The sequence below is a fragment of the Rhinolophus ferrumequinum genome, chromosome 2 (assembly GCF_004115265.2).
Source record: "Rhinolophus ferrumequinum isolate MPI-CBG mRhiFer1 chromosome 2, mRhiFer1_v1.p, whole genome shotgun sequence".
In the NCBI taxonomy this organism is placed as follows: Eukaryota; Metazoa; Chordata; class Mammalia; order Chiroptera; family Rhinolophidae; genus Rhinolophus; species Rhinolophus ferrumequinum.
In genome coordinates this window covers 67,013,690-67,085,778 of record NC_046285.1, presented here as the reverse complement: position 1 = coordinate 67,085,778, position 72,089 = coordinate 67,013,690, and positions in this window count along the sequence as shown.

Genomic DNA, 72,089 nt, shown 5'->3' with positions numbered 1-72,089 from the left:
GTGTGGAGGTTCCTCAAAAAATTACAAATAGAATTACCATATGACCCAGCAATCCTTCTCCTGGGTATCTACCCAAAAAATCTGAAAACATTTATACATAAAGACACGTGTGCTCCAATGTTCATTGCAGCTTTGTTTACAGTGGCCAAGACATGAAAACAACAACAATGTCCTTCTGTGGATGAATGAATAAAGAAGTTGTGGTATATATACACAATGGAATACTATTTGGCGGTAAGAAAAAGATGAAGTATGACTATTTGTGACAACATGGGTGGTTCCTGAAATTATATTGCTAAGCGAAATAAGTCAGACAGAAGAAGTAGAGAACCATATGATTTCACTGGCATGTGGTATATAAACCAATAACAACAAAATAACATGACAGACAACTGAAAGAACAAAACTCATAGACATAGACAATAGTTTAGGGGTTACCAGAGAGTAAGGGTGGAAGGGGGAGTGGAGCTCTAGAAGAGGGTAAACGGGGTCTATTATGTAGTGATAGACAGAACTGACTCTGCGTGGTGAACACACAATGTGACATATAGATGATGTAGTACAGAATTGTACCCTGAAATCTATGTAACTTTACTAACAACTGTCACCCCAATAAACTTTAATTTTAAAAAAAAGTATAGTTAATTATAGAAACATTATTGCAGAAAAAAAAAAAAAGATAGTGAAATTCTGAGGCTTAGATCAGGATGTGGACTTTGGAGGTAATGGCCAAGGAGTCAACTTTCCCAACATTGAGTTTATAATATGGCTTCTCAACCCTGGCTCCCCCATAAACCAATTATATAAGAATCTTCAGAGTTTTGATTTTAAAATAAATCTAAGCGATTCTGCTATGAAGTGATGAGAGTTATCCACTGACCTAGGCTAGATGAAGTACATATGCTGTAGCACAACTCAACAGACAGATTATTGTATCACTACATAGGGGTTTAAAATCAAAATGCTACATGCAGTTGTTGCCCGGAAACTTGTGGGCAAGACAAAAAGTACAGAGCCATCAGGGAATCGAGCTTTTGACATTACCAGCACCATATGCAACGGACTTAAAGAAAATTATATGACAGATCTAGATCTAGATCTAGATAATATATTAGGTTGGTGCAAAAGTAATTGTTTTTGCATTTATTTTTCTTTTAAACCACAATTAGTTTTGCACCAACCTAATACATACATTCATATATATATATATATATATATATATATATATATATATATATGTGTGTGTGTGTGTGTATGTATATATATATATATATATATATATATATATATATATATATACACACAATCTTAATCAGAAACAGATAATGGGAAGTTAAGAGTACGAGAAGTTTACTGGGAAAGGCAATGCCTATGAAAAATAAAAGGTAGAGAAAGTAGGATTGGATAGGGAAAGTCTTCAAACCATGACATAGAGCCAACACCTGTGAAAGAAATGGAAAGGTAAACTAGGATTGGGCAGGGAGACCTCAGTGCAGATACTGACTTAATTAAGTCTCAGCCAGTCTAGTTGGGAGCAATAAAAATTGCCAATTTGATATGTTTTGCATTGGATTGAATGAGCCTGAAGTTTCTATGAGCTACAATGGCAGGTAACTACACTCCTTGCAGCTGGATGGCAAGCTCTTTCTTAAGGGAGATCAAAGTGCTGTGCCTTCATGACTACCACAAAACATACATAGCACATTATCAATATTTTCAAATTCTTTCAATTAGCATCCTCAACTCATAAATCACAGGTAAGAAGTTACTATCTCTTGGCAAAGACATTTAGCCCTCAAATCCAGAGGAAGGGACAATACCTTGCAATCAACATATATTTCCACATCTTCTTTACCCACATCCTTGACTTGATTAATCATAAGGTTATTGGTGGGGAGGACTCAATTTTTATACAAACTTTATGTACACCTCAATTTTATAGTACCCCTGTTATTGGGAGCCCTGAACATAATTCCAGGTAGATCTGTTGAGAAAACCTACAATTTTGGTAATTATAAAAACTTTCTATACTCTGTTGAGTCCTCTGGTATCCAGCCAGTCTAAAGGATGATGTTGGTAGATAAGAGTCAGTATTAAAATGAATACGTTACTCTTTCAACAATTTTATTTGTTTCTAGGTTGTATTACACAAGCCTTGACTAAATGGAGTTTTAGTGGAAACTGATTTATCTTTTCTTAAGAAACATGGATTTTTACCACATTCAATTATTGCTATATATTCAATTATAACTATGCTATAGTTATAGATGAACCCAAATATTGTGCTAATTTGCTGGATCAATTTATTTCATAGTATTTATACACAAACAAATGTCAAGGGATTTTTTATTCTACCCTTTCCCTGATACGTTGTGTAATAGACTGAAATCTTCAAAAGTAATTATGGAATCCAATGTTAAACAGTATTCTCATAAGTTATTTTACTGTCCTCAAAAATCATATCTTTAAAAAAATATCAGTCCCTTTTCACTTTCAAATGACATTCAACGATTATTTAACACAACCAGTCATTTCATTCCCCAAGGCATATTCAATCATCTCTCTATTTTAATCACTTCAGTTTAAGAAAGCATCACCTTTTGTGAAATTCCAAGAGTGATTTTTTTTCCAACACAAAACAGTCTTGATGTATTGCTGTTTTACCCTACTCTAACCATTAAATACATGTTACTATGAGCACCATGGAAAGCAATGTAGGGTAATGTCTAGCGTTTTGTCACTTAGGAATTAAGTAACCATTCTGAAAATCTTTGTTGTGTTCAGCATACTAAATAATTTTTAGGCAGAATTATTTTTCAGGCAGATCAAGACAGGCACCATTCCATAAACTTATTCCCCAAATTATGGAGGCCAAACATATTTTGGAGCCTCTATTTTAATTGAAACCAGTCACTGATACTAAATTTACCAAATGTATTGTTAAAACAAAAAGTATACATATTTTTAAAAATAAAAATAATGAAAATGTATATAGCTCCTGGTTTAATAAAAATGAATTGTATCTTATGTTTTTTTAAGTTAGGGAACAACTTCTTCCCACATTTTTTTTTTTTTGGTAAGATGTTAGATTATTTCTTATAGTTGTCACCATAGGGCAACAGTAAAAGGTAAGAAAAGTGGGGGAAATTCAAATTTATGATTAATTAATTTGGATTAATATTTTCATATTTATATATTCATTCAATAAATATTTATTTTACTCATCCATGTCAATTATCCATGACAGACACTGTTATTTGATATTAAGATACTACATTGAACAAAATAAAGTTCCTATACTTACGTAATTTACACTGTAGTATGTTTGTGGGGGACTCGGTAAATAGACACTAAACAAAGAAACAAATAAAACCAATGAATATTTTTCAAGCTGTGAAAAATACTATAAATTAAAATAAAGCAAAGTTAAGACAAGACAAAATTAATAGTAGAGATAGAATGTTATTTTAGTCACATAAATGTTAACAGTTATCTGTGTTACTTAGAATTGCTCCTCCTGATTCAAATAGCATAAAACATTAGTGCGGGAAGAATGGAGGAGTAGAATGTGATTTGTCTCCAATCCCAGAAGTTCCCTGTTATCTCTTTCTTATTGTGGTAAAAGAAAAAATTGTCAATTTATTTTTTTCTAGTAATAACAATAATATAATATTAATAGGATCAAGAAAAGAGAAATGATAGTGAAGGTGTAGAATTTTCTTAAGTAATATCAGTCTGTCATATTTTAAGGTAAAATGGTTAAGATTTCAAAGAATTTATATACTTAAATCTTCTAACAAACAATCATTACTATTATTTACTTGAATGCTAATTATTTCTAATTATTTGTTTGATTCAAATATTGAAATGTTATCAAATTTAAATACAGATTAAAATTAGTGGAGCCAAATATACAGTGGGGTGTATGTCCCATGATCTTCATATTTTCTCTTGATTCTTTATTTTACAGAAACAAATATTTTAAGTTATTTTAATCTTTATTGAAAAAATATACATACAAATAAATTCACATATCATAATAGTACAATTATCTATATTTTTGCACACTTAGCACAGTTATGTAAACTGTACCCATTCACACATCTTGTTTTCTAAAAGCTTAGATTAGTTTACCTGTTTTTATTATGATGTAAATGGAATGAATCATAGTCTACACTCTTTCATTCACCATTATGTTTGTGAGATTTATGTATATTGTGTGTAGTTTCAAATGGCTAATTTTTATTACTATGTGATTGTAGTACATTTTATTTTTCCACATTGCTGTGAATATGCTACTCCAATTCTTTGGGTTAACAAATGCATGCATTTCTGTTGGGCATTTACATGGGAAGGGAATTGATGGGTCACAGAGTCTATAGGTGTTCAGTGTTAGCACATGCTGGGAAAGGTTTACTAAGGGCTTCTTACTAATTTACACTGCCATCAGCAGTGTATAATAGTTCCAGTTGTTCTACATCCTTGCTAACACTATGCATATTTCTGTTTGTTTTTTGTTTGTTTTATTTTGTTTGCAGTTCAGCCATTCCGGTGACTATGTAGTGACATCCCTTGGTAGTTTTAATGTACATCTCCCTGATGCCTGATGACCTTGGGCATCTCTTCAAGTGTGTATTGGCTCTTTGGCTATCATATTTATAAGAAGTGCCTGTTCATATTTTTGACCATTTTTTTCTATTGGGTTGTTCTTTTCTTAGTGACTTGTAGGAGCCGTTAATATATTCTGAATGAGTCATGTATTGGGAAGGTACATTGCAAATATTTCTCCCACTTAGATTGCCTTTTCACACTCTTTGATGTCTTATTTAGATTATTTAAGTGGGTCACAAAAAGTATGGACTGTAAAAGTTAAAATAGGTAAACTGGAGTTAATAAAAATTTAATATTTTTTATTTTATAAAACACTGTTAAGAAAATGAAAAAGAAAGCCACAGATTGGGTGGAGAGCAAATATTTGTTATACACGTATCTGATATAGGACTAGTGTCCAGAATATATGTGTATATACAATTTTAATTACTAAAACATGCTTATTTTTCCTTTAAAAAAAGTTTTAATTACCATCTTTGCTAATTTTTTTTTCCTTACTACCACTTTTAAAATAAAGCAACTTTTTGCAATTTTATTTAGACTACTTAGATATAGAACATGCATTGCTCAGTTTCAGCATCTATTGTTCTCTAAGGGGAAAAGTAACAGCAGTGTTTGATGGAAAGAAAATTATAGTCTTTCCTATATTGTAAATAACAAAGACATAAGGCATGCAGAGAGTTGTAAAATGTCTATCTTTCCGTAACTGGACAATTCAGAGAAAAATGAGTGTCATCATGGGTGTTAATATGTACAGAAAACAAAATGTTCAATAAAAATTATTAATTATGTCTAGTTTTTCATTTTTCTTATTTATGTAGGTAATATATTTCAACTGATTATTTGTACTTTCAGAGATGAAAGTATAAAGAAGCATGATGCAGAAACATACATATAGTAAACCAAGGTGCTTTCGCTTGGTTGTTCACACTAGGCAGATTAAAGTAATCTCAATATTTTCTTGATTTCTTAAGGTTTAACGAGTCATGTTTCCTGCTAGTAAGTGTTACTGTGAATCAGTAATCCCAACTGACTGAGGGATTTGAGGAAAATTATCAACTGCTCTTTGAGATATAAAATTGAGGATGTGAGTACAAATAAATCTATGTTTTTTATATTTACATAATATAATTATAAACTTATGCTCCTCAAAGCACCCTTGGAGGCTAATTAAAACTAACTTGCATTTGAAGAATAAGAAAGCTGAGGCCCAGAATGGGAAGTGCTTGTCCACAGTGATAAAACCTATTGTACCAGAATAAGGATTCTAAATGGAAGTAGTACCCAAAACTTCTGTCAACATTTCTACACAGCAATTTGTTTTCTTTTATTTTCATCTAATTAGATGAATTGGAAATTCTTTGTCGATCATTTTCAAGAGTAACAACACTCAAAAAGCGATGATTTAGTTTAAAATTTCCAAATAGTTTATTCTTTCTCATATTCACAGGTCATGTAGGCTATGAAGTTGAACATATATATAAACCAAAAAAATTGAAAAAAAAATACGTTTTTTCAATATATCTGCTTTATGGAGGACTAACTTGACTACAAAAGTTTAGGTGTTTACAAGTAGGACAAGGTTGCTCTTATCTGCCTTCATTTGCAGGAACTCCTGATCTGAATGGGTACATTCTATACGTGATTTCTGGAATTTGACTTAGATGCTTCTTAGTTCAGCCTGTTTTTGTAGCTACAGCTTTTTCTCTCTGCTTGCCTGCTGGCCGCGCCATCTCTGCTAGTAACTACCAATGAAGACAAAACCTGTATCTCCAGCCCCCTAACCACCACCAAGTCCTTCCATTTTGGTCATCTACCAGGACAAGCCTGATTCTTATCTCATTTCAGATCTCCTGCCTTTCAGTCTCTCTGCCAATCAGCAGATAGAAATAAGCAGCTCCTTTGTTTTCTGCAAAAAAAAAAGGGAGAAAATTCTAGTCTATACCACTCACACCATTTTTCTCCCAGAGAAACAGCTATTGGCAGCATTTGGTGTTGCCATCAATAAAATCACGTCATCCCCCTCACAGGGAAAAACTGGTTTACATAGACTTCCTGCTGCTGTTGTCACTAGCAGAGATTCTTCATGTAGGAAACCTTACATATTCTGACTTCACAGCAAGCCTGGCAATGATATTCCTGGTAAAAATGCAGTCAGCAGCAGAATGAGTGCAGCAGTTCATTTTCCATTACCTTAAGACATACTCCTTTGTGCAGATGTGTAGACCCAAGAATGTCCTCTTACCATGGGATTTTATGATAGTTAGCTCTCATTTGTTTTCTGGCTTCTGAGAATTTGCAATGGAAATCAAAGTTGGATTTTTTTTTATTTGGGAAATAAGGTTTGGGAGATGTAGTAGAAATAAAACAGGGCAGAAGTAATTCAGGTTGGGCATTATGAATTTAACCATTCATAATAAACTTAATAGATATTAATGGAGGCATAATGGCCAGATCAATTCAAATAATTATCCCTCCGTAGCCTGCATCAGAAAGTCTACATTTACAGACAGCCAAGCAAGGGTACTGAAGTTGGAACGAGATCAGATTTATCACAATTCCATTCCCAGGTTAATGAACTACACTTAACTCCCAATATTGTCCTCATAAGGATTTTTAACCACTGCCCTATGATTGTCTACTATTATCAAAAGTTGGATAACTATATATACATGTCATATACTATATATATTTATATAAATCTCTTATTATCTAAAGTTAAATTACATATATATATATTAGGGAAGGGGGAGAGAGAGAGAGAAAATAAATTACTGGAAAGACTTGCAATCCATTTATTTCCTTGGATATTCTAAACTTTACCATTGATCTAGAAAAGAAAACCAACCGAACAAAAAAATAAATAGAGCTCTGGGTATTTAGAACACAAAATTTTGGGTTTCCTAGACAATTGCCTTTACTGATCTAGGCTTTGGTGTCAGGACATTGACTATATCAAGAGATATTATAAACAAAAACCTTATAAAATGTATCATCATTTTTTTAATGAAAATGTCTATTTCCACATACTCTCTGAATCCTTTTTGTAAGGACACAGCAGAAATTTTTTATTCTTACTGCTAAGTCTAGCTGTATTTAACTTTTTAAAATATTATTGGCTTTATGATCTTAATAATTTGCCTAATAACTAGTTTCATTAGTCACTAATATCTGTACCATATCTGTGACTATCTACAAATACATTATATTTATTTAATTTTATTAGTCTCATTTTTTACTTAATTTCATGCTCTCAGTCTTGATTACTTTTTTGTTATTTTCTCTCTTTTTTTTTTTTCTTTCACATTTAAGCTATATGGTTGATTTGCGGACCCTGACAAAAGGTCTGAAATACTTCTGAATCAAGTTAGGAAATAAAAAAGCAAATAGATACATAGCTTTGTAACTGACTAATTGTGAGTGATCTTAAGCAATTTAATCTCTCCAAACATATTTCTTTATATATAAAAGAAATATATATATTTCGTATATTATTTTAAATGGTATATATTTTAAGTACCAAGTGCAGTATATAGTAACTAGTGAATGCTTAATAAAATTAATTATATCTGGATTTATATTTAGTCCTGAGTGATACATTTCAAGAGATTTACTGAAAAGTTAGATACATGACTTAATGATGTTTTCATGGGGAAAATAATGGCATAGCAATATTATAACAAGCTCTCTTTTTTCTTTGAGATAGAACAAAACTACAAGTACTGTGTGTGTGTGTGTGTGTGTGTGTGTGTGTGTGTGTGTGTGTGTTTGAATAAGCGAAGATGGCATTATGGAAGACTCCAACTCAATTGTTGACCAAGGTTACTTCTGAGAAGTGAGATTAAAAGGCAGAAAAGAGGACTTCACATTTTCATTCAGACATAATTTTCACAGGAAAAGTGAAGAAAGAAGATAGGGACCATTGGGGATTTCTACATTCTTTTCTCCATTTAATTATTTTCTTAAGTTAATTAAATTAATAACTGAAGAGAGAATGTAGTAGAAAGATGAGGGGTCTGGAAATAATTTTATAATAGGAAAAAACTGAGGATGTTTAGCCTAAAGCAGAGATAAAGGAGGAATTATGTTTGTCTTCAAATATTTGAAGGACTCTCAAGTAAAAGATAATTTAGACTCATTCTATAATGCTCCAAATGATGGAAAATCGTCTTGATAAAATACATAAGGAACTAACCTGGGTAGAGTAAGTTTTAAAAGAGCTGCCACTCAATGTTAGTGTTAAGAAGAGGTCATATGCTCATATTTCAGGGATGTTATTTCCAGGTGAAAATTTCTAAGGTACATCTAATTAGATTCTGAAATAACATCCTCATTGCTACTTTCTTTATGTGATAAATTATATTTATCTGCTTTGGTATACCAAAATTTGTTAAATTAACCAACAAACATTTATTCACTAAACAGTACATTGCAGGTAATATACTACACATGGGAAATACACAGGTAAATAAGATATATCCAACCCTTCAAGGAGTTCATGGTCCAATTAAGAAAACATTCACAAATAAGTAATTCTTTAAATATAATCATTTTTAGGGCAGAAATACATACAAGGCATTATGGAAACATAACAAAGAGAATGACAAACTCAGACTTAAATAACAATTTCCTATTAGGTATTGATAATATATGTTTTGAAATGTCAGCCAATTTTTTAAACATAAATCAACACATAAGTAACATTTACAGACAGTTTGGCTTTAATTTTTAACGTAATCTAGATATAGTTATACTTCTAAACTATTATATAGATGAATAGATTGCTCTAGCATCTCAAGGTCTTCAAAGTGTAGAAATGCTTAAGAATCAAGAAAAATTAAAGACCTTTCAATGAGGTGAAAGGCTTGACTACAGGGTAATTGCAAAGGAGGCATCGATGCAATTCCAATTTTGAAAAATATAAATTACGCAAGTGATTGCAACAGCAGGGGGGTTATTTGTCCTGATGTGAAGATGTTGCAAAGCTCATGAATTTCGAATCTCTAAATTAAGAACAAAGGATTTACAGCTTAGTTAGAAGCAAATGAAAGACAAGTTATGTCAATAGAGGTCGATGCTGTAGCTTACTCTTACCACTAAGGATTGTTTGTTCAGTGCTATTCTCTTCCCTGACTCCACCACAAAGGAGGAAGTATACTGATAGATCAAGTTCAAGGACATAGGTGACAGGGATCTGAATATTTAGAGAAGACATTTAAAAATAGGTTGAAAGATCTCTCATCTGCCTGTGTTATGTTTTGCTATTCCCCACTGGATTCCTAATACTGGTCATTTTCTTTTTGGTTTGCTTTCCTCTCCCCCTGCCCCCCCCCTCGCCCCCGCTACCACCCCATCACCCCATCCCTACACAGATAGCAAGTGAAGTAAGAGACATCTGCTCTAAGTCTAGGATAGATAAGCCCAATTATTCATGGTAATAGGACATACCATAGCAATGAAATGAAAGGAACTCAAATGTATTTACTTATTTATTCCCAATGTGTTTTCCATACCATTAGCTGTTATAATTTGTTTAAATTTCATTCTTTCACAGTGTGCCAACAAACTAAATAACAAATTCTGTCTTTATTTTCAATAGAACTAAAAATAGAAGGCAGAATAATCACCCCTACTGTATTGACATGGCTTCTTCCAATTACTACACTATCAACTCTACCATTTGGATCAGCTATTTTAGACTCAAAGAAAAAAGAAAAAGAACGTGTTGACTCAAAAGAAGGTCAATCCATTATTCATATCAAGAATACTCATGTTTGACACTACATGGCTCTCTGTGTTTGCATTTTCCCTCATATTTTATTTCAGCAGATTCCTAATATACCACAGCCAAGTTGATACAATGAGAATGGTTCATCAAAGAAACTGCATTAGCAGAGTTGTATTTTAGACATTTACCAAGAGGGCAAGTTCAGTCGCAAAGTTAGTTTACTGAAATGACTGGAATTTGATGCAGACAAATGCCAGATCGATAGGTTAAATCACAAAAAATTTGAGAAGCATCAAATGAAATTGAAGTGATACTTTGTTTGAATTAAATTCCTCTGTCATTTTATATTTTTCCATAGTTAAAACCTTTTTGAAATTGCTTCACTAAAGTGCTCTTTTTGATAACAAAAATGCAAAAATAAATATATATTTTTTAATCCATCATATTCTTAAGAAATTTTACTAAGTGATTTTTTTGTGTGTGGGGGGGCAAATGTATGGTTCCGTAATTGTGTGTTGTTTTATTAGTTTGGTTTTAATAGGTATCTTTAGAAAGACTTTTATCACAAAAGGAAATACAGTTATCATGTATATTACACCCATAGTTATTGAATAATTCATTTCAATTAGTTTTTCCCCCCAGAAGATGTCATTTCCCATGACTATATTGTTTGTTTCATCATCACTACAACACTTTTTATCAGTACATTGCATTAAACCAACTTTACATTTTATTTCCTTGCTCGTAAATCCTAATAACCATAATAATAAAAAAAAATGTTTCAGAAGGATAAAAAACTTTTAGCAAGAATTTACTACTATTGGAAATATTTGTGCTTTCAAATTTTATTGCACTAGCTTATGATCATAACAGCCAAAACTATTAGAATGGCTGAATAAACGGTAGAATAAGGACATGCAAAGTCATCTTCAAAAGTCTTATGATCTCAGTTAAAACATTCACTAAGGTTCCCATCACTTTGACCTAACAATTTGACTTCCCTCATTTTCTGCTATGACAAATCATCTTCTCTGTTACATCATCTTCTGGTTTCTTGTTCATTTTTTTGTTTGTTTGTTTCTCTTTGCTCTTTATGATGGACAGAAAATTCAATCATTTAAAGAAAACTTATAAAACCTATGTTTAAATCTTTGACACACATAAAATTTGAGAATGACTGGGATATACGTTAAATCTTCAAAAGTTGTTGTCTTAGAAACTAGCATCTTAATCCACAAACTTCCCTTGTGTGCTTTATGATGCTGCCCAAACTGGAGGATTTTCCTTTTTTTGTGTTAGACTAATTGGTTTTTATAAGGCAATTAACCAGAGGTGTCAGTGTGCCAAGATACCAAGAGACAGAGATCTGTCAAAATTTTTTTTTTCTTGTTCCATTTTCCCTCTAAACAAAGCATCATTAAGCAACAGAGACATATGGTCAATGCTAATTTTCTGTTTGTGCTTCAAAGACTTCTTTTTCTTTGAATTTGAAACCCATCAAGTTGAAAGAACAGACAAAAAAAAATGTTGTCCCACACCCAAAGACAAACTTGATGGTCATGACTAGGTAACTATTTCAAAGAAGAGATGAATTCTGACCCCTTTTATAAACTTCCTGGTGTCTGAAAGATGTGCAGTAATGATATCCAATCACAAGCGTCCTTTCATTGTATTGTAATTATCAAATAACACATTTAGAAAAACAACAATTTTCTCACTCTCAGTACTGCAATACATTTGACAGCAAAGTTTGAATTAACTTCACAATTTGACAAGATCATATTTTTGATCAAAAAGTGATGAACTCAAGTAGGAATAGAGTCTTAATTCACCTTAGATATGACTTGTTGAAAATAAGTAACCAATACATAAATTCAGTAAAAGATATTCATTCTTTCTGGATATTATCCAAAGTTTTATCCTTGCTCCTCAATCAGACTAAGGATATGGTGTCAAATCATGAAAATATAGCTTAAGTCATAGCCAAAAAAAGAAATCCTCCGCTTGAAATATAAACTCTTATGTACATTAAACATCCTACTGAACATTGTTGGTGGACAAAGAAAACTATATTAAAATTAGAAGAAATGAAGTCATCAGAAGACCTGGTTTCAATTCCCAGCTCAGCCAATTATTAGCAATATAACAAAGGGCAAATCCAATATTATCTCTGAGCCTTACTTTCTACATCTGTAACAATAACATTTCACATAGTTGCTTCAAGGAGCAGTTGAGAATACAAGTAAATGTTTATTTATATGTGCTATATATTTTGTTCACATTTATTCAACATCTGGTAGGAGCCAGGTACTGTACCAGGAATTGGGAAGACCAGAGGGGATGAAGTCTATATCCTTGAAGTCTATATCCTGGTTGGGAAAGACAGATGTATAAACATCAATGTAATATGGCTACATTACAACTGAGGAAAAATCGAAATACTGTGGGGCCTCCGGGTAGAGAGAGACCAGCTCTGACTTTGGATGTCAGAAATTTTCACAGAGAAAACAATATTTGAGCTGAGTCTTCAAAGAAAAGAGTTTTCCACAGAGAAAGAGAGTTCACCAGGAAATAAATACCACAAGTCCACAGAAGGGCATGGAGGGCTAAAGGAACAAAAGGTGCAGAATACAATTTTAGACACTTGGGTGGATGGAACATAGAGTCTATGGGAGAATGGTAGCTGATGAGGCTTGAAAGCTTAAATAGGGACAGATTGTGAAGGTTTCTAAAAATACAGAGACATTCAGATTTGATGTGAAGGATACTAATAAGCTATGAGACCATTATTTTTTAGGAAAATTAGTCTAACAGCATCATGGAGAATAGTTCACTGTTTTCAAGACTAGTCATAGAGATCAACTAACACCCACAGTAGCAATTCAAGCGTGAGGTGATGAGGTCAGGGATAAAGGACAGATGCCAGTGTTTGGAACTAGGTGATGTATTTAGTTTGTGACATGTTTAATTTCATTGATAATGTTAGTTACGTTGAGGAGATGGAAATTTAGGAAAGAGACACTTGGTATATTGAAACTTTCATTTTTTAATATTTATTTTTTAAACACTTGATGTCTTTCTGTTATTATAGAAACAAAAATCAAAGCTCTGTATACAGGTACTCCATGATGTCTATTTCTGTAGCATCAACGCCAATTTATGTCTAGGTTTCAATAATTTAGGAACAATTCCCAAATGGGTAATGCTCTTTCTAGGTTTGTTGCCTTTGTACACTCTGCTTTCTATGTCTAAATATTTGTATTTCTCCTACATACATTCAATATTGAAATTGTTGTGATAGTGTGAATTCTATTTGACTAGTTTTTATATTTCTTTTCCCCTTCTGGCACATGATAGTTACACAGAAAATTTTAGTGAATAAATGAAATATGAGGCATAATAGTGGAGCAACTTTTCATGATAAAGGTCTGTCTTGTGCCAAATACTGCTTCCAAGAATTCTCAAAGCTACTGGGATAGATTTCTGAGTATAGCCAGTGTATTAGACACCACTCATCTAAATTGTGGGTGTCTTTTTCTAAGAATAATGACAATAGGGTAAACCAAATTTTATACTTATAAACCTGGTTAAAATTTAAAAATCAAATGCTTTATTAAAATGCCTCCTAATTTCTTACATTATTCTTTCACACATTATGTAACTTATATAGTCAGACTGATAGAGCCTTATTCCCACAAACGCAATCAAAACAAAGCCCCAATCTACTGTTTGAGAGTGTGAAATACACAGATTTTGAGTTAAGCTTTCTTTGGCATCCCTGCCCTCATCACCTTTACTGTCTGGTGCAGGGTAATATTGTCTGAGAATGATCAAGGAAATAAAGCACAGAAATACCATTGTTAATGCCCTCACTGTATATTAAAAAAAAAATTACCTCACCATCAAGTGATTTATTTTGTTCTCTTTCTGACCACGTAAATGAATAAAACAGAATAATAACATTCTCATTATTTAGGAACACATTTGCATCCATAATGAAAGAGTCCCTAAAGGGCACAGATACCATTGAGGAGATTCTCTGAATTAATTAAAACTGTTTGCCTGATTAGATTTAAAAAGCAAGCATAAACTGCAGATCAGGGCAAGTTTCTCTCTTTTCATCAAAACACAAGAATAAATTATTTTTAACACTTTTTAACACAACACCTTACAGGATTAATCTTTAGAAAACAAAATATATCTGCATATATTTCTCTTTTTAAAAAAAAAACTGATTCTCCTCACCAATAAATATAATAATGTCCACACACTATATATTTTCTTCTAAATTAGTCAGTAGTTGATTAATTCAGTTGAAATACAATGAGACTCATTAAAAGGTAAACAACATATACACCTGAAAATTTAAAAATGCATTTCATATTTTGTTTTAAAATTTTTGTTAGCTGAGATGACATCTTAGAAATGGCAGCGTGAGGTGAGCCTCTTGAAATCTCCCCTGGAATTTCAACAAATTGAACAACTGTAACTCCACAAAGGACTCCCAGCACAGCAGACAGGCAAGACTAAGAGATGCTCAACTGTAATCATCTAAAGGTGGGCAAATTGGGTGAGCAACAGAGGTGGGAAGAGGGAAGTGCAGAGACACAGGCCATGTGGGTGCAGGACATGGGACGCAGACGGGAGCTCGGAGGTCTGAGCTCCCTGCATTCTGAAGCTACTGCAGCCATGGGAAAGGGAAGAATTTGGACTGCTAGGGCTCCCTTTATGGCCCACAGTCCCACCTGAGGGATCATCGTATAACATGGATGAACCCAACACCCAACACTCACAGCAGAGACCTCGGAGCAAAGATTGAGGGAAGAAGGGTGAAAATAAATGTTTAAGCCCTCACTTCCCAGCAGAGGATGGAAGGCTTAGGTGTGAGCCTAGCAAACCCTTCCCCACGCTCCCAGAGCTCACCCCAACCCTACCTGCCCATTGATACAAGTGGAACAGTAGCAGTGTCAGATGAAAAGAACAGAATATTTGCAGTCCTGAGAACTGTGGCCACAGCCATGGATTCACAGCTCCACTAGTTCCGGAGAAGGTGAGGGAGCCCTGGGTGCAGGACAGGCTGTGCTGGTGGTCACTGCCATTGCTCAGAGCCATCTCTCACAACGACCCCACGCCCACCTATCTGTACAGATCCCTGTGGAATAAACAGAGCTGCTGAAACACACAAGCCCTGAATCTGGTGCAGGAAGAGCTTCGAAACTTCACAAGCTTTCCACATCCCCCAACGGAGGTGGTACCCTGTGACCCAGGTGACCTGTTCACAGAGGAGAAGCCTGCCTTCCAGGGGATCCCTGCATTGTGTAAGAAGCCAGAACAGTGCAGAGAAAACATAAAACTACAGCATGAGAGAGAATTACAAGCTGCAGTTGTAAAGAAAATAAAGCATTCTACAAACACGTATTAGAAAGCAAAGACCTCTTCATACCAACCTGTTTCAGAACTCATTCCTGTAGATGCCCAGAAAGAGAAATAATAATTTACTAATTGCCATGAATAACTAAGGTAACAAGGCAGCTCAGAAAGAAAATAAAAAGTGTCTAGAAAAGAAACTTAAAGACATGGAAATATGTGACTTAAATGACAGAGAATTCAAGATTGCAGTTCTTAAAACACTCAACAAGACACAAGAAAACACAGACAGACAGTTTCATGAACTCAGAAACACAATCAAAGAACAAAATGAACATTTTACCAAAGATATTTAAATTTTAAAAAAGAACCAAATAGAATTTCTTGGAATTAAGAAATCAATAAAATAAATGAAGAATGAAATAGCCAGCTTAGGTAATAGAGCTGACCAGATGGAAGAAAGAATCAATGACATCAAATATAGAAATCTTTAAATGACATAGGTCGAAGAAGAGAGAGACTTAAGAGTTAAAAGAAATGAAAGAACTCTATAAGAACTTCTGACTCCATCAGAAAGAGTAATATAAGAATAAATGGGCATACCAGAAGGAGAACGAAGGGAGAAGGAAACAGAGAGTATATTCAAACAAATAGTTGATGAGAACTTCCCAAACGTGTGAAAAGAACTGGATCCTCGAACCCAAGAAGTAAATAAAACACCTTATTACCTCAACTGCAACAGGCCTTCTTCAAGGTACATTGTATTGAAGCTGTATTGAAAGAGAGAAATTATGAGCCAACAATAATATATCCAACAAAGATATCATTTAGATATGAAAGGGGAATAAAGACCTTTCCAGTCATACAGAAGCTGAGGGAATTTTCTAACACATGACCTGTACTACAAGAAATACTGAAGGAGACTATTTGACCTGAAACAAAAAAGCAAAAGAATAAAAAACAATGAGTAGTATTACAAACGGACAGAAGCAGTTTAATGATAATTAAATAAAGTAATCCATGTATAGTCCAGGGCCTGACATGTAGTAAAAGTTCAATAAATGTTAGTTATTATGTTAATAATAGTGTCAGCACAATGTTAAGGTTTTCTGTGATATCTTGCTCTTGTTCTCCTCTGTACTCAGCTATACCTTACTCAGACTTTTATAATAATTTGCGAAACTTAAGTCCATCCCTAATGTCACCTCTTCCAACTGATCTTACAACTTGCTGGTTGTACACTATAAGTCTTTGAAGCATAGTTCTATTGACGTCATTATATTATTTACTACCTTTAGTTTCCTGTAGGATATGTACCAAATTTTTGTTGTTTTCTGTTTTTTAAATTATTAATTTGCTCAGTTACAGTTCCCATTCAATATTATGTAATCAACTACTTCAGGTCCAATATCACCTATAACAAACATCATCACCCCAATAAGACTCCCTTGGATGTGTATTTGAAGTAAATTTTTCCTCCTCTACATGAACACATTTAACACTTTATCCGAACTTCAGAGGGTACTTTTTGTTTCATGTTTATTTTTTGCATAAGAGCCTGTCAGCTGATTTCTCAACAGAAACTTTGCAGACCAGAAGGGATTTGCAGAAAATATTCAAAGTGATGTAAAACAAGGATCTACAACCAAGATTAGTCTACCCAGCAAAGCTATCATTTAGAATTGAAGGACAAATGAAGAACTACCCAGGCAAGAAAAAGCTAAAGGAGTTCATCACCACTAAACCAGTATTACAAGGAATCTTAAAGGGACTTCTTTAAGATGGGAGAGGGGTTAGGGATGGGTGAAAAGGGGAAGGGATTAAGAAGTACAAGTTGGTTGTTATACAGTAGCCATGGGGATGCAGGGTATAGCATAAGGAAAGTAGTTAATAATATGTAATAACTATGTATGGTATCAGATGGGTACTAGATCTATCAGGGTGATAGATGGAAATGAGGTTGGGGTCAGGGTGAAAAAAGGAAGGTATTAAGAAATACAAATTAGTAGTTACAAAATAGTCATGGAGATATAAAGTATATGGAATATAATCAATAATATGGTAATAACTATGTACAGTGCCAGGTGGTACTAGTCAGAGGGATCACTTCCTAAATTATATAAATGTCTAACCACTATACTGTACACTTGAAACTAATATAAAATTATACTGACTGTCAACTCTAATTGAAAAAATTTTAAAGAAGGAAAAAATAAATAATATTGCGATAGCATAGTACAGTGTCAGATGGTTACTGGACTTATCATGGTGATCACTTCTTTAGCATAGGGAATAAAATCAATAATGTAGTAATAGCACCATATAGTGCTAGGTGGGTACTGCTGAATAACTATGATATACACCTGAAACTAATATATATTGTATGCTAGCTATATTTTAATTTAAAAAACTTTAAAAAAGAAATAATAAAATAATATTCTATGACCATAATTGAATTAAACTAGGGACCAATAACAGCAAAGCCAAACATTGGGAAATTCCCCCAAATGTTTGGACATTAAACAAACAAACTTCCAAATAGCCTATTGGTTATAGAGAAACAGACACTTTAAATGGAATGAAAATTAAAATACAAGATATTAAATTTGTGGATGCACCTAAAAGCTATTTATATAAATTTCCTCAAAGTAATTAAACAGTCATAAGTAGTTAAAATTAAGTAAATTTTAAGTTCGCATAAAAGCCTCTACACAAATGTTCATAGAAGCCTAATTTATAAACAGAAAGAAGGAACACAAATATCCCTCCAGTATATAATAGAAATACTACTCATCAATAAGAGGAATAAAGCATTGATACAAGAATAATATGGACGGGTCCCAAATGCATTAATGTAAGGAAAAGTAGCCAGACTCAAAAGGTAATATATTGTAGGATCCCATTCACAAGAAAAACTTTAGGAATGAAGACATCGGTGTTCCCCAAGAGTTTATGTAGAGGGTATGATTATAAGAAGATACCATAATAGAAAATTTGTGAGGTGATGGAACTGCTCTGATTTTTGATTATTTCATTCACAATTCTATACATTTTTCAAGACTCATAGACATGTACACCAAAAAGAGTATATGTTATTGCATGTAAATAAAATGATTTAAAAGATAAAAAAAAGAAGCTTATTGACTCTATGATTGTCAAACTACAATTATTTCATAATTACTAAATGCTGGTAAATGTCTAAACACATCTTTCTCATGAGGCAGCTATTTACAAACTATTTTTTTCTTAGTGGGCATGGCCTTCCACACCCACACTTCACTAAATATACTCGCAGATGTCCATAATGACCTGCTAAGTGCTGAGATCTCACAGATGTCATCCGTTTTGACCTCTTTGTTGATCACATCCTCCTTCTGCAATGTCTTCTTAGCTTTCGAAACACTGCCTCCTCTCTCTCTTCTACCTCTTTAACCTTTCTTCTCACTTCTCTACTCCTACTCTTTCCTGACTACTACTTTAGTAAAATCCTTGCCCTGACATCCTGTTCTTTCCTTTTACTTTCCTCTTTAATGCTAAGACAGCTCATTTAATTCAATAAATTGTCCCCCAATAAATAAATCCCCAAAATTTTACTATTGGACAATTTTTTATTCTAGATTTCATGATGTGGTTTCATGAATGTCTTTCTTTAAACTGTGTCCTCCTTTTGGTTCCTACCTTAATTGACAATACCATTTTCCTCCTGTTTACATGGTCTAGAAATTTTGAAGCCAACTTCTGCATGCCTTTCTCCATGATTCTCTCCCTCTAATAATTTGCAAAATCCTTTCAACCAGCTTTTATATAAAAATAAATATATTTTATATGACAAGAAAAAGATAATCATGAGAAAGATAATATCAATTACTCCCACCAATACTACCATTATTGACATTTATTTTGTATTAGAACTGTACTAAGCATTTTCTGCATACTATATCATTTAATCCTCATAATGGCACTGTAGAGAAGATAGCTGAAGTGAAGAAATTGAGAAGATTTACAGATACACTTGATCACAAAATTCGGGAAAGACAGATCCATGATTCAATGTCAGATGTGACTAACTCCGGCACTGAAGCCCTCTGCTTTCCTGTCTCATACTTTCCAGTCCCACTTCCACTTTCTAAGTTTGTCTCTCATCACTTCCTCTCTGAACTAACATAGGAGCCTCCCTACTTGTAACTGTTATTTGCAACACATTCATAAACAGAAGAACAAGGGTAATCACAAGGCATCTTCAACAGAAATCTTCTCCAGAGTCTTCAAATATATGACAAGACTTTAAGGTTCCTGGGCTGGGTACCCAAAACAAACTCCTGGTGACTCAATTTCTTATTCAACAGACATTGCTTCAGTTTTTCCTCTGTGCCAAATACTAAATTCTTTATGTATAGTAACACAATTAATTCTCAAACAATCCACTAAAAAGATATTTTTTTTAAACTACACAGATTAAATTGAACACAAAGAAGTCAGATCAATTGTCCTAAGTCACAAAGATCTTAGTTGGTGCCACTGGGTATCAAACTCCTGTCATCTGACTCCAGAGGTCTTATCCCTCAGGCTATACTCCCTCTCTATAACCATGTTTCCCCGAAAATAAGACCTAGCTGGACAATCAGCTCTAATGCATCTTTTGGAGCAAAAATTAATATAAGACCCATTATTATATTATATTATATTATACCTGGTATTATATTATATTATATTATATTATCCCCAGTATTGTATTATATTATATTATCCCCAGTATTAGATTAGATTAGATTAGATTAGATTAGATTAGATTAGATTAGATCCGGTCTTATATAGTAGTAAAATAGACCCGGTCTGATACTAATTTTTGCTCCAAAAGATGCATTAGAGCTGATTGTCTGGCCAGGTCTTATTTTCGGGGAAAAACGGTACTTGATTTACCTATTTTAGAGGTTGACAAGCACACCTTTTTTTCTCAGGTTCATTTCAGATTCTTTGAAGTACTTATCTTTACCTTTTCATTTCCTACCTTCCCATATCACAGTACCTGGTTCAGGGCCTGGCAAATAGTAACATAAGATCATTCATTTAACAATTATTGAACATCAGCAGTTGTTGCAGACACTAGAAATGCATACTATTTTAAATAAGACTGCTTATCTGCTTGAGAAAACTTTAATTCCAGTTTATGGTTGAAGCAATAATAATAATAATAAATGTAAGAATTATAATAAAGGAGGGTAATATGATAGAGATGGGAGAGTGGTAGAATTTAGATAGATGAGACAGGGTCACATTTATTCTCTGAACTGAATTATAGGAAGACATCTCTTGATCAGTGATTTTGAATAAGTACTTTCTAGTCAGAGGCCAAGACACTGTGAAGAGAGCAAGTATAACATTCTGCCATGCTTTGGAAAGAGACAGAAGATCAATGTGGCTAGATTTTGGTGGATGAGGAAGATAGTAGTATGATAAGCAAAACCTCTAGGTATAAGATCAGATCATGTAAGGCCTTATAAGCCATGACAAGGATTGTTAATTTAAATCTAGGTAAAGCAGAAAGTCATTGGAGGATTTAAAACAGGAGAGCAAAATGATCTGACTTAACATTTTTGAAGGATTACTTTGTTGGCCATGTGGAGAATGAATTACATAGGTAGAAGCCAGCACAGAGGTAAGGGGGTTGTTTGAATGGTGTTGATAAGTGATTAACAAACTTTTCTTGTAGAGGGCCAGAAGAATATTTTAGGCTTTGTGGCCATACAATCTCTGTTGTGACTACTCAGTTCTGCCTTTGTAGCTGACAAGCATCCATAGACAAAACATCAATGAACGTGCTTGGCTGGGTTGCAATAAAACTTTACTTATGGACATGGAAATTTGAATTTCATATAATTTTTAAATGTTATAAAATATTCTTTAAAACATTTTCAACCATTTAAAAATGTAAAAGTCATTCTTACTTTGAGGCTTATATAAAAGCAGATAATCTAGATGAGAGATGATGATGGTTTAACTAGACTCATAAAGATTGAGGTATATTTATTGATATGAGGAAGACGAGAGCAGTGGATTGGGGTAAATAAGAGAGAAGAATATTAAGAATTTCATGCTGGGTATGTTATGTTTTCAACTTTAAAAAATAAAACTGTTCCTGAAATTTATTTTATTCCCTGTTAAAATTTTATAAAGTTAAGAAACTAAATTTCTCACAAGACAAAGTACATTATTTGGGAATTTTGGAACTTCAGTTTATTAGGAAATCTGTCTTTATTTTCATTGAAAGTCTATTGCCCTGAAAAGTATGCCTTTGATTCTAACTACTATTGAGATTACGCAGAATAACTGGCATCACTTCCACATGAAATGGTACAAAACGTTTAAAGACACCTTCTCTTTTTTCCTTTCCTTTTCCTATATTTATATGATAAACATACCCAGCCTTCAAGCTTTCATATTAAAACCTGGTTAGTAGAATATCTATCAAATTGGAAGACCTCACCAACTTAACTTGATTTTTTCTTTTAATGCCCTTACCACTGAACATAAAATGTCCCATTGTTTTAAATTAAGCATCAACAAGAGTATTATAACGTCTCACTTACCTTAGATAGAAAAGTAATAACAGTCACCAAACAACAAGACTAAATACAAATCAATCTATGTCACCATCTATAAAATTTAGCTTAATCCGAAGCAAGGATAGAATATCGAGGGATTAATTATCAAAAGTCTTTCTTCACTTTTCTAAGTCACCTCTATGGCAGCCTTAGAGTACAGCTGGAATTACGTACAACAAAGGCCAATTACTATAATCAGAAACTTAAAGTCAAAATACTGCCAATGACATCCACTGAGCAGGTTCAAACCATAAATCTCATCTCTACCTAGAGAAGAGTCAGAGATTATTTACCCTGTTGGATAAAACATTACTTCATCCAAATGAATCAAACATGAGAGACGCCAAAGGTCTTTTAATCTCCTTCACGCCTTTCATTTTTTATTGCATATTTTATGGTTGGGGCTCCTGCTTTCTATTTTTTATTGCTTTGGATATAAAAATATGTTTTGAGGATAATCACAAAATACAGATGGGCTCCTCTTTACAGACTTTATTTCATCTAGAAACATTACTTGAAAATAAAACCTCAGAAATAAATAGAACTTTTTGTTTGTTTGTTTGTTTCTGAATTACTTGTATATAGAAGGTCCAATTGAGGATGGCATAATTGACCTACTCTGGAGCAAGAAGCACATTTAGGAAGCTACCACACCTGTGCTCTCTTTGGCACCATTGTTGCCTTAAGTCTCCTCATCACCAGGACTATGACCTGATGTTTCCCTCAGAATAGCTTCTTTTATATTTGGCTTTCTAAAGTCAATCTTCTCCAGAAACCCAATTTCACTTATAAGAGTGTAGTGAATATGTAGATGCTATCAAAGACTCATACTTGGATAAATGGCATCTAATAACACGGAAACCACAGCAAAGCACAAAGTTCTTGTCTTCTTCCTATTAAAAACACTGAGAACAATGATGGATCTTGAGATTATTATGCTAAACAACCTAAGTCAGACAGAAAAAGTCTAGAACCATATGACTTCACTTATATGTGAGATATAGAATTGAAAGCAACAAAGGAACAAGGCAAACAAACAAGGAAACAAAAACCCATAGACACAGACAACAGTTTAGTGGTTACCAGAGGGGAAGGGGGTGGGGGATGGTAGAAGAGAAAAACGGGGATCAAATATACATAGTGATAGAAGAAGAACTGACACTGGGTGGTAAACATACAATGCAATATATAGATGATGTATTATAGAAATGTACATTTGAAACCTGTATAATTTTACTAATCAATGTCACCCCAATAAATTTAGTGAAAAATAGAAAAGAAAGTAAACAAACAGTATTTTTTGCAATGGAAGTATAAACAGAACTATAGTACATAATGATGTCCCGGTTTATTCTCAGTTCTCTCATCTCTGGAAGTATAAACATGGATGCATTATAAGCCTTCTAATAAACTGTGTTATGTTTAAAAAAAATCAAAAAACACCTAGTCCAGATATAAACCCTCACTTATATGGTCAATTAATCTATGACAAAGGAGAGAGAAATATACACTGAATTCACAGCAGTCTTTTCAAAAAGTGGTGTTGGGAAAACTGGCCAGATACATGCAAAAAGAAACTGGACCACTCTCTAACACCACACACAAAAATAAACTCAAAATGGGTTAAAGATTTAAATGTAAGGCCTGAACCATAAAACTCCTAGAAGAAAATAAAGGAATCTTATATAGGAACTACTTGACATCAGCCTGAGTAATTTTTTTTCTTTTTTGTATATGTCCCCTTGAACAAGAAAAACAAAAGCAAAAGTAAACAAATGAGACACATCAAAATAAAAAGTTCCTTCACAGCAAAGGAAACCTTCAACAAAACAAAAAGGCAACATACTGAATGGAAGAATATATTCACAAATGATATATCCAATAAGGACTTGATACCCAAAGTATATAAGAAATTCATATGTTTAATAACAAAAACAAAATAAACAATCCAATCCAAAATAAACAGAGGACATGAAAAGACATTTGTCCACACCATACATACAGACGGCCAACAGATGTCCTTCACGAATCATTAGGGAAATACAAATCAAAACCGCAATGAGACACCACTTCACATCGGTCATAACACTATTATAAGATTTGTATGGAATCACAAAAGACCCCAAATAGCCAAAGCATCCTCAGAGGAAAAAAAACCCCAAAAAAACAAGACTGCAGGTATCACACTCCCTGACTACAATTTATACTACGAAGTGACAATAATAAAAACAGCATAGCATTGGCAGAAACAGACACACAGACCAGTGGAATAGAATTGAGAACCCAGAAATAAACCCACGTATATATAGGCAGATAATTTCAACAAAGGAGCCAAAAAATACAATTTTATAACTATGTACCAGGTATGACAATTAAGTTCACCAACTTCTTGCAACGATGTTGCTAACCTTTTTTGATAGCAGAGGGAATATTCATTATGAATTTGTACCAACTAGACAAACAGCTAAACAAATTTACTATTTGGAAGTGCTTTTGAAAAGGCTGTGTGAAAAAGTTAGACAACCTGAACTTTTTGCCAACAATTCATGGCTCTTGCTTCACAACAATGCACCAGCTCACACAGCACTGTCTGTGAGGGAGTTTTTAGCCAGTAAACAAATAACTGTATTGGAACACCCTCCCTACTCACCTGATCTGGCCCCCAATGACTTTTTCTTTACCTGAAGATAAAGGAAATATCGAAAGGAAGACATTTTGATGACATGCAGGACATCAAGGGTAATACAATGACAGCTCTGATGGCCATTCCAGAAAAAGAGTTCCAAAAGTGCTTTGAAGGGTGGACTAGATGCTGGCATCAGTGCATAGCTTCTCAAGGGGAGTACTTTGAAGTTGATCGTAGTGATATATTCAGCAATGAGGTATGTAGCACTTTTTGCAGGATGAGTTCGTGAACTTAATTGTCCTACCTCGTATATTTAATTTTTCTATAAAACACACACACACACACACACACACACACACACACACACACACACAATGGAATATTATGGACAAATAAAAAAAGAATGAAATCTTGCCATTTGTGACAACATGGATAGACCTAGAAGGTATTATACTAAATGAAATAAGTTAGGCAGAGAAAGGCAAAACCATATGGTTTCACTTATATGTGGAATCTAAAAACGAAACAAGAACAGACATAGAGACGGAGACCAAAGGGATGGTTACCAGAACGGAGATGTTGGAGAGATGGGTGAAAAGGGGAAATGGGAATATAATCAATAATAATGTGATAAGTCTACACGGTGACAGATGTTTACTAGAATTAGTGGGGTGATCACATTGTAAGGTATAAAAATGTGAAATCACTATATTGTACACCTGAAACTAATATAACCAATATAAGATTGTTTACCAACTATAATTAAATAAAAATAAATTTAAAAAATATTGTAATGAAAGAAATAATATTTTACAAATAAAGAGAAACACTAAGAGTGTTTAGTTTGAGGAGACTATAATCTTTTCATCATGAGAGCTTAAACTCAATCAAGATCCAGTAGGAAAACAGAACCACTCTAAGAATTTCAAACAAATAGAATTTATTATTAATACATAGGACTAGTTCCATACATGATAAAAGATCTGAGAAATCAAAGAGACAGTGAAGGAATCCAGATATCAGAAACAACAAACTCAGCTACAGTGTCTGGGACAGAAAGGATACGAAGAGGAGGTAGTCACCACAAGCATAAGGAAGGATTTAGAATCACACCTCTGTAGATAATATTGGCAGGAGTTAGGATATCAAAAAAGGGTCTATATATAATAACAGGGGTACAGTAGTTCATATCTCTGATTAGTCTTCAACTGCAGCTTCATCCTAGCTCGACTAATGTGATCTGGTCCTGGTTTCATCACGTGCTTTTCTCAACTTGTTTTCCTTAGTTTTGCTGTGATGCCTAGACCAGCTCTATTTTATTGGTTCAGAAATAGTAGCCAGAAGCTTAATGCTCTCTTGTTCTTAATCAATGGAAAAGAGACAGTGCTTTATTCTTCCAATTATTAAAAACAAAAAATGGTCTTTATTGAGATAAGGACAGCTTAAGGCTGGTACCCATTCTTGAACCTATCACTGTAGCAAAAGATATGAGATTAAATTGAGTTGTTTGGGTCAATCTAGGCCAAACCCTGGAACTTGAGGTGGGTTAATTCCACTCAAAATGTCTGCCTGTGGTTCAATAGAACATGAGTGAAATGGAACCTGGGGAAGTAACAAATGATTCCTATATTTTAACTTCTTTGTGAATTCAACCCTAAAACTCTAGCAAAATTAATTTTCCCCCATAATATCTTAATTATTCTGAAATGAGAATAAATGGATTAAACTATTATTGGAAGAATAAATGAATGAGCCAATATATCAATCAATAAATCAATATAAATATGTTTAATGGTGTGAAAATAGATAGTAGGGAAGTTTTGGAAATTAACAGAACTTTCATAATGTAACAACCCATTAAGTCCTACTTTGAGCAGTTTTATGCCATTATTTACCACATTAATAATTATTATAATAACACTACCCACTATTTATAGGGAACCTACTATGTGTTAAGAACTATTGTAGGTGCACTTCCTTCATGAACACTTTTAATCTTTACAATAAAAGAATGAGGTATTTACTTTTATTATTTAAATTTTACAGATGAGAAAATTGAATCCAGAGAGGTTCAGTAACCATTCCAAGATTACTCAACCAGAAAGTGAAAATGGAGCTGGAAATCAAACCACAGGAACTTGATAGCTATGCTAACACTCTATGATGGAAACTAGAGAAAAATATAGGTAAAAGTTTGAATTATAAATTACTCTTGAAAAAAATCATCTAGGGTGATACTACATTTATCCTATCTTGTGGTCAAACTGTCACCATTTCCGTTTTGAGTCAAATATTTGAAATAATGTTTGGCATGATTAGAAATATTCTCCATATTTATTGTGTTATATAGCTTCTCATCTTGAAGTGTCATATTAGAATTCAGTGTTTATCACTTTCCCACAAAATAAAGTGTAAATTCACTACCCTGGCATTCAAAATGTCTGTAATCTGGTCCCAAGCTACCTTTTCAACTTTAGCTCCCATCACTTCCAATTATATACTCTGTATTTCAGCAGCACCTTCCAATAAATGTACCATTTTCTGTGCTATTTTATGTATCTTTGAGCCAAATTCCAGCTTCTTCACAAAACTTCCTTAATTCCCTGAGCTGAATATAATATGCTTTTACAGAAAAAGTCCTGAAAACCTTTACCCATAACTCTTACAGTACTTTTTATATGATACTTTTTGTCTCTTTTTAAAATTTATTTTTTTCAATTATTGTTGATATACAATGTATTAATTTTATGTGTACAATGTAATGATTAGATATTTATATACCTTATGAAGTGATCATCTTGATAAGTCTAGAACCCATCTGGCACCATACATTAGTATCATAATATTATTGACTATATTCCCTATGCTGTCCTTCACATCCCCTTGACTATTTTTATAACTGGCAATTTGTACTTTATCATCATTGGCTACTTATGGCATTCCCTGCATATTAGTAGGTTCCTAGGTGTCCAAGGCCATAACAATTCAATTGTGTATATACCATTAGCTATAAACAGAGAGCTCATTAATGTACCTAATACCACAGTTGTGTTAATGGAATTAAGGAAATCAGAAATAGAAATGCTAAAAAAAAAAAAGTATTTTATCCAGTTGTTTTAAATGTCCATCTCAAGTCAAATGAGGAAGTATGATAACTTATAAGAAATCGTGTAATCAGAAGTGCCTAGCTTTATGAAAATAATTCATACATAATAGATAAAAAGGAACCCAGAGTACATGATATAATAATCAAAAGTTATGTGCTTTGTTCTTTCCAAGATTCAATTATCATTATCATTTTTAAACATTTGATTTATATTTTTAATGCTTTTCATTTCCCCCAATTCAGAAACATGATTTTTTTAAGGAATTCTGCCTTTCATCTATCTGTCCACTGCTTACTTTCTAATTAATTTATTATAATAAATTATATATTCTGATTTTCTTTTTATCATTTTTGGAAAATATGATTCATGACTTTCTCAGATCCTTATACTTTTTTCATATTGTAAAAAAAAAAAAAGATGAAATTTAACTTGTTAATCTGACAGTTTTGTATTACCTATAGGTAATTTTCTACAATAAAATTTAGTTTATCAAAATTACTATTTAATGTCTGTGTATCAGGGTTACACCAATGTACTCTAGAGAGGTTAACATTAGATCTTTAAATAATTAATATTTAAGCACAAGTATCCCATTGGATAACATGAACAAAAAGAGAAATAGGGAATTAAGAGTCCTGCTGAATTTTGATTAGAAACAGGAGAATAGTGACATTTCTAAATCAGTTCTTTACAAACAGCTTTTTGTGGACTGGAAATTCCCATATCTGCATTGTTCAATGTGGAAGCCACTTGCCACATATGGCTATTAAACACTTAAAGCATGGTTAATATTAATGAGGAAATTTATTTTTAAGTATTATTTAATGTTAACTAATTTAAATTTAAATGGCCACATGTGGCAAGTATTTCCCACATTGGACAATGCAGGTCTGCAACATAATATGTCCATAATAGGTCCAGATGGGGAATTGGTACGGGGAGGTACTGCATAGCCATGTGGCAGCTGACATCATTGGGATCTATAGTGAAAATCGCAGAACAGGTGCCTAAACAGAGAATAGGAGAATGCTAAACACAAGTTTGCACTGCTTTACAATTGTGTCTCAAATGTTCCTCCCTCATCTTTAGAGGTTATCTCAGTATGGAGGAATAGGTTGGAAGAGTTGCCAAGGTTGCTTTATTTTTTCTCAAATACTCATTCTACACTTGGCTAATACTTCTTAAAGGAATGCATATAAATAAGAAAATTAAATTATTGAGGTAAATACCTAAAAGAAATCACCCACTGGGAAAAAAAATTATCAACATACGAATAAGTGAGAGTAGAGAAATTTCATGATCCAACCTATCAACCTGGTTTATCAATGAGAAGACACACAATTAAAATACAGAGTACAACTAAGATAAAAAATGGTTTTATATTTCAGTAAGTAGCCATAGCTACCTGTATATACTACTCTGGCAAGTTTGACATTAATGTTTTTGGATAGATTCTCCATTCTTCTTTTGGTTTTGTAGCTATAATTCAAAGTATTAAATTGATTATATATATATATATATATATACATATACATACATACATATATATGTTATAACATATATATATATATATATATATATATATGTCAACAAAATAACTTTGACATCAGGGATAAATGCTACTGTCATGTATTTTATGGCTCTGTTCATTAAGACCAACTATCTTAGGACATGGTAAATGTCAATTACTCATTACTATAGTATTCCCACTCGTTCAATGCTATGATAAGAATGGCACCAATTATCATTTTGCTGATACCCTTCATAATGAGAACCTGTTAAGCTAACGATGAGACAGGTGTTCATCATTTAAGGGACTCTTGAGAAGACTCACTTAACCATTAATAACATTTCTGAGACATTTTCTGTCTATGGATTTAATAAAAACCTGGTTTACTAACATCTGTAGCATTAATGAGAAAAACAAACAAAAAGATTAATTAAATTAATGTTGGCATTTTATAAAATAAATTTAAAAAACCCAATTAGATCAAGCTAATTAGAGTCTTTTGCATTTGTTTTAATATTTTTAATTCATAATAATAAGAGTATAAGTATTTTAGATTTACAAAACAATGGTGACAAATTTTCAGCAACTATTGACTAATTAAAATTAAACTTTACTGAGTATATACTAGCTGTAGGGCACTATCCAGGCGTGGTTTATAGAAATAAAATAAATATATTAGGTTGCACGGGCTCCAGAAATAAAATACCACAGGATGTGTGGCTTAAACAACAGAAATTTATTTTCTCACAGTTCTGGAGGCTAGAAGTCCAAGATCAAGGTGTCAGCAGAGTAGTTTCCTTCTGAAGCCTATCTTCTTGCCTGTACCTTACTTCTGTCTATGTCTTAATCCCCTCTTGTTAGAAGGACACCAGTTATATTGCATTATGGCCCATCCTAATGATATTATTTTAACTTAATTAATTCTTGAAATACCCTGTGTCAAATACAGGAGAGTACTGCATTCATGTTTTTATATTTAATTTTATTGATGAAAAAACACTTAACATGAGCTCAACCCTCTTAACAAAAACTTAATTACAAGACGATATAGTAATTATAAGACTATGTAAATTACTTACAAAACTACTGTTAATTACAAGAACAATGATGTATTGCAGATATCTAGAAATCACTTGTCTTGAGTAGTTGAGACCTTTATGCCCCTTGATTAGCAACCCCCATTTTCCCATCTTTCCAGTCCCTGGCCATTTTATTTGCTAATCCCATTAATTTGACTACTTCAGATACCTCATATAAATGTTCTGTGACGAGTTTATCCTTTAAGGTTCATCCACGTTGTCACATATTGAAGGATTTCCTTCTTTTTTAAGGATTAACAATATACCATTGCATGTACATACTATATTTTATATATCCATTTATCTATCAATGGACACATAGGTTATTTCCATATCTTGGCTATTATGAATAGTGCTGCAATGAACCTTGGAATGCAACTATCTCCTCCAGATCCCGATTTCAATTATTTTGGATAAATTCTTAGAAGTGGGATTGCTGGATCACATGACAGTCTTATTTTTAATTTTTTAGGAATCTCTATACTGTTTTCCATAGTGGTGGTACCATTTTGCATTCCTACCAACAGTGTACGAGGGTTCCAATTTTTCCACATCATTGCCAACACTTGTAGTTTTTTTTCAAAAATAGGCATCATAACAGGTATGAGATGACATCTCACTGTGGTTTCATTTGCATTTTCCTGATGATTAATATTGTTAATAATGTTTTCATGTGCTTGTTGAATGTCTTATTTGTATTACTTATTTAGAGAAATGTCTATTCAAGTTTTCAGAACACTTTTATTTTTTTAATTTTTATTAAATTTATTGGGGTAACATTGCTTAGTAAAATTATATAGGTTTCAAGTGTACATTTCTATAACATATCATCTATCTATTGCATTATATGTTCACCACCCAGAGTCAGTTCTCCTTCCATCACCATAATATTTGACTCCCTTTACCTTCTACCACTCTCCTTTCCCCCTTATCCTGTGGTAACCACAAAACTGTTGTTTGTGTCTATGCTTTGTTTGTTTGTTTGTTTACTGCTTTAAATTTTATATCCCACATATGAGTGAAATCATTTGGTTCTTGACTTTTTCTGTCCGACTTATTTGCTTAGCATGATAATCTGAAGATCCATTCATGTTGTCACAAATGGCAGTACAGGTAACCCCTGTATAATGCGGGACTTCTATAACATTCTAACATGGTTCCAGAATTGGGGGAAACCCTCGTACAACACGGCATCCTAGAACACGGTTTCACTCTAACACGGTTTGAGAATTAGAGAAATCCCGGAACAACACGGAGTGTAATAAAAGCTTTAAAAAGCAAAAGATATCTCATTTGAAATTTTTCATTCGAGCATGGATGTCACATCAGATTTGACAGCAGAATATTAAAATTTGTTAGAATTTTAAATCCATTTTGTTTGTAGAGTATTAAGTACATACATTTTAAAACTTTGTATTTTTCTTTTTACTACATAATACATAGATTAAAAATTTTCGGGTATTATTCAACCTTTTTCATTTTTGTGAATTAATTTGTTCCCTGAATTGTCACGTCCTGCATGACAAAATTTGTGGGAAGCGAGGAAGGCGGTGCAGGGTTAAGAAATACAGTAGCCAAGAATAGAGTGCTAGCGGGGCCAAGGGACTCCAGCCTCAAAGGACTGAGCCCTGAATTGGGCCAACGCATAGCTTTTATTAGTCAGGTGAGGAAGTAAAGTTTGCTAATCTCAAGTTCTGTGAATCTCACACATTATACTAGGAAACTGATTCAAACCAATCACCCTCTCCTGCAGGCAGCTGGAACCTTAAGTCTCAGCATGTATGTACCTCCCCAAGGGACAGAATCTTTATGCATATGAATAGATGGAGAGCTGATTTTATCACATCATTGAATCTCTTCCCAAGCAGGACGTGGGAAGGAATGTAGCCACAGAGGCAGAAGCTCTCCTTAGATGGGGGAAGATGGGGGCTATGCCCGCCTCTGTCAACCCCGTGAGTTCTCCTGATGGTCTCTATGTGACTGTGCCTGGCTTAGGTTGTTCCTTCCTTAAGGAATTTTACCCGTCATTGACTAACCAGCCATCCTTTGGGGCCAAACAGGGAGACATAAGGTGTAAGCACAAAGGTGAAGCAAAGTCAATGAAAGGATCTGTTTCATAGACTCTCCTCACTTTAGGGGCAGGTATGAGGAGACAGACGGGTAGGTTGCTGCATATCAACACTGAACTATGACACCTGGAATATGCCAAGATAATATGCACAGTTGAAAAATGAAGAAGTTAAACACTTTACTTTAGAAAGCTTAAAGAAAAGCCTAGACTTAGCTGAACAGTTGAAATTATATTTCCTAAATGAAGATCCTTCCACTGAAAGAAGCACAAAACTTAAGAGAGAACTTCACAAGTTCTTAGCACCATATAACGAAATTTATAAAGATCTCTCAGCTGAAAGCAAGCAATCTAAAATAACAAATTTTTTGCAAAAACTACAGAGTAGAAGTCAAGATAATGCTGAAGAAAGATCAGAGGATGAGGATATCTTGTCGAAAAGGAAAGGCCCTCGGTTAATGGTGCTTAGTAGTGATGATGAAGAAAACATTATTTAATACATATTAATATGTTATACTTTTGGTGAAAATTGCTTTAATAAAGATATTTCTTTTAATTATAAAAATATAATGGTATTTTATTTTAATTTTTGGAACCTAACCCCCTTTTTTGTACTACGTGTTTCCCGGAAAATAAGACCTAGCCGGACCATCAGCTCTAATGCATCTTTTGGAGCAAAAATTAATATAAAACCCAGTCTTATTTTAATATAAGACTGGGTATAATATAATATAATATAATACTGGGTTTTATATAACATAATATAATGCAATATAATATAATATAATATAATATAATATAATATAATACTGGGTCTTATATTAAGTTTTGCTCCAAAAGACGCATTAGAGCTGATGGTCTGGCTAAGTCTTATTTTCAGGTAAACACAGCAGTTCTTTGTTTCCTATAACACGGATTTGCATAACACGTTATTTTTAGGAACCTAACAACTGTGTTATATAGGGTTACCTATATTTCATCTTTTCTTATGGTCAAGTAATATTTCATTGTATATATGTACCACATCTTCTTTATCCAACATTTTAACGTCAGATTATTAGTTTTTTGTTATTGAGTTGTAGAAATTCTTTATATATTTTGAAAATCAACCATTTGTCTTTTTAAACATCAGTGTAATTCGCAGTTCTGCTGCTGTATTTCATCCGCAGTTGATGGGACAAAAATAATATTTTCATCAAACTATTTAAATGAATAAACTTTAAGATATGAATATAATCACCCAGAAACATGACATTACCAAAATACTTTTAAAAATGAGCATGCTAGAAATGATGTCTTTGCAATTATTACACATTGACTATTATTTATTCTTTTTTCTTTCATGCCTCTTTTACCAAATTTATTGAGATGTAATTGACATAAAATATTGTGAAAGTTTAAGGTGTATAATGTGTTGAATACATACACACACACACACACACCACACACACACAATGCCAAAAAATGTACACACGTTTTAAGAAAGAAAAACTGTATTAAAATTGTAATACTCAAAATATACCGATAACAAAAGATGAGTACAAGTCACGTTTGACTTCTGCAATTACAAGAGATGCTCAAAGTGGTTACTATCAGCGTCCAGACACTTCTGATTACGGCAAACTAGTGCTTGCGCAACGTTGACCAAAGTGTCTACTTGTATATATATTTTTTGGCATCCCCGGTATGTATGTATATATATATATACACACACCACTGTAGTATTAGCTAACACCTCCATCATATCACATAATTACTATTTCTTTTTTGTGGTGAGAACATTTAAGATCTCCTCTCGTAGCAACTTCCAAGTACATAAGATTGTTACTTACAATCACAATGCTGCCTATTAGAGCCTCAGAACTTACTCATAACTGGGAGTTTGCACTATTTGATAACATCTCCGCATTTTCCCTGAACCCCAGGCCTTAGTAATCACAATTCTACTTTTTGTTTCTACAAGTTTGCCTTTTTTTAGATTCTACAACTAGATAATATTATACAGCATTTGCCTTTTTCTGTCTGACTTATTTCACTTAACATTATGTCCTCAGGGAACATCCAGCTTGCCACACATGGCAGGATTTTCTTCTTTCTTATGGTTAAACAATATTCCATTAAGAAAGAAGAAAATTCTGCCATTTGTGATGTGTGTGTGTGTGTGTGTGTGTGTGTGTGTATTTTTTATTCATTCATCCATTAATGGACACTTAAGTTGTGTCCACATCTTGGCTATTGTGAATAATGCTACAATAACATGGATGTGCAGAAATGTCTTTGATATTCTGTTCTCATTTTCTTTGGATATATACCTAAAAGTGGGACTACTGGATCATACTATAGTTCTATTTTTAGTTTTTTAAGGAAACTCCATACTGTTTCCTTAGGTGGCTGTACCAATTTACATTCCCACAAACAGTGCAAAATAAAGCTCAGGATCAGATGGATGAATTGGTGAATTTTACAAAACATTTAAAGGATTAACACCAATCCTTCTCAAACTCTTCCAAAACATTGAAGAGATGGAAACACTGCCAAATTTATTTTACATAAAATATGTTTATGTTATGTGTTGTTTGCAAATATTATCTCCCATATAATATTTTGCTTTTTACTTTGTTGATTTGTTCTTTGCTGTACAGAGTCATTTTAGTTTGATGTAGTCTCACTTATTGTTTTTTTCTACTGTTGCTTGTGCTTTTGGTGTCACATACATGAAATTTTTGCCAAAACTAATGTCATAAAGTATTTTCTCTATGTTTTCTTCTAGGAGTCTTATAGTTTCATTTCTTAATGTTTAAGGTTTCAATTCATTTTAAGTTAACTTTTGTGTATGATGTAAGATCAGGGTCTAGTTTCATTCTTCTGCTTGCAAATAACCAGTTTTCCCAGCCCCTTTTGTTGGAGAGATTGCCCTTTGCCCATTGTGTATTCTTTTCACCTTTGTAAAAGATCAGCTGACCCTATTCGTGAAGATTTATTTTAGACTCTCTATTCTGTTCCATTTGTCTATATGTTTGTCTTATTTTTAGTACACACTGTTTTAATTACTGTAGCTTTGTAATTAATTTTGAAATTAGGAAGTGTGATGTCCCCAACTTTGTTCATATTTCTCAAGGTTGTTTTGCCTCTTTTGTGTCTTTTACGATTTCCTAACAATTTTAGTATTGCTTTTTCTATTTCTGTAAAAAATTCCATTGGGAATTTTGTTATGGATTGTATTGAAACTGTAGATCACTTTGGGTAGTATGGACATTATAGTAAGATTAAATCCTCCAATCCATGAACACAGAAAGTCTTTCAATTTGTTTGTGTCTTCTTTAATGTCTTTCGTGAATGTTTTACAGTTTTCAGCATACAAGTTTTTCTCTTAGTTAAGTTTATTCTTAAGTTGTTTTTTTTTTTTTTGTGATATTACAAATGGGATTGTTTTTCCTAATGTTCTTTTCAAACAGCTTACTGTTAGTGTACAGAAATGCAACTGATATTTCTATGTCCGAATATTTCTATGGCCTTACTCTACGTCTCCTGGAAAGGAATCAGCTAGGATGGATGTTTTTCTAATGGAAGGTGCTTTCGCAAGCCCTATTGTCTATTTTTTCACTCAATGACAAGCTTGCTCTTATACCTGCCCCATAAGAAAAGAAGACTAGCAAAAATCACGAACAGGCAATTAAGAAAAAAATATAAATAGCCAGGAAACATGAAAAAAGAGAAAACAAAACTCATCATGGTTAAATAAATGCAATTAAAGCAATCATGATATGAGTTTTTGGCCTTTCAACTTGGCAAAAATATTGGCTAAGGCAAGAGTGAAATGGAAATTGCAGTGAGGTAATATGGTATGTTGTGAGGTATGTTTTTTTTATTTCAATGCTTGTGTGGACACGCTACTGGGAGAGTTACAATATTTATCTAGGTTAGCCCTACCACAATCCTCTAGATAAGATAGCACAGCATTTCCCATACTTATAAATAAGGAAACTGAGGCTAAGAGACCTTGTGAGTTGTGCAATATCAAATACCTAGGAAGTGGTGGAGCTCAAACTGGAGCATAAGTTAATTAGATTCCACAATCTCTGTTCTTTCTACAGTGCTACAGAGTATTCTTGCAATACATGAGAAGGACTATTAGAGGCATTTGTTTGGGAAGTACAATGGTAAAATCAATCATTAGGAAAAATTAATTGGGCAGTATTAAGTAGTAAGGGTTTGTAAATAACATTTTTTTTTAAATGGTCATCAAAAAAATGGCATGATGTGCTTTTGTATGTTGGTTGTCACATTTGTAATCTCATTAAACCTGGAGCATAAAGGCTATGCTTACTGTGGTAGTGTCAATATTTACGCCTTCTGCCTGCATGCCTGAATTTTTCAGTAGCAATTCTATTCTCCACAGTAACCACATCCCTTTCCATTTCACTGTGCATCATGTAAACAAAAAACTTGGAGTGATAGCAGCTGAGAAATCAGTTTGAGCCAAATACAGTATGGGTTTAAATTTTCAACCCCATGGGAGCAAAACTGTCCCTTTTCACAGTGCTCTAAGCAAGGATTTAGGTCACCCATCAAAGGCTGAGACTGAGGTAAAATTTCAGCAAGCAAGGAACTACTAAAAGCTGCATAAACATTTCCTATGAATCCCAAAAGATGGTATAAAAAGTATCTGTTTCCTTGGAATAATTTAAACACTGTAAACATCTGGCTCTACCTTACAAAATACACAACTGGTTTTATTTGTTTTTGTATTTGCTTTTCAATTACAAAAGCAATTCCAGACTGAGAGCAAAATAGTTCCTGGATAGATGTGGAAAAACACTATTATAATGCACTGCTGTCATGGCTCTATAATAATTTAGCTAAGCTTGAAATTGTAAGTGTTATATTTAGGCTCAAAATTGTATTTTATCCTTCTAACATCAAAAAAGATGGTATAGAATTTTAAATGCTGAGTAACATTAAAAACAAATCAATATGCTATTCATGCGTGATATGCAAGGGTATTTTTTTAGTTCCTACCTTTTCAGATCATTAATCTTAATCATTATATTACACAGGCTTTATACCACCCTCAAAATGACTAGTACAGCAAGCCTTATATTTCTGAAAATTGGAACACATTCCAGAGTAAATCAACAAGGCAATTCTCGGGAAACAAATGCAGCTTTCATTTAGCCTTGTAGGTTCTTGATAATAACACAAAAAATAAGAGCAAAACATGGATAGCCTTATATCTAGAGTTTATTTTGGAGATGTTTTATATTTTTTATTGTATTAGATTTCAGACATTGAATCACCCTTTATCTGCTTATTCTGTAGATAATATAAAGCAAATAACTTGCTTTAAATGTAGTATTTTTTAAAATATTTCACATTTTTAAAGCTTTCTAACAAAATATGGTATTAGGAATACCTGAACCCAGCAATGCAACCAATTTGGATTTCCATGCAGGAAGAAGACAACTCAGAGTGGTGGATCCTTTCCCTCTATTTATTAGTGTTGAATGTATGGACAGTTGCAGATTTAAATAATGTATTTATTGGTACACATATATATCTTACAATACTTTAACATTTCTACCAAGCACACAAAGGAGTGTCTATTTAGACTGGTTAGATAAGACTTCATCACTCCATTTGTAGACATGTAGAAGCACATGTCAAATTTTTGGACTTTCTTTACATTTATTATATTACACTACATAAGGAAATCGTCCTATTTCTGAAATGATGACAAATCATTTAACCTGCTTGGTAATTTTCTTTTCAGAGTCAATCTCACCCAGAATTGTGAATTCAACACACAGACTGCAGTGGTTATTTTGTCTAAAATACAAAGCCCCAGTGGTTTTAGTAGCCTTCCTGATTTTATGTTGAAAGAAAATCCTCAATCATGTTCTGTCTCTAAACTATATTGCCTCTTAAGTTAAAATCATTCAAAGTCTTCACTGAAATGTTATGGAAACCTCAAAATCAATGTCTCAGTAGATTCACGCAATTTTATTTCTATTTTAGGATGCTTCATTTCCTGACTCCTAAAAATATTGACATATTGCAAGAAGTTTGGCTGTGAAATCTGAGTGCCAGTAGTTTGCAGTTTATGGTACCGATCACCAAAGCTGGGTGTGACCCATCTTTGTTAAAAAACAATTAACAAATGGTTATTAGCCACTTCTCCATGGGGAGAAATATATGTTAGGTGGTAGATTGATCAAGGATGCACAGCCACACTCAACATAATTATATTTAAATACCAGAAGAGATAGGAAAATAGGCAAATGCATATTTTCATTAAAAAAATAAAGCCACAGTACGTGTCAGAAAGCTCTAACAGCAGAGAGATCAAACCTGGCTTATTCATTTAAACCACTTCTCTAAGAATGGCAAGAGAGAGCATAATATCAAAGATTGGCCTTTGACTAAAGTTTCATAGGAGTTGAAGAAGGAAATATAATTTTGTTGTGTCTTTGATGCAAAGCCAATGTTTCAAATTTTGTAGTAATTTGGGAGCAAACTCCAGGAGAAATTTATTCCTAAACTCAGTCTAGGAAGAGCTGATAGAAATTTCCAGGGATTTTTCCTCTACGAGATCTTTAACTGGAGAACAAAGTGGAAAAAAGTTTATCTAATTTAAACAACATTCTTACTGAATCATTATATAAATATCCTGAGAAATGAGGCATGCTAAGACAACCAGGGACATTTATAACCTAATGAGAAAGAATCTTATTCATTAACATTACGATCTTACAGAGAAGGTCACTTAATCACATGGTAATATTCGTGACCTATATGAAAGGAAAGAAATTGGCATCAGTTCTCACTGAAAATTAATATAGGTTTAAAAATCAAAAGTAAAAGATTTAGGTTACAAGACATTTATTACATTTAAAAGACTAACGGTTTATATATCTTTATTATACTGTCAATAAGAATGATGTTATTTTAATCCACATTTCTAGTAACACCTATACTTTATCTAGACTATTTTTACTTAATATTCAGCACAAGGCATTTTATAACAGCAATATATATTACGTGCATTTCAGCTATAAAGTGTTATAATAGCTGACAGTGCACACTGCAGACAAATCCTTTAATAAAGTTTCAAAATTTTTTATAAATTCATCTTATTCCCTCAGCAGAAGTGTTCCCTAGTGTAGCTTTCTCCAGCAATGGGCTTTACATCAGAAAAATCTAATTCCCTGGACAAAGGAATGAAGAACATTTGCTATAGTAGGGTACAGACTATTTTTTTAGTATAATATCAGATTTCTCTAGCATTTCAGATAAATCAATTTTTCTGTGTGCTGAAGTCAATAGAAAATATCTGTGTATAATAGTCTACATTTAATCCACCTCATAATATGCATTCATATATGATTATACTCTTGTTCATGCTAATGCATTTACCACGGTTATTATTCTCATTATCATTTATTAGGAAATAGGTCATAGGAAGTCAAAGAGTAATGAGAGAAAAAAGATGAGCAGGAAAAAAAGCAGTACTGGCATTTATCGTTGCCGTTTCCTTAGCATCTTTCTTTTTCAATCTCTTTCCTTTACATTTTTCATGCCATTTACTTCACAATCATATTAAAGACTCTTCATTCTAACAATCACAAATAATTTGGGCCCATGTCAATACTTTTGGTCTTCACAACAACTGTGTATGAGATAATTCAATAATGAGTAGACAACGCAAAGCTTTATGGGCTTAACTATTGAAAAACAGAGCAGATGAAATGCAAGGCCAATCCAGCAATTATACAGACATAACCAAAAGCCACACCTGCAACTACCAATGACATGTGCATTTGTGCAATCAATCTGTTTTTTTCTAGCCAACTCCTCAATCAATTGTATATCATCCTCTTGGAGTTAATATATGGTCAACAGATCTGTGCACAAAAACAAATGAAATGATCAGACCATGTTTTTCTAAAATATAACCCTTTCAATCACACAGATATGAGAGTGTCACTTGGAGAATTTTTCACTTAAATTTATTTTCCAAGTCCTCAATAAAATAAGAAAAACAAATAAGTCTTATCAATATTCAAACTTAGCATTTCATGAGGTTTCATAGGTGGAAGCTGTTCATTGAAGAACTATCATTATTCAGTGAGTATCAACGAAAACTATGACAGTTAGAAAAGATCAAGTAATAAAATATTTTAATTTCATTTTAATTTCATTTCTAATGTCCTTCAAAGCAGACCTTAACTCATCATAAGCGTTTCATATACTAAGTTTTCTGTTAAAGCTGAGAATATGATATTCCTGGTAATCTTGGGGATAGGGAGAGGAATTAAACTAATTCTTTCACCTGTATATAAAAATGTATTATCATACAAAGCACAAACAATTTTAAGTACAAATAGCTAGCTAGCTGGATAGATATGAGATAGATAGATAGATAGATAGATAGATAGATAGATAGATAGATTGATTGATAGAGCTATAAATGTCATTCAAAACAGTGATCTCTACTAAATATTGTCGTGTATACAATGGTATTTTCTACAAGAAACCACAACTAATCCCTAGGCATCATTCCCTGCTATTGAACTAGATGGGTCCTTGTAATATAATTTTTTAAAATGATGTCTTGACCCAGTTTTGAGCCCCTGGTTAGAGGCAGGTGAGTTCCCCTTCCCTAAGCAGCTAATTAACTCTACACCCAACCACTTCTTTATTGGGCTCTCAAGCTCCAGGCCACTAAGCACCTACCAACCTTAGTCACAGCAAGTCCAGGTATAAAACAACTAGAGACAGTCCCTATGCTCAAGAGCCCAAGAAATTATTCAAATTAGCTAATTTGCAGGAAGCCTGGGAAACCTAGCTAACCCACCCCACTGTGCATACATAAACTGCCTCAGATAGCTGTCGCTGGCACAACTCCCCATGTGGCCCTACCTGATAGCTCTCTCTTGTTTGGAGCTGTAAGTAAGAAAGAGTTCTGCCTTTTATATATCCAAGCATCAGTGTGTTCTGTCCTGCCATCAAAAAAGAAAAAAATCTTCAAATCTCATAAAATTGTACTTCGGCACTAAAGTCCTTGTGATTAATTGCCATTAATGGAAGAAATCACTCTTATTTGTGAAATCAATTCATTCGATTCTGACTCTTACGTACACATGAATATATACCTTGTGTATGGGGGGAAAATGCATTATTATTGTTAATGTTTTACAAAAATACTTTTGCACAAATATCAATTGTTACAAAACATTATTTTGATAAACTCTGTTTCCAGTATAAATGTTAACAATCTTCCTTCCTTTCTCCCATCTATGGCAGTAGAAATTTTAGAAAATATAGGAACAATCTCTGATAACTTTTTGGTCATTCAAGTTCCAGTGCTGTCTTCATAAGATATAGTGAGCGTAATGTATGTAGAACTTTTAATCCTTTAAATCCCTGGTTCTTTCTATTATATCACATATTACTGGCTTTTATGGAAGGTATAAATATAATTGTAGGATTTTTTCAATACTAAATTATATCTTCCTATCTAGATTAAAAAGTAGGTAGGAAGAAATTTTAGATAAATTGGATATTAAGCTTCTATAAGAAGGAGCAGAACCTGAGAATGAGTTTCAGAAACTAATATTAGAGAACAAAATAGACATGTAGGAAATCCTCTATTGTAAGTATTTTAAGGATAACAAAGCGATAGGGGGAAAGTAGGTAGATTTATTAACCTAAAATGTTTACATATAAGAAAGTTACTCTTTCATTTATATATGTGTGTGTGTGTGTGTGTGTGTGTGTGTATGTAGATATATATATATATATATATATATATATATATATATATATATATATATAATTACTGAAAAGAGAAAAGAAGAAAACTAACATTTATGTAGTAGCTAATGTGTACTAGGCACTGGCTCAATGCTTTCACAGTGTCCTTACACTGCAGTGTCCTAATGTTGTTACAATGTCTAATTTACACACAAGGAAACAAAGTAAGAGAGACCAATGATTTGCTCAAGTTCACACAGCTAATAAAGGTTATGAGCAAGAATTTCACTCCCCAGTCAGTTTGAGTCTAAAGCCCATGTCATTCATCCCTATAGGAAAAAAAGATCTATGGCAAGATGGTGGCTACAGAACATAGAAGCCAGATAAAATATTAAACAATAAATCTGTTCATTTAAATAACTAGCACTGAAATATATAAATTGTTAACAAATTTATTATGAGATTAAACAAATATATATATATATAAACCATATATATATACATATACCATATATATATACACACACACACACACACACACACACACACACACATGAAAAGTAGCACATGAAAGGGAAGGCATATAACATATATGTGAGAAGTGGGCATAATATATATGAGGGCAGTTATTATTTCAACAAATTAGTAGCAGAAACTTTATACCATTATACAGCATAACTCTTATTATTTTATGGTAAATATTACTTTTGTTTGCTTGTTTTTTATTCACATATCTTGAACATTAAATCATACAGCTGTTAATTAATGAAAATATTCAAAGTAGTCGCATATAGGCTAATTATTTTTTAATCTAATGAAAAAACATGTGTCTTTCAGTAAATCTACTATTTTCAGCCCATTCTATAATAGGTCTCTGTAGTCACATGGATATGCAAGAGTATTACTTTCAAAACAACGTTACAGAAGAGTTCCACTTCTAGGAAAATGAAGTAGAGGATATACTCTAGTTATTCCTCTTGCTATATAAAATTAGAAACCATAGACATTATATAAAAAACAAACACAGAAGACCCTGAAAAAGGGAGAGAAGAAAGCAGGCTAGTTAGGAACCTTGAGATCCAAGAAACAACACACTTCCCCGGAGTTTTCTTTTTGTTTCATTTATCCTAGATTTAGAACTGAAAAACGAAAAAAAAACAAAAAAAGAAAGAAAGAAAAAACAACAACCAAAAAAAAAAAAAAAAAAACACCACACAACAACAAAAAAAAACCTTGGTAATCCCAAAATACCAATAAACATAAACAAAAAGTAAAAATTTAAGAAAAACCCTCTTCTCAAAAAAATACATACCAGTATACTTAATTGTCAAACTCTTGAAAACTAAAGACGAAGAAAAAGTCTTGAAAGAAGCAAGAGAAAAATATTACCTTACCTATAAGTGGAAAAATCATATTATAGCAGATTTTTCACTGGAAAACTATTAGGACTAGAGGGAAGTGGTACAAAGTTTTTTAAGAGCTGGGGGGGGGGGGGGAAGAACTGTCAACTACCAGTGAAAATATTCTTCAGCAATAAAGGTGAAATCAAGACATTTTCGATTGGAGGAGCACTGGTAGAATGTGTTGCCAGTATACATATTCTAATAAGTGGCTAAACGAAGTTCTATAAACAGAAAGAAAATTATAAAAGGAGGAACCTTAGAACATAGGAAGGAAGAAAGGATATATAAAGCAAAAATGTGAGCAGATGCATTAGACAATTTTTCTAATCTTGAGTGTTCTAAATAGTATTTGACAATTGAAACAACACTGTTTGATGTGATTCTAGATTAGACAATTATATTCTAAATAGGGGAGAATAGAAAAATGAAAAGGGAGATAAGATTTCTACATTTTGCTCTATTTGGTAAAATTACATCAATAGTAGGCTTTAATAAGTTTTTAAATAGATTAGATGGATAGATAGATAATATAGATAGATAGATAGATAGATAGATAGATAGATAGATAGATAGATAGACCTACATCAACTACTAAAAAATACTATCTATCTCTCTCTCTCTCTCTCTCTCTCTCTCTCTCTCTCTCTATATATATATATATATATATATATATATACATACATTTTTCTTTCAAAATTAATAACTCAGAAAGACTACGTATGACCCCCATGTGTTAAAAGTTCTATTTGTACCAAAACACAGTACAAGCTAATGACTTTCAAAAAGAAAAGATATTTAAACTCAATTTACATACGCATATGATGCATAGATAGTTTTAGGTTATGTTTTATTATGTAATCAATCTGGGGGTTGTCTGACTTTGAAACAAGAGAAATTCAGTAAGTACCAGAATGGAGTTTATGCGTTACTTTTCATTTAGGAAATAGTAGCCTCTACAGTCACTAAAAAGGATAATGTATGAAGTAAAATTGCTAAATATTTTTCCATATTGTCAATATAAGTAACTCTAAATGAAATGTCCATCATATTACAGTCATTCATTCTTCAGAAGGTTTTGAAGTGAAAGGGTAAATATTTGCTTAAAGAAATAAGACAAAGTATGCAGCACCATAAGTTAGAATAGCCCATAAAATGAAAAGGCAAAGAGAAAACACAACAGCTATTTCATGGATAGCTGGGATTTATGTAATCCTTAAGCAGAAAAAAATTGTTCCCAGAAAAAAAATTGCCTTCCATTCCCAAGTCGCACAATAATCTGTCCTTGAATTGCAGAATATCTTAGTTTTATAGAATTTGTTTGGATGAATAGAATTTAAAGTGCAATGAAATACAGTTCTCTCATTTAATATTTTGGTGACCAAAATATATTCTTACTTTGTCTAGTTCTTTTAGTGTTCCATATTATTTCATAAGTAACTCCTATTGTTATTAAAGTGTCTATTTTCCTGTGAATAATCTTTTGTTGCATGATATAATAAATACAAAATATTTTATGATGAGAAGCTATTCTAAGTTGCTCTTTGAACTTCACTAATGAAAAACTTTTTTTTTCCCTAGTAGTGGCAGGCAGCAATAACTTAACAAAATTAATTGCTAATGTGAGCAATGGAGATTTTTTTTCTTTTTTATTAAATTTATTAGGGTGCCATTGATTAATAAAATTATATAGGTGTCGAATATAAATTCTATAATACATCATCTATATATTGCATTGTGTGTTCACTACCCAGAGTCACTTACAAAAGTTCAAACATTTAGGAATATTTTGAAAAGTGTAGCAATTGTTAGATGTAAATTTCAAAGTTGCATTAGCATAATTTTCACTTTTTCTAAAACTGAGATACAGGTTTCCAATCCATCCTGTAGAGCCCTGTAACGATTCTTTTTCAGTCGTCACTATGACTACGAACTGCAAAAGAATCACCTTAGAATTCACACAGAAGCACTAACAGCATTAGTTATATAGTTGGATATGAGGACAATATATGAAAATCAATTGAGAAATTGTAGATTTTAAAGATAATTGACAATAATATTTTTAAAAATCAAATACTCAGACATAAAACTACCACAAATGAATAACTGAAGCAAGATTAATATTAAGAACACCAAAATAATGAAAAGATAGACTAGGTTCATAATTTGTAAAATTCAATAACTTAAAGTATCAAGCTAAATTAATCTGTAAACTCAGAAATTTACTAGATGACTTAAAAATCTATATGGATATGCAAAGCTCAGGAATAGTCAAAAATCTTTAAGAAAAGGAATAGAGGAGTTACAAAAATATCTTGGTCTGATATCAATATCTATTATAAAGCTCAAGTAATTAAAACTGTATATGAATCCAGAAACTCCCCGGGGACAGAACAGAGTCCAGAAATGCAATGGGAAAGTGAAGTGCAAAGGGGGAAAGTATAGTCTTTTCAATAAAAGTTATTGGGTCACTTGGATAGCTACCTGGAAAACAATATGTCTTTATTCTTTTATCACACTACACACACACACACACACACACACACACACACACAATACACAGTAAAGCTTTAATAGGAAAACTTATGGGAATATCTTCATAACTTAGAGTAGACAAAACTTTATTTTTTGGCAAAACTTTCTTAAACAGGACACAAAATGTGCTAATGATAAAAGAAAAAATGATAAACGAAACAATATTAAAATTGGAAACTTTTCCAAAAATTGAGATCCTTAGAGAGTAGAAAGGCAAGCCACAAAAGGAGAGAAAATATTTTTCTCTATAAGAATTTTATCCAGAATACATAAAGAAAAATACACAGAAGGTGCAAATGAGAAATGGCAAATACTCATACAGACACTTGACAGAAGGGGACATTTAAATGGCTAGTAAACATATGAAAAGCTGTCCAATTTCATTAGTCATCAGGCAAATGCAAATTTTAACGCTAGCAATCACCATGTAAATAGAAAAGTGGCTAAAATAAAAAAGACCAAAAAATTCCAAAATTCTCTTAGAAAGCTATAGACCAACCAAAATCATATGATATTCACAGAAAATATGGATTGGTATACTACATATCTTTGTACAATACCTTAAGAGAAATATTTCTAAGTGTCTACTAAAGCTGAACCCAACAATTCTACTTATAGGTATATAACCAACAGAAATACCTACACATTTTCCTAAAGACCGGAACTAGAATGTATATAACAACACAAATTAAAATAGCCCTGAACTCAGAACTTCTGAAATTCCCATCATTAGTAGAATGGCTACAATGAATTACATATTTAGTCAACAGAAAGAATTGTATATTTACTCAATATTTGGAAGCAATGAGAATGAATGATCCTTACCTATATGCAACAAAAAGGAATAATCTCACACAAATGTATTAAGATGAAGAGAACAGGCACAAAAGACCACATATTGTATAATTTTGTTTATATAAAACACAAAAGTAAGGAATACAAATCTATTCTGTTAGAAACCAAGGTGGTGATTATGTTTGGGCAAATCAGAAGTGACTGGAAATGGCATGGAGAGTGAGGGAAAGTTGGTTCTGGGGTAACGGCATGTTCTGTTTGTTTATCTGGCCCTGGTTACACAGGTGTGTGCAATTTGTGAAAACTCTGCCAGCTAGAAATAGTTTGGTATGTGCACTTTTGCATAATATGTTATACTATAATAAAGGGATTCTAAAAATAATTTAAAAAGAAAAGCCACCACCTGCATGGTGCTTAAAATCTCTAGGCTCTGAAATAATTAAAAATTACAAGTTTGAGTTCACAAGTTAAAGTGATTGAAACAAAATTAAAATATTGTAATTCAAAACACAATTCTCTTTTACTAACCTAATTTTACTTTCTACATGTTAATAGAATGAATGGTTTTATTTAAAAAATCATTTTTAATTAAACTTTTGCACATTTGTATAATTCCATCAATGAATTTGCCAACAGGATGCAACAAATGTTTGCCACCTGGCACTGATTTTATAAAAGTAGGAAAGTGTGCAACAAAACTAACCAGCAATTATAGATTATTTTTAAAACAAAACAAAAATTACTCTTCTACCTATTTTGTATCTTTATGGAAAATTTAAAACCCAAATGCCTAAATTAAAGCATCTAATTAAATGCCTCAATTTAAAAAATGCATTTCTGTCACTGTGATATCCTTTTTCACCCCACATGTTAGATGATACCTTTGGATCCATTTATGCCAGTCTCCCACCTCCACCCTCATTGTTGTGTCCAACCACTCGAATGAAGTAAATATCTCATTTTTCCTTAAAATCATTTGGTTAAATCCAGTGTTAATCCAAGGACAAATAGTGACAGTGAAATGGATCTTCAGTGCCTCCAAGTCCCTATTTTCGCATGCCCTCTTGGTACCCCGCACTTACACACACACACACACATTTGTGTGCACTACCAGGTATCCTGTCTTTCCAGACCCTTGCCCGTGGAGGAATCATGCTAACCACTCCTAACCGGGGACCAAGTACCATGTCAAACTCCTCTTGCCCTTCCTGTCAATAAAACTTGCCCATTTTTTATTCCATTCTTTCAGGACCAAGTTTACTTTCCAAAGGAGAAGCTAAAATTAATCTAACCTATAATCATATGTATAAATGTACAATAGCCTTGCTTCTCTTCCCAGGAAAATGTATCTCTCACACAGCCCTCCTGAGACTATGCTTTAGTTTTAAACCATGATGCTAATGACGAACTCATTAGACTTCATGAAACATTTGCAAGAAAGATTTTGTGGTCAGAAAAGGACTCTCAATACCCTTCTAAGAAGTCTTTTTTATGTAAGTATCTCATCTATGGCAGATCTTGTGCAATCCACTGTCACAATATTTCAGTATTTGCCATCCTCTTTTTAAAGACAGTCAAATTAGATCTCAAAAATAGACAATGCTAAAACATTGGTTTGTTAAAAGCAATTTTGAATATGATCATTATTCAGAACTCCAAGTAGACAGTGAAATGTTAGTCACCTTCGCTTAATTTTCTATAGCACAATAATTTACTTTTACCCTTCTAATTGTATAGAATCTATTTTTTGAGAAACTGATTATTTAAAAATATGTTCCACTAGATCCTATTTTTCAAGTTTTATTTTCCTAATATAGTCTAGAAATGCCAAGCTTATTGGAATGTTCTGACCTTTGAAATTAATAACTAAGTTTTAAATAACTGATCAGTGGTCTAATATATAAAAGAATGTTCAATATAAAATTTATTCCCAATATTTGGGATAGAAAAATACAAGTATTTTACCTTTCTTACTTAAAAAGTATGATCAAAACTGGAAAAAAAAAAAGTCTATCTTCACATCATCCTGTCAATTTAAGCTAAAAAATGCTCTTCATTCTTGATATATTTCTCAGCACCCAAGTGCATGTTATGCATATGAAAATTGGTTTCTTTGAAAATCTCATCTATTTTATAAAGTCACTTAAGAAGATTTTATGGGAATTTTCAGATGAATATAATCAACAGGAGAAAAATTGTATAAATATCACTCAGCAGTTGTTTTAGTGCATGAATATTCTAAAGGTCTTGACATTTATTTTCTTAGAAGGGTATTCACTTTCTCATTATATATTTATATCAAAAAGAAGGTATAACATATACCTAGCAAAACGTTTTGTATTATTGAAAAGCAGGCTAATCTGCTGTTGAGATAATGCAGATAGGAAGTAAATCAACTTCACTGGGACCAAGGTTGTGGCCCTGGGTAAAGCCTGAGATAGAAGCTCCACCTGGAAACTGAGAGATGTTACAACAATAGTATATGTAAGATTGTCTGCAGTATATTATGCTTCCTTTCCTTTTCTCTCTCTCTCTCATCTCTCCCCAAAGAAATATAATGTGAAACAAATACTATTGTTGCTGTTACTTCCAGACTTCCAGAGTAAGAATAAGAAGATTCTGAAGAGAGAAGAGGAGGGTTGAAAAGTTACTTTAGGTGTAAAAATTACTTTTATGAGGAGAAAGTATTGATGCATTAATTTTATAACACCTAAGAATTAAAAAGATAAATAAAATAGAGCATAACTAATTCAACCAACAATCAGAAATGAAAAGCCACAGACACTGCATAAGTTAGGAGTAAGGGGTAGTGTAATGAGTATACAGAAAAAGTTTTCAGCCTCCAGATCCCAGAGTGCACTTCTTACTCCCCTACACTCCCCAAGTCATTTATTCTACAAATATTAACATAGATTTCGCTACAGTGCACCCGGTACCATGCAGGTATTGAGTCTTAAATTACTCCTGACTGTTGGGGAAACAAGAAATTACAATACATCATGCTATGAGCTTCTTGGTGGTGTGCACTCTGAAGACCTGCATGCTAACACTACTTCTGCCCTATGAGGAAAGAAAGAGCATAAAAAAAAATACTCTTGAAGGAAGTACTTAGTAAAATGCAGAATAATTTAGACAACTCGCTGCTTCATTTGGATGTTAGAAATGTTGACCTGAATCAGATCACCTTGTTGAATAGAATGCATGCCTTGAAATATTTCTGGGTTCCTTGAAATTGAAGTTGGCCAAGACAGAAACTGATTTCTGTTCAGTGAACATAGTTTCCTTCAAATGACATCCCTGAAATTGCCAGAAGAAACCATGAAACTCAGGAATATAAACAGGGACTCACCATAGTCTGCACGTATCCACAAGAATTTTCACCAACTTTCAGGGGCTTGATGACAGTTCACATGATCTTCAAAACTGATGAGCAATTGCAATGCCCCTGAAGATGACAAATTGGTATGAGTAATATGCTGATATTGATAGATTTAAAATTTGAATATGTGTAAGGTGACCAGTGTCTGCATTTTCACAGAATTACTTTCTTACTAAAATTCAGCATTTTTTAAGTGTCCATTACTTAATTACCCAGCTGGCTCCAATAGAGGCATTGAAATTGTTCCATAAAGGTGAAACCAATTCTGACCCCTAGCCAAACCTAACCAAATCAAAGACAATATTTGGAAATTTGCATTTGCAGCCAAGATCAAGAATCAGTGTGCAGTGGCTTTGAGGATGTGCCCACTAAATTCCAATATGTAAAACTTGGCTTATGGTTCTGTTTCCAGTTTGATATTTTGGCAGAACCTGCCAAAATTTGAAATGGTTTTCTTCTCTTGGTTCTCTATAACTTGATTACTTTAATTGGGACCAGATGATAATTTTAGTACTTGGGGCCAGATGATAATTTCAAGTAAACAAGAGATAGAGACTGGTCAAATAATTTCCCTATCAATTTTTTTCCAATCAAATGTAATGTCCATATATTATCTGACCTGTTTCTTCTGTCTTTCTGAAAGTGTGATTCTTGAACCGTCAAAATGGCTGTCAAGTAAAAGCAAATATGAACTTTGATAAGGAGAAACTTTATCAAAAAGTTTTACAAAAGGGAGAATGCCCTTATCAAAAATCTGCAAGTGTCTAAAAATAAAATAGAAAAAGCCCTATATAAGAGATAGGTTCTCTCAATGTTAATGTTTTCCAAACAATAGTAGATCTCAACCAGGATATTGACATTGATACATCAAGATACAGGACAATTTCCATCACCACACGGATCTCTCTTATAATCATACTCACTTCTCTCCCATCCTTTCACCTACTTAACCCTGGCAACAATTAATATCTTCATATCTATAATTTTGCCATTTCAAGAATATGACATAATGGAATCACAGAGAATGCAACTTTTTTTTTTCCTTTTTTTTATTTATTTTTTAATTTATTGGGGTGACAATTGTTAGTAAAATTACATAGATTTCAGGTGTGCAATTCTGAATCACATCATCCATAAATCACACTGTGTGTTCACCACCCAGAGTCAGCTCCCCTTCCATCACCATACATTTGATCCCCCTCACCCTCATCCCCCACCCCCCAACCCCCTTACCCTCTGGTAACCACCAAATTACGTTCCCCAGATTAATTTTCAAACCCGTGGCCATCCTGTGGTCACCAACTGCCCTCCAATCCCCTCACCCTCCCCCCCACCCCCCACCCCTCCCGCCCATCTAGCAACCCTCAGTTTTTCCTCTTTGTCTCCAAAACTGTTTCTGATTAGTTCATTCACTTATTATTTTCTTTAGAATCCGCAAATAAGTGAGATCATATGGTACTTATCTTTCTCTGTCTGACTTATTTCACTTAACATAATGTTCTCTAGGTCCACCCATGTTGTTGAGAATGCAACTTTTTGAAATAGACTTTTTCTTTTTTTTTTCACTCAGCAAACTTCTTTGGGAATTCATTAAGGTTGTTGCAGGTATTGAGAGTTTGTTCATCTTTATTACTGAGTAGTATTCCTTGTGTGAATGTACCACTGTTTTAATAGTCATAGATTGAAGGGCAATTGGGTTGTTTCCAGTTTGGGGTTCATATAAATAAAGCTCCTACAAACTTTGTGAAAAGCTTTCTGTGTGAACATAATTCTTTATTTCTCTAAAATAAATGACAGAAGTGCATAACTGGATTTTATGGAAGTTACATGTTTAATATGAGGTGTGATCAAAACATGGTGAATGTTTAAATTAAAAAAAAATTATTACAGTAAAAGATACATTGTCATTAATTCCTCTCAAAATACTCCCCCTCAGTTCGAACACACTTATCCCATTATTCTTGCCACTTTTTTTTTTTTAATTAGTTTCCGGTGTGCAAAACAATGCAATAGTTAGACAATCTTGCCACTCTCTGAAGCAGTTCTGGAAGTCATGTTTTGTGAGTGTCTTTAGTTGTGGAGTTGGGCTACCTCAATGTCCTGAATCCATTCAAAACATTTACCTTTCATGGTCATTTTGAATTGGGGAAGAGCCAGAAGTTGCACGATGCCAGATCCAGTGAATAAGGTGGATGAGGACAAACCGTGATGTCTTTATTTGACAGAAATTGATGTGCCATACCAGAAGTGATGTGTGACATGGAGCCTTTCCGTTGTGATCACAAAATACAGTGAATGCTGCTACCTACTGCCATCCAATAGAAAGGCAGGGATCTTCAATATGGGAAACAGCATATCGAACCTTAGTAATAGTGTGTGAGAAGTTTCAACTTGTTCAGTGCAGTCAGTCAGGTGTGAGCTATGGTTGAGAGAAGGTGTGCTTTAAAGTGTGTCATAAATCATGGATCATGAATAATGCATTAACATGAAATGAGCAACGGTTTCATCCTCCATCATGACAGTGCTCTGTGTGTGTGTGTGTGTGCGTGTGTGTGTGAGTGTGTGTGTATAATTTATTACAGTCTATAGTCATTATCATTTTACTAGTCATACCTAATATACAAACCTTATCTCTTCTTAATTGTCTTACATGTTTCTTCTATATACATCTAGAACCATATTAGTCAGTATTGTAACTGTAACCCCTTTAGAAATTATAGTAAATATGGATTGGCATTGCTTCTCGCTCATAGTAATTCCCCAGGAGCCGGGTCTATGACATCCTCCGTTTCTAGGAGAAACTATTTCACTCACACATTAATCATTGGTTCTAAGGGGTGTCCAATAACAATACTTTGAATCCCCCACACCCTAGAGATGAGCACATGCCCCAGCTCGCACAAACAGTTTCTTTACTCCAACACTGTGCCACAAAAGCTGAACTAAGGTGCAATATATGTCCACCCAAACAGAGTCTTTTCTCTGAATTTTTTCCAAGTGTTGCTGACTGTAAAAGTCTCTCTTGTCTGGTAATCAAGATACAAACAGCTGAGCCCAGAGCTTTCAGTGGTCTAGCCACTATCATATGTTGAAAAATGGTCAATGGAGGGACAGCATTAAGATAACACACAGAAAGACCAAAACTTGGAGAAAGAGAAGGAAAAAACAAAAAAAACCTTAGTGACATGAGTGTTCTGTTTCTAGTCATTTCAATTTATACTTCTGCAATTCCTGATGACATAAGCCTATAATATCTACTATCCCTTGATTTACCCAAGAGGTTTCAGGATACACACACACACACACACACACACACACACACACAGACACACATATATGTGTGTATATATATATATATATATACACATATATATATATACACACACATATGTATATGTATATATATACGTATACATGTATATATACATATATACATATACATGTATATATACACATACATGTATATGTGTGTGTGTGTGTGTGTATACACACACACACACACACACACACACACACATATATATTTAGTAACAAGCAACAAGAACAGACCTTACTACCATAATCATAGCTTGCTGCCTCCCTCATCTGACGGTTAGCTTTAAACTCATATTCCTTTCCACCTACCTTCATACCCATTTGAATGATAAACACATGAGATTTATCTTAGATAACACATTCATTTTTAAACATCCATAATCAGAAAAATTTCTCTAATACTCAAAAAAATGGCACCAACATGCTCTGATATCCTATTTATAAATTGAAAACAGTTGGCTTGTTCGTGGAATTATCATGCTAGAAGCTTGTAGTTATTTTCTTGGTTTGTTGGCTTCCCAGTTGCATTGTAATGATGTCGATTTATATGATTTCCCTAAAGGGTTTCTTCTATGCTATGGATGCATTCTAAACTGAAAAAAGAAAAAGTCAGAGAAAAGAAAGTGTAATTCTTCATGTGACTTTCTAGAATATGCTTAGCATCCCAATTTTTTACATTAGCCTTTTTCTCTTCAGATCCATTTATAGTATTCCAAAACTGCTGAGAAATTATCCCCTCAAAGAAAATAAGTTCATATCCTTAATAGCTGTGCTCAGATAAGGATACTAATCTCTGCCTTACAGAATTATTCTAAAGATAAAATGAGTTGTCTTGTCTCTCCAGCTCTCCAGTTACCCTGAAAAGCTCCTTGAATAAGGAGTCTGTCTTCTTTTTCCTTTATACTGTGCCAGCAGAGCATTTTCTTCTCCTGAAAGGCCCACAAAATTTTTATTGATCAATTAAAATTATAGTATAGGTGTTTTCCTATTCTGAGCATTTTAATCCCAAAGCTATTCAGTGGATAAAGCAAGGTAGAGTCTATAGTGGAGAAGAAACTAGTGTCAACGGTCCAGAGTAGGGTGTCACAGTCTAAGTAGAATGATGAACCTGTCACTGTAGAGGGGACAGCATGGCTAGAGGGGTCAGAGTTCAAACAATCTCATAACCCAAGTAGGGTAAGCAGTGATCCCATGCAACTGAGTATGTGAATATCCAGGAATGGAGGATTAGAGCCTAAGCAGGGAGAGTATAGCACCCTCATAAGTGAGAAAGTAAAAGCAGGGATGGGAGATTGAATACACATAAGGCGATCAATTAAATAAAAGAATCAGAGCTCCTTGAACAAATGGCTTATTCCAGGTTGGGGGCAGAAGAGAAAGTACAAGATGAGCCTGAAACACATTTTAATTTTTAGAAAGTAAGGAAGTGCTCAAAGATCAACAGGAACCTGTGAAAACAACAGAATAGTCAGCTTGAAGGAACACAAATTGGCCAGATCCAAGAACAATATGAGCATCAAAATAAATTAGAATATCAGTGGATTATAATTCATTGAACAAAAAAAAGGGGAAACAAGAATTCATACGTTATGAAAAATAAGTGAATAAATTAAAAGATTGAAAAGGAAGCGATATTTTCATAGATTCAGAGTAACCCCCTAAAAAACAGATTAGTTTCCAAAATAAAAAGGGTAACTAAAATTGAGTCATCATCTTCAATAAGTGATCCAAGTGAACATCATCAGTAATAGGACAAATTAAAACAGTGCACTAGCAGACAGGATACAATGAGAGAAACACAGCATCATTTCAACACTCCTGCCAAAGATGAATAGCTTGAATCTAAATATGTGGGAACATCAGACAACTGCAAATTGAGGGCTATTCCACAAAACAACTAGACTTTAGTCCTTCGAAATGTCAAGATCATGAGATCAAGGAAGGATTGAGGAACTGTTGCCGATTGAAGAAGACTAACAACTAAATGCAGTAAGTGATTCTGAACTAGATTCCTTTGTCAATTATAAATTACATTATTAGGAAAATTGGCAAAATTGGAATAGGACCTGAATATTAGATGGTAAAATATGTCAATGTTAACTTTAAATTGTTGATGAGAACTTCCCAAACTTGTGGACAGAACTGGATCATCGAATCCAGGAAGCAAATAGAACACCTAAATACCTCAATCCCAACAGGCCTTCTCCAAGGCACATTGTATTGAAGCTGTCTAAAATCAACGACAAAGAAAGAATCCTCAAGGCAGCCAGGAAAAAGAAGATGGTAACCTACAAAGGACAGCCCATTAGATTATCATCAGATTTTTCAGCAGAAACTCTACTAGGCAGGAGGGAGTGGAACCAAATATTCAAACTATTGAAAGAGAAAAACTATGAGCCAAGAATAATATACACAGCAAAGATATCCTTTAGACATGAAGGAGGAATAAAGACCTTTCCAGACATACAGAAGCTGAGGGAATTTTCTAATGCACGACCTGCACTACAAGAAATACTAAAGGAGGATATTTGACCACCATCAACAGGGACAATATGTGGCAACCAAAACATAAAAAGGGGGAGAGTAAAGGCCTGAACCCGAATATGGGAATGGAGAAAGTAAGCATGCTGAAGAAAATGGAATACTCTAAATATCAAACTTTCTTTTACATAAATTTAAGGGTAACCACTCAAAAAAAAATCCAGAACTGAAATATATACTGTAATAAAAGAAGAAACAGAGGGAAACATCATAGGATACCACCATGCAGAAATAATAGACAACAACAAAAAGGCAAAGAAACAATGGAGACACAGCCTTACCAGAAAACTAAAGATAGAATGACAGGAAATCCTCACATATCAATAATCACCCTAAATGTAAATGGACTGAACTCACCAATAAAAAGGCACAGAGTAGCAGATTGGATCAGAAAACTAAACCCAACCATATGTTGTCTCCAAGAGACATATCTCAGCTACAATGACAAACATAGACTCAAAGTGAAAGGATGGAAATTGACACTCCAAACAAATGGTATCCAAAGAATATCAGGTGTATCCATACTGATATCAGATGAAACAGACTTCAGGGTGAAAAAGGTAACAAGAGACAAAGATGGACATTTCATAATGGTAAAGGGGACTATACAACAAGAAGACATAACAGTAATCAAGATTTATGCCCCCAATCAGGGACCACCAAGCAACTACTAACAGAACTAAAGGGAGAAGTTGACCAAAACAGAATTATACTAGGGGACTTAAATACATCATTGACAGCTATGGATAGATCATCCAAAGAGAAAATAAATAACAAAATAGCAGCCCAAAATGACACATTAGATGAAATGGACATAATTGACATATACAGAGCACTTCATCCTAAAACATCAGACTATACATTTTTTTCTACTGTACATGGAACATTCTCAAGGATAGACCATATATTGGGACATAAAATCAGCCTCAGCAAATTTAAGAAGATTGAAATCATACCAAGCATATTCTCTGATCACAAGGCTTTGAAATTGGATATCAAATGCAAAAGGAAAGCAGGAAAAAACGCATATACATAGAGATTAAACAAAATACTTTTAAAGAATGACTGAGTCAAAGAAGAAATTAGAGGAGAAATCAAAAGATACATAGAAACAAATGACAATGAAAATACATCCTACCAAAATTTTTGGGATGCAGCAAAAGCAGTTTTAAGGGAAATTTATATCATTACAGGCTTATCTCAAGAAACAAGAAAAATCCCAAATAAATAACCTCATGTTACACCTTAAAGAACTAGAAAAAGTAGAACAAATGAAACCCAAGGTTAGCAGAAGAAAGGAAATAACAAAAATCAGAGCAGAACTAAACGAAATAGAGAACAAAAAGACTATAGAAAAAATTAATGTGACAAAGAGCTGGTTCTTTGAAAAGATTAACAAAATTGACAAACCCTTGTCTGTAAAAAGAGAGAAGACACTAATTAACAAAATCAGAAGTGAAGAAGGGGAAGTTATCACGGACACCACAGAAATACAAAGGATCATCCAAGAATACTATGAAGGACTATATGCCACCAAATTCAATAACCTAGAAGAAATGGGCAACTTCTTAGAAACATATAGCCTTCCAAGGCTGAACCATGAAGAACTGGAAAATCTAAACAGATGATCACCAGTAGCGAAATTTAATCAGTCATACAAAACCTTCCCAAAAGCAAAAGTCCTGGACCAGATGGCTTCACTAGTGAATTCTACCAAACCTTCAAAGAGGATCTAATACCAATCCTGCTCAAACTCTTCCAAAAAATTGAAGAAGAGACAGTACTCCCTAACTCATTTTATGAGGCCAACATTACCTTGATACCAAAACCTGGTAAGGACAACACAAAAAAAGAAATCTGCAGACCAATATCTCTGATGAATACAGATGCAAAAATCCTAAACAAAATTCTAGCAAATCGAATGCAAAAATGCATTAAAAAGATTATTCATCACGACCAAGTGGGGTTCATCCCCGGGGCACAAGGATGGTTCAATATCCGCAAATCCATCAAAATGATACATAAACAAAATAAAGAACAGAAATCATATGATTATATCAATTGATGCAGAAAAAGCATTTGACAAGATACAACATATATTTATGATTAAAACACTTAATAAAATAGGTATAAAAGGAAAATACTTTAACATAATAAAGGCCATATATGACAAGCCCTCAGCTAATCTCATAATTAATGGTGAAAAACTGAAGCCCTTTGCTCTACATTCAGGAACACGACAGGGCTGTCCCCTATCACCTCTGCTTTTCAACACAGTGTTGGAAGTCCTTGCCAGAGCAATCAGGCAACACAAAGAAATAAAAGGCATCCAAATTGGGAACGAAGAAGTTAAATTGTCACTCTTTGCAGATGACATGATGCTAGATATAGAAAACCCTAAAGACTCCACTAAAAAGCTATGAGAAACAATCAACGAATACAGTAAAGTTTCCGGCTACAAAATCAACGTACAAAAGTCCATTGCATTCCTATATACTAACAATGAAATCTCAGAAAAAGAAATACAAAAAACAATTACTTTTGCAATTGCAGCAAAAAGAATAAAATACCTAGGAATAAACCTAACCAAGGATGTGAGAGACCTATATGCTGAAAACTGTAAGACATTTTTAAAAGAAATTGAAGAAGACACAAAGAAATGGAAAGACATTCCGTGCTCATGGATTCGAAGAATCAACATAGTTAAAATGGCCATAATACCCAAAGCAATACACAGATTTAATGCAATCCCCATGACATTTTTTAAAGAAATAGAACAAAAAATCATCAGATTTGTTTGGAACCACAAAAGACCCTGAATAGCCAAAGCAATCTTAAGAGAAAAGAACAATACTGGAGGTATCACACTCCCTGACTTTAGCTTGTACTACAGGGCTACAATAATCAAAACAGCATGGTATTGGCAGAAAAACAGACACATAAACAAATGGAACAGAACTGAGAACCCAGAAATAAAACCACATAAATATGGACAGATAATTTTTGACAAAGAAGCTAAAAACACACAATGGAGGAAAGACAGCCTCTTCAAATAAATGGTGCTGGGAGAATTGGATAGCCACGTGCAAAAGAATGAAACTGGACTGCTATCTGTCACCATGTACAAAAATTAATTCAAAATGGATCAAAGACTTAAGCATAAGACCTGACACAATAAACTGCATAGAAGAAAACATAAGTACTAAACTTATGGACCTTGGGTTCAAAGAGCATTTTATGAATTTGACTCCAAAGGCAAGGGAAGTAAAAGCTAAAATAAATGAATGGGACTATATAAAACTTAAAAGCTTCTGCACAGCAAAAGAAACCATCAAGAAAATAAAGAGACAACCAACTGAATGGGGGAAGATTTTTGCAAACAGTGCCTCTGATAAGGGGCTAATATCCAAAATATACAAGGAACTCATGAAACTCAACAACAAAAAAACAAACAACCCAATTGAAAAATGGGCCGAGGACCTGAAGAGACATTTCTCCAAAGAGGACATACAAATGGCAAATAGACATATGAAAAAATGCTCAACATTACTAATCATCAGAGAAATGCAAATAAAAACCATAATGAGATATCACCTCACCCCAGTCAGAATGGCTGTCATCAACAAGACAAATAGTAACAAGTGTTGGAGAGGCTGTGGAGAAAAAGGAACCCTCATACACTGTTGGTGGGAATGCAGACTGGTGCAGCCCTTATGGAAGGCAGTGTGGAGGTTCCTCCATAAATTACGGATAGAATTACCATATGACCCAGCAATCCCTCTCCTGGGTATCTACCCAAAAAATCTGAAAACATTTATACATAAAAACGCGTGTTCTCCAATGTTCATTGCAGCTTTGTTTACGGTGGCCAAGACATAGAAACAACCAAAATGTCCTTCGATAGATGAATGGATAAAGAAGTTTTGGTATATATACACAATGGAATACTATTTGGTGGTAAGAAAAGATGATACTGGAACATTTGTGACAACATGGATGGATCTTGAGAATATAATGCTAAGCGAAATAAATCAGACAGAAAAAGAGAACCATATGATTTCACTGATATGTGGTATATAAACTAAAAACAACAAAAGAACAAAACAAACAAATGAGAAACCAAAACTCATAGACACAGACAATAGTTTAGTAGTTACCAGAGAGTAAGGGGGTTGGGGGGTGGGAGATGAAGGTAAGGGGGATCAAATATATGGTGATGGAAGGAGAACTGAATGGGTGGTGAACAAACAATGGGATTTATAGATGATGTAATACAGAATTGTACACCTGAAATCTATGTAATTTTACTATCAATTGTCACCTCAATAAATTTAAAAAATTAATATTACAAAAAAAACTGTAATACAAATATTCTTTATTTCATGTGGTGTTTACAGTTAGTCACCATGCTTCTAGACAGACATGAAATAGTATCTCTTCAAATCAAAAGCGAAACAACCACTGTAAAATAAAAATATACAAACAACCTATTTGTGTCAAGTAATTGTGTTATATCACTCTATAAGATGCGTAAGTGATTTGGCTCTACTTTTCACTTTCCCTCCTTTGCTGTGCCATTAGGTAAGAAAAGTTATTTCAATTTCCTTTACACGCCACATTGTAATTGTGAGCTTTTGTGTATCAGCCACACTGTGAGCACCTCAAGGACAGGACCCTTGTTTTATTTAGCTTTGCATTTCTTCCAAACAACCATAATAATTATTTACAAAAGCTACGTTCATGGATTTACAGATTGCCAAGAGCTATTCCATTATATAAATATACCACAAATAATAATTTTTAAAAAACAAAACAAAAGAAACAAACAAACAAATAAACAAACAAACCACAATTTATCCATTCTTCAATTGTTGAGCATTTGGGTGGCTTCTAACTTTTACTATTATGAATAAAACTGCCAGGAATATTCTTGTACACACCTTCTTTTGTACAAATGCATTCATTTTTATTAAATATATAACTAGAAATGGAATTGCTTGATCATAGGGTAATTGTAATTGGATTTGGTAAAAACCATTTAAGAATATTCTAAAGTGATTTTACCAATGTATATTCCAACTAGAATATATCACGTATAATGTATAACGTATAAATATATAATGTCTTTGCTAACACTTGATATTATCAAGCTCTTTAAAATGGGCCATTATCTTGAGTGTGCACTAATATTGCATAAGGATTTTAATTTGCATTTTCCTGATGACTAACAAGGTTGAGCACCTTTTTCTATGTGAATTGTCCATTTGAATGTCCTTGTTTTGAATGGTTTATTCAAGAACATTTTGCTCACTTTTGTTTATTAGGTTTGTTTTTCTTTACTTTTAAAATTGATTTGTAGAAGCTCTTTATATATCCCGTATGTAAATCCTTTCTGAATTTAATATTGCCAATATCCTCTCTCAGTACGTGGTTTGCTTTTTCACTTTCATAACGATGTCTTTTAATAAACATAATTTTTTCTTTTAATTAAGTCCAATTTATCTATTCTTTTCCTCTTATGGTTGGTTAGTACTTTTTGTGTCCCATTTAAGACAGTTATGCCTACTTGAGAGCTTCAAAGACAGTCTCTTTTTTTAATAGAAACTTTATTATTTACTTTAAATATTGACATATGCAATCCACTTGTGCTTGAGTTTTGCATGGATTTAGTAGAAGTTAAGGTTCACTTGTTTCCATATGGATATTCAATTAAGTCAGCATTATTTACTAAAAAAAATTTCCCAACTGAACAGCAGTAGCATGTATGTCAGCAGTATTGTATGTCAAGTGAATATGTATATGAAATTTCTGCTCCATTTTATTTTCACTTCCTTGCACCAATAGCACAGTATCTTAATTGCATTCTTATATGATGTCTCAAAAATTTACCAATATAAATCCTTTTATGTGTTCTTTAAGATTGTTTGGCCATTCTGCGTCCTTTAAATTTCTATATAAATTGTTGCATCTATTTGTTAATTTTTATACACACACATATAACTACTGGAATTTTCCCTGGGATTGTATGAAGTCTGAAGCTTAATTTGGGATGCACTAACACTTGTATAATACTGAGTCACTCAAACCACAGCATGATAATACTCTACATTTATTTAATTATTCATTAGTTTGTTTCAACAATGTTTTGTAGCTTTCAATGTACAAGTCTTGCATATCCTTAATAAGATGGTTTTGATACTATTATAAATAGTATATTTTAATTTATTTTGTAATTTGTATATTGAAATATTATTTACTTTTGTCTGTAGACTTTATATCCTTTGTATATTAATCTTCTATATTTGTGTTTATAGATCTTGGATTCTTTTATATTGACCTTGCTGATTCACTTAATAATTCGAACAGTTCTTTGTAGAGTCTTTTGGAGTTTCTATTTAAACAACATGTTATTTGCAAATAATGACAAATTTATTTCCTTCAAAATTTTATGTCTCATATATTTCTTGCCTTATTATCCTGTTTAAGACTCACAAAAAGTCCAAAGTAGCAAAGTCATAGGATAAAATATTCTTGCTACTATGAAGTAAATAGTCCATATCTAACATGTAACATTCTTGTTATAAGGAGCAAGAAGAGAGGAAGATATCCCAGTTAATTTCCTATTTCTTTAGTTCTGGCTAGTTATGATGGTGGTTTTGACTAGGGAGGTTGCTGTATAGGTGGTTAGAAATAATCACACTGTAAATATACTTAGAATGTAAAATCAATAGGAGTTTCTGATATGAAGTATGATCATAAGAGGAACCCAGGAGGACTTCAGCTTTTGGTGTTGTTTAATTGATCAAAGGAGCTGCAGTTCATTAAGATGAGAAGACTGTGAGAAAATCATGTTATAGGGTGAAGATCAGAAATTGCATATTCATTTTTTAATGTATTAATTTGGAGTTAGCTATTTTCTAAGTAAATAGGTTTGGTTGGTATTATAGTTAGATATAGCACTCAAGTTCAGGAAGGTCATTTCGTTCTTTAGACGTATATTTGGAAGTCGTCAATATTTAAGTGATATTTAGAACTACAGAGTACTTGAAATAAATGTAATCAAGTAGAGGAAAAACATAAAGACTTAACTGTGGGACACTCCAACATTTATAAAATAAAAGGATTAAAGAAATATAACAAAGAATAATGAAAAGGCACAGCCACTAATGTAAGACAAAAACCACGAGAGTACCTTTCTCCAAGTAGCCAACAGAGTAAAGTGCTTGAAAGGCAAAAGGAATGATCAACTATGTCAAATGCTCTTCTTCTAAAGTGAGGATTGAGAATTAACTATTGGATTTAACTATTTGGAGTTCATTAAATAATGAGAATTATAATTCAGGTTGGTGAATCTCACACAAAAAGTGCTTCTACTTAATGACAGAGACCATCTACTCAGTACCATATTACTAGACCATATCACTCAGTACCAATGAACTCAGTCATCTGTCAACATGAGTAGTCTTTTTTAGACTATAACAAATTATAAGTGGTTAAATTCAAAATGGTAGCTATATTTTCTTTTCCTTTATTATCTTCAAGTTTGGGAAAAGTTTGTCTTAATTGCCCAGTCTTTTCTTTGTGCATTTTTCCTACCTTTGATTTTCTCTCCTCCACCCAAAGCAACAACCACTCTAATGATCAAATGTAATTGCCTCATGCCTTATTCACTCTGAAATGTAAAGAACATTTACAGTTTAAAAGATAGTCACTGGTTGAAAATATTTTTGATACATAGGAGTTCATCACTAATGGTGGAATTTAAACATTACCTTAATTGATTTTGTGTGCCTTTCATATTACGCCACTTAGCAACCAATGGTTGAAATGAATGCAAACATTCATGAAGAACTGAGGCACAAACTGCCAATATTCTAATACAATTATACATATTGTAGAACTGAAAAGGAGAGTTCTTGTTCTAAAAGGTTTCAAAGACTGGATTTAATTCCCACAGAAAAGAAAAATTAGTCTTGTTCTGTCCTACAGTAACAGGATTTTATACGTTTATTTTGACTCTGGATTTCTTATATAATTTCCACATTTATTTCCAATTACAAGACTACATATAGAATTGGACTTATTATTTAGGTCTCTTATTAGAATTATTACCTTAGATGAAGCCATGCCTGTTTTTAAATGGCCATGTGTTCCACATTTGTTAATATAATCCTCAAATACTTATCAGGAGCATAGCCATCAATTCTTATTAATAATTTATATAGAATGTGCACATTATATATATAAGCCACTTTTATAAAATTTGCTGATGAAAGCGCGAAGGCCGGTAGAATTTAGCTCAATACATTTCTTTCTTCTTTATATCTAAGTCTTCCCTCCTAATCCACTACCAAAACCTGACATAGTTTATTTTAACACTAATAACCTAATTAAATCAAAATAACTTTTAAAGTTTAGTCAAAGAGGTAGTTTTGATGCACGATGGAGAGAATTGACCCGAAACATGTGAAGACCAAATTTATGTGCTTGAAATAACATAAGGAATCTCATTCCCCATCTCAGAGTGGGTTAATGATTAGTATAAGATTATTGTATAAATCAACAGATGCAATATTTTTTTCTGCTATTAACTACAGCTCCTGGTCAGACCTTGAGAAATGAAACATTTAGAGTATTTTTTAAGAAATACTATTTTTTTCTACACATTTTACAAAGACCTAATAGATTACCTATTGTTTAAGACCCTTGAGTATTATGTTTACTTTCAAGGATACAGTTCAATAAGAAATCAAGCTAAATTTACTACAGCTCAGCGAGAGATAAAACACTTCCAAGTTAGTTCATGAAATACTTCCTAATCTTCATTCAGATTCCCTGAAAATATGTTTCCATTAACTCAAACTAGGGTAACAGTATAAAGATTATTTTAATTCAGATTTGTATCACTTAGCTATAAATGCAGGATCCTTTGAATTATTTGTCAAAGAAAATTGTATAAAGCAAATAAAAAAGAAAAAAGTTCTATTAAATGTAGAGGAGATGTTTAATTTATTTATCTTCTAAAATAAGCTTTTTTTTTTTAAGTTTTCAGTTCAGGGATTGCATACTCTCCTAAAATACTATTTAAAAATTCCACTGTTCATTGCCGCTTTATTTATAGTGGCCAAGACATGGAAACAACCAAAGTGTCTTTCAACAGATGACTTGATAAGGAAGATGTGGTATATATATACACAATGGAATACTATTCTGCCATAAGATGAAATAGTGCCATTTGAGACAGCATGGATGGATCTTGAGATTATAATGCTAAGCGAAATAAGTCAGACAGAAAAAGTCAAGAACCATATGATTTCTCTGATATGTGGGATATAAAACTGAAAGCAACAAAGGAAAAAGGTAAACAAACAAACAAAAACACTCATAGACATAGACAATAGCTCAGTGGTTACCAGAAGGGAAGGTAGATAGCGGAGTTGTAGATGAGGGTAAATAAGATCAAATATATGGTGATGGAAAGAGAACAGACTCTGGGTAGTCAACAGAGTGTGATATATAGATGATGTACTACAAAATTGAACACTTGAAACCTATGTAACTTTACTAACTAATGTTGCCCCAATAAACTTTAATTAAAAAAATTATATATATATATATATATATATATATATATATATATATATATATATATGAGATTTTTGTAAATAGACTCAGGAAAGGATGTTCAGAGTCTATACTTTTTTGAATAATTTAATTGACTTTCCACAGAAAGGAAAAAGGCAAATTTTAGTATGAAGTCAATTATAACTTAATTTTCCGAACTCCCTTTGGGACAGCAACTTCCAGCAAATTGCTATTGTAGGTCAAACTCAGAAATTCAGGTCCTAATGTTATAATTTTAAAAACTACAGCCATTTATTTTGAATACTTGAGCAATTGCGTTGGAAATTGCTAAACAGATCAATATAAAACACTTTTTGAACGTGTTATGATTAATATCAACTAAATCAATTTTTAGGCGATTATAATTGATTACATACTTGGAAGAGGTAAGAGTAGAGCTTAGTTACTCATCCTAGAACTGTGAGATGCAAAGGATTAGGACCTGTAAAGGGAAATGGTGAAATCACTTAAAATTTTTATGTAATCTTCAATTCCCTATGAGGAAAAGAAAGTAAACAAAACTTGTTACAGTGTGAAATGAAGGAGACACCTGTTTCGGTCTTTGCTGTGAGCAGAGAGCAAAAAGAAAACGTCTCTTCCATGAATTCCTAACTGCAATGCATTTAGCTTTGGACGTTCCTTTCTACTTCCCCAAGTGATTCACAAAACCTCCAGAGAAAGATTTAATTTGGAGTAATCCCTGATTGGTCACCAATCATATGGTTAGAAGCAACATTAGCATCTCTTTGGAGAAACACACTTTTAAACAGGCCTCCCTCAGAATACCCACAGAATAAAGTTTCAAGTCCCATGAGCCCACAGGAAACAAGCCACCAAGAAAAAGAATCAGTAGAAATAACTACTGATATGCAAAATCAGACTTGCAAAAATTTCATGTATTTTATCAGCTGCAGAATATAAGATTTATATGTTTAAACAAATAAAAGATGATTTAAATATGTAACTATGGGGCAAGAAACTATAAAAATTGGCCAAGTGTGTTTGAAAGAGCATAAAATGAAAAGCTTAGAAATGGAAATATACTAATTGAAGTTGAAATCCAACAGATAGTTTTTTAGACAGCAAATTTGAAGAGCCAAAGAGAATATTAGTGAAAGGAAATACGTAATAAAAAAATTACTTATAAAAGAGTACACTAATATGAAGAGGAAGAAAACAACAGGAAATAGATCTTAGGAGACATGCAGAAAAAAAGAGAGATGTTGAAACATTCATCTAGTTGGGTATTCAAAACTAGAAAAATATAAGGCAAGGCAAAAGTTTAAAATTCCATAATTGCTGCAATTGCCAATGATCACATTCTGGAATTCCAAAAAGTCTCCAGCATTATAAATAAAAGGATTGATAACAAGGCACAAAATACAGAAATTTCTGAACACTAAAATAATAAGACACCTTAAACACATCCAGAGAGAGAAAAAAAGAATAGATCATTTCACAAATACTCACTCTCACCTCCACGGAGGCAGTGCACTTCCCTGCTATATGGAAGCTAAGATTCTCTGTGTCTTCCTGTGGTCTCACCATAGGCAGAATATTTTATTTTTGGCCCAGTCTTATCATTTGTTTTGTCCCATGGGTATCAGCAGACGTGTCCCCAGATAGAAACTTAAAATATAATTGAATAGTTGAGCATGAGTACTCACACTGCTGCCTTTTCCCAGGTACAGGACATGTTCTGATTAGCCCACTTACAAGGAGAAGGAGAGGCAGCCCACATATCCAACACACCTTGGGCCAAGCCTAGTCAATCACAGATTTTATCAGCAGGATCCCCAGATAACCCCACAACCACAAAAATCCATGATTGTTTTGAAGTCACTAAGTTTTGTAGTGGTTTTGATACATTATTGAGGTAAAGCCAGGCACTATATACACATTAATGAGAAGTGGGTTGCTTCCATAACAAAAACTCAAAATATGTGACAATTGATTTGGGACCTGATAACAACCAACAAAGAAACTATTGTAAGAGGCTAGAAAAATGGTAATAACTGTGTGAGAAGCTAAAAAGGTGACAACCTATACTATGTAGTAGAATAATATTTAGTAAAATCATCTCATGAGATTAGGTGAAAGGTAGAATATGTATATAATAAACTTATTGAGTTGGAGAAGAAAACATCAAACAAGATTTACTAAGCATGAACTGTTAAATTTTTGTTTGCTCTGTTTAGTTGTTTGTTTTTTTTGTTTTGTTTTTTTTATCAATCCAGATGAATTTGATAAGAAATCACAGGACAGAGATGTGCTAAGGCAAACAACCAGTTTGTAGGCAAAATTTAGTAGCCATATATAAAGTCAATTAATTTCAAGGTTGAAAGATGAAGTTATTTTCTGTCAAATAGAAAATAACTTTTCTATTATGGACTTTTATACTATGGCCGTATGAAAAGGACCAAATCCAGGCCTGTGTCAGTAAAATGGGGCCTCAAGTTAAAGACGAAAAATGGGGCTGTAATACCCTGTGCCCTGTATAAGCTCTTAATCTTGTCATGATTCTTAGCTTGGTGGGTGCTCAAAATGTGATTCATGAAATTCCTATGTCATTAGTGGCCTTATCTTTATTGGGCTGCTCGAGTTTGCTGTTAACTTTCACAAAAGACATGGGAGTAGTATTAGTTTCCTAGGGTTGCCATAACAAATTACCACAGGCTGTGTAGCCTGAAACAACAAAAATCCATTCTCTCACAGTTCTGAATGCGAGAAGTATAAAATCAAGGTGCTGGCAGGGGCCATGCTCTCTTTGAAGGCTCTAAAGAAGAATACTTCCTTGTTTCTTTCTAGCTTGTGGTGGCTTCTATCCTTGGCATGCCTTAGCTCTCACTCAAAAGCACAGAACTGATGAACAGCTAGGTGTGTGCAGTTGGCTTTTCTAGATCATAAAGCTCATTCAGGGGATTGATGAGAGGTGATATTAGAGAATGGAGAGCCTTAATTGCCAAATGAGCAGTGTGGACTTTCACTTTTAAATAACGGCGAGTCATAGAATGATTTTAAGCAGAATAATGTGACACGATCTCATCTAGTTAATGTAAAAATTACACCTGCAAACATGATGACCACACACACACATTGCAACTTGGATTATTTCCCTTCATCTCTTCATAAAATAAGCATGTCCCTTAGATTTGAACAATCCAAACCTACATTGCCAAAAAAAAATTATATAATAGTCTATATAAGATTATACAGTTATCATATATAATATTTTTCCTAGTATCAGTCATGCTCTTTATTCCACCAACTCTTCATTTCTTATAATGCACTCATATATACTACACTAATTGCTTTATGCTTGCTTTTCCATTTTTCCAAGTATGCAAGGTTAAACTTGCACATCAATGAGTTTGCATTACTACATTAGAGAAAAGTCTTGATTGTGCCTTTTAAATTCAAAGAACAAATTCACTGAATTACCAGAGTCAAATCATTTTGTATTTTGCAACAAAATTTACATTACAAATACAAGTAAAATAATCACAAACATATTGCTACACACTGCAATGTGACAATGTCACTCTTTTCATTTCTGCAAAATAGGATGAATCACACACCAAAATAGAATTGTTAAAATATTCCTTTTCTGAGTCTTCATCAGGCTCAATGCAGGTGCAATTGATCTCTTATGTTCTCAGAAAAAAGAAGCAAGTGGCCAATTAAAGTGGGAATGAGCCCATTGAATGGTCAATTTTTGGCAGGCATTAAGTTGCAGATGTAAGAAATTGGCTCTCACCTACTCAGAAAGCTGTGACATGAACAGAGAAATAAACAGGAGAAGACACCTTGTATTGGTTTTGTCTCTTATAACCAAGACAAGAAATAAAACCAGCAGATTTCTAACTCAGAAGTATTTGTATAAATCCACAGCTTTCAGAACAGTTTTTCTTTAATGTTATTAATAAATGTAACCATCTCTTCTGGTTATATATATACTTTACTGACAAAATCACAAAACAGAAGAAAACAAAGACATAAATTAATGTTGGCTACAACTTCAACATTACTTCTTTAGTAATAACAATGTTACAACATTGTTCTTGCTTTCAGACTGTAATTAAATACCCATCCTGGTAAAAGAGTGTGTATGTGTCTGTGTGTGTGTGTGTGTGTGTGTGTGTGTGTGTGTGTGTGTTTGGAATTCTGGGCAGGGTATATATCTGAAGAGTGATATTGACATCCACAATAAAACTAGACAAAAAAAATCCTCCTTCCTGACGTGTTTTAAAAACAATCCTCCTTTTTAACAATACTTGAATCCAGGAAAATTATAACGAGATTTTGTCTAAGGCTGTAGATTGAGAATCGAAGGTCCTGTGAAATCTTACTTGGAGATTCCAAGAATTAAGGACCAACTGAATATAAAAAGGGAGCAAAGATCCAAATAACTAGCCAGAGCAATTAGGGAAAAAATCCTGAGATCAAATAGCTCTAGCTCATTCACGAGAAAGCTTTCACACACATACACACACGCACACACGTACACACATATACTCACAAATAGTCAGGACACCTATTTTTCAGTGTGACGTAATTCTTATAACCATTAGTACCATTCAAGCACAGAACACACATCCTTTTCAACTGTTGCAGTAAAAAGCTCTAACTGGGAATCAGAATCCCGCCTTTCAACTTTAGCCCTTCCATTAATTCTATGAACTTGGGCCAATCACATCATTGCTTTAAGACTCAATTTTCCTCTTTGGTAAACTGAATGGGTTAGACTTAATGATTTTAAAAGTTCTTTTAACCTGTTACATTCAATGATTCTACACTTAGCATAAAGGAGCAAATCTACCTTCTATATTCCTACACTACAAGTATGCTACTGGTATATTTCTTTTGTAGCAAATGACCAAAAGTATCCAAGAAAAATCATAAGACCCAAAAGTTTGATCAATTCACTATGCAAATATTGACTAAAGCAATATTTTACTGAATCAGAAAAAAACACATTCATTTCAATTACTCATTCAATACTTGATGGCACTGTAGAGCACCCCTTGCAGTTGAATGCAAATAGTACTTACGTATTTCCATTGATCCAGAATGTGTACCCTGTAGAGGCAGTCTGTTCCTTCTTCAGACAATTTGGACTCGATATTTTCCTTCTATTCAGCTGAAACTTAGCTCCCTATGGCTCCAACTCATTTCTCCAGCTCTAATCTTTTGGAGGGCCATACATAACAAGTTTAATCCCACTTCTCCTTAATAACTCTTAAAATATTTGAAGATAGCAATCATATTTTCTCTAATCTATCTCAGTTCTCTCAGCTATTCCTAATGTAAGAGTTTCATATTCCCTTATCATTACCTTCTAAATGTGTTTCTAGCCCACTTAAAATGTGGGTCTAAGCACCAAAAGTAGTAAATTTGACAAGCAAAAAGAAAAGCAGGGGTTTTTTTAACCGTTATTGTGGACCAGTTATTAGTAAAAGATTAAGAGTAACTACATCCCAATATTTACTCATATGGGGTTTACAATAAACTAAGCTAAAATCTTCTTAAATGTATTCCTATTAAATCAATTTTTTTTCCTTCTCAAATTTATACAGTTGGAAGAAAGAAGTGGGAGAGAAAAGATACATAAACCAGAAGAAAAGAGGTTTCCAGCAATGGAACTCTGTTCTCTGATTTTTTTGTTAAGAAATATCTAAGGGAAATTAAAAATAAAGATATTTTAACTTCATCTTGGATGCAAGGTCTTCTTTTGGGGGTCTCCTGCCCCTCCCCTGTTTAAACTGAAAACCCAAGAATTCTTCCGTGCACACCTTTAACGTGCACACCTTTCTCTTTCAACTCTGTGCACATGCATTAGAAAAGAACAAGCAGAGTATAAGCAAACGTCCAGTTTTCGTTAGGTGCCATACAAGCCCTGCCGCTTTCATGGGAGATAACGGCACATTACACAATAACATACACAAAGGTTTGGATGCTTCAGTCACTGGGAACAAAATACAATAGCATCGTCTCTTTGAAATGTGTAAAAACATGACAGTCTTAGTAGCTAATGAAACACGAATACTTT